Source organism: Mauremys reevesii, linkage group 1 (genome assembly GCF_016161935.1).
Source record: "Mauremys reevesii isolate NIE-2019 linkage group 1, ASM1616193v1, whole genome shotgun sequence".
Lineage (NCBI taxonomy): Eukaryota > Metazoa > Chordata > Testudines > Geoemydidae > Mauremys > Mauremys reevesii.
This window is the reverse complement of record NC_052623.1, coordinates 221,092,701-221,153,648: the sequence shown is the minus strand read 5'-3', so window position 1 is coordinate 221,153,648 and position 60,948 is coordinate 221,092,701. Positions and strand designations below refer to the sequence as shown.

At 43.9% G+C, this 60,948-nt stretch overlaps 1 protein-coding gene and 1 long non-coding RNA gene across 2 annotated transcripts; one reads left to right on the top strand and one right to left on the bottom strand.

Moving 5' to 3' along the window:
- The first annotated feature begins 5,138 nt into the window (after nucleotides 1–5,138).
- On the top strand, nucleotides 5,139–6,706 carry LOC120397997. The gene is made up of 2 exons (XR_005594125.1): nucleotides 5,139–5,184; nucleotides 5,932–6,706. It is a non-coding gene; the product is annotated as an uncharacterized LOC120397997 (long non-coding RNA).
- A 17,318-nt stretch (nucleotides 6,707–24,024) lies between these two features.
- LOC120370900 (natural killer cells antigen CD94-like) lies at nucleotides 24,025–44,034 on the bottom strand. Its single transcript, XM_039486255.1, has 7 exons — nucleotides 43,960–44,034; nucleotides 37,732–37,837; nucleotides 32,525–32,623; nucleotides 30,939–31,052; nucleotides 27,332–27,480; nucleotides 25,802–25,905; nucleotides 24,025–24,187 (listed from the first exon to the last, which is right to left on the bottom strand). The coding sequence occupies exons 1-7, from the start codon at nucleotides 44,032–44,034 to the stop codon at nucleotides 24,025–24,027; spliced, it is 810 nt and encodes a 269-aa protein (XP_039342189.1).
- Between the last annotated feature and the right edge of the window lie 16,914 nt (nucleotides 44,035–60,948).

Sequence of the window (60,948 nt, the reverse complement as noted above, 5' to 3'; positions counted from 1 at the left end):
GTGAGGCTTTTTTAATGTGTTTGATTTACTACCCCATAACATCGGGATCAAAAAAAACTAGCACTATATAATGTCAATGAAGCACACACTACATGGATTAATCCCAAACTAACTGACATTTCTAAAAAGGTAGCTGTCAATGAGGAATCACCTCTGAACAAGGATGTTTCTATGGGGTTCCACAGGGTTTGGTTCTCTTTGGTTTGAGTTTCTACTCCTTTTGCACTCTGCATACTTTCCGCTTGAATTATCAATGTAATTGCACTTCTGGCTGTTCCCTCTAGTCTCCAGCCAAAACTAACCCCCCCTACATCTGTGATGCAGCCATCCACTGATACAATCCCATCCTCCTCTGGAATGTGACCCAAAGTTCCACAAAACTAAAATCTTCAGCGTACACCAGTTGTGCAGCCAACCGTTCACCTCCAGTATTTTCTGCCTACTGCCTTCTCTCATTCTGGTAGGATCTCTGAAAAGATCACTTCAACTTTCCACTTCTTCAGTTCCTTTCTAAGATCCTTTGAAATATTTTGTAATCTGTGTAGTTCCATGTGATGCCATTGCCACAGTTCAAGGCAACAGGATTTGTATTTCTCCCTCAGTGGTCCAAGAAGGGCACCTGCTGCCGGGCTTCCAGCTCCTCAGCTGTTGCCTTTTTTGGTGGAGATCTATGTCTCATTCTCTTCTCACCAGGGTATTTCCAGGCTGCAAAGTTTCCTGGCTTCACTGAACAGACAAGCAGCCCAAGAACACCTGCTTGTTTTCTTTTCAGAGACTGATAACAGTGATTGTCAACGGTATGAGCACCACACAGTACTTTCTATGCAAGCCTATTTTATTCTTAAGGTAAAGGCATTACAAAGAAAACATATGAAAAAGAATAAAATAACCTACACACATGTTAATAATGTACCAGAATTGACTCCAACCCTAACATGGATTCTAGCAGGAGCAGTCCTTAAAATCCAAAGTGATTCTTTGTGGTTGCACGTTCATCACAGCTTCAGCTCAGAACAAGCACACAATAACATGTTTAGTCCACTCCTTATGAATTTCACTAGTCTTTAATCTAGAGTTTCCAGGAGCAGGCAAATAGTGGACAATGGGTTTTCCTCCCAGAGGTATAGCATCAAAGGGGTGGATTTGAAACAGGTCCTTTACATTCCACATCCCCCTGGTACTTACTAGGAATTTGATTTCACAGATGTTGTTCCCAAAAGCCTTTTGAAGTTCCTAATATGTTCCGGAGGTTGTATTAGTCAGTCTACAAGAAAAGGTAGATACAGACAATTCCACAATAACACATAGCACAATTACATTTTTAATACTATGGACCCCAAAGGTAATTACACTAATTCAATAAGGTTTAGTTTATTTTAGTAAAGTTCACTCCGGTTATTTTGCAGGATATTGTTAGTCTGTCACACTTGCATCATTGCTTCCAATGTGTACTATCACAAGTTGAAATTTGCCAGATGAATTCAGAATCCTATCCAATCTTGCAGTTAGAACTCGTGTCACTGTTCCAGAGCAACAGTATGCCATCTTGCTGTCACTGTGTCCCTTTGCTGAATTCTCTGTCTACTCTTCTTAATTTGGAGTTGCTAGTGATGATTGACTGTCATTTTAGATCAGTTTCAGAGTCTCTCTTGGGCATCTGTGTGGTATGATGCAAGCCCTACCACTCAGGTATATTCCCTCTAGCTTTATATTCCAATCCTCCAGGTATTTTAATCCCAAGTCTGCCATCCTCTTGAGGGAATGATATTTGTTTTTCTACTAATCTTGAGTGGGAGTCCTTGCAGAATAACAAAAGCTCTGAAGTGCACAGCTTTATTAATAGCACCAGTCAGCAGATGAGGTAAGACAAGAATTCATGTTCAGCTCCTCGGGTCCTACACAGCACATCTTCCCTGGGCCAAGGCTAAATCACAGAATAATAGAATCACAGAAATATAGTGCTGGAAGGGACTTCAAGAAGTTATCCCCCGATACTGAGTCAGGACAAAGTACACCCACACCATCCTTGGCAGGTGTTTGTCTAACCAGTTCTTAAAACTGCCTATTTGGAAGCCTATCCCAATACTTACCTATCCTTGTAGTTAGAATGTTTCCCCTAACAACTAACTTAAATCTCCCTTACTGCAAATTAAGCTGATTACTTCTTGTCCTACTTTCAGTGGACATAGAGAACTATTGGTCACAGTTTTCTTTAAATAACCCTTAACCTAGCTGATGACTGTTATCGGGTCCCCTCTCAGTCTTCTTTTCTCAAGACTAAACATGCCTAGTATTTTTAACCTTTTCTCATAGATCATATTTCTGAACCTTTTATCAACACTTCAGATGCAGCCTCACTATACCTTTAAAGAACACCTTTAAACTATTTTCCCCAAAAAGGTATTTTTAGTCTGACCAATGTTATTCTCATATCTGAATATTTTTCTGTGATTGAATGAAATGTAACAAAGTAAAAAATATCATAAAATCAGCTTTTACTTTTTTCCATTTCCAGTAGTCTTACAATACAATCATGTTAAAGAGCAGGAATACAAACATCAGCAATATTTTCATTTATGAGTAATTTGCCTTCATGTACACCAAAACAATGCTGCTCTTTCTAGGGCCTCAGATGCAATTCCATTCAAATACCTATATGATTTTGACAGAACAAGGAGTAATGGTCTCAAGTTGCAGTGGGGGAGGTTTAGGTTGGATATTAAGAAAAACTTTTTCACTCAGAGAGCGGTGAAGCACTGGAATAGGTTACCTAGGGAGGTAGTGGAATCTCCATCCTTAGAGGTTTTTAAAGTGAGGCTTGACAAAGCCCTGGCTGGGATGATTTAGTTGGGAATTGGTCCTGCTTTGAGCAGGGGGTTGGACTAGATGACCTTCTGAGGTCCCTTCCAACCCTGATATTCTATGATTTCTGGAATCATGGCAGTCCCAGCTGCTAACTCCTTTGAAGTACTAGCAGATTTCACCCACTGTGAAGAAGCGTTAGGGATGTCCTTGCTAGGTGATCAGGATCAGGATCCTGCAAGCATGAACAATGGACATTTTCTAGGAAAGCTCAGCAGGAGATTATTTCAGGTCTTTCTCACATATCCATGATGAGGGAATTTCACAGCTGGAAGCCCGGAGAGAACCATTCAACAGGACGACACAGCGCTGCACAGGGCTGTTAGAGATTACCCTGGAAAATAAATGCATAGAACACACACACACACATATGAATTAGCAAGAGATTCTCTGCCAAAATAGTAGGAAGAAAAACTCAAAACTTGGTGGTAAGAGAGAAACAGATCCATGGCATGTGACAGGGGTGATTGAATCTGAAGTGGACGGTCAGACAATGGATAAATAGTGTAATCTTCCACGGACTACATTAACACTGTAACACCTTGCCTTAGACCAGGGGCGGCTCTAGCTTGGCCGCCCCAAGCAGTCATGCGCGGGAGGCGCCCTGGAGCCGCGGGAGCAGCGGACCTCCCGCGGGCATGACTGCAGAGGGACCGCTGGTCCCGCGTGGCTCGGCTGGACCTCCCGCGGCTGCGGACGGTTTGCGGGTCCGGCGGCTCCGCTTGAGCTGCCGCAGTCATGCCTGCGGGAGATCCAGCCGAGCCGCGGGACAAGCGCCCCCTCCGCAGTCATGCCTGCGGCAGGTCCAGTCGTCCCGGGGCTCCGGTGGACCTCCCGCAGGCATGACTGCGGCAGGTCCGCCGGCCCAGCCTGCGCCCCCCCCCCGGCAGCAGGGGACGCCCCCTAGATTTTGCCGCCCTAGGCACCAGCTTGTTTTGCTGGTGCCTAGAGCCGCCCCTGCCTTAGACACAGATTATCATGTCAGATTTGGTAGTATATATTTACTTGGTTTTCACAGACAGCCAGTTTGGGAGCCTGGTATAAAAGTGGCAATACTGGAGGCCTCCTCCTCAGGGGAAGATGATCTCTTTACTCAAAGAAAATAAAGTGAGTAAAGCCAGCATAAACAGAGGCAGAATTAGAGGGTGCATGGTGTAGTGGTCAGTCATAGAATCATAGAATCTCAGGGTTGGAAGGGACCTCAGGAGGTCATCTAGTCCAAACCCCTGCTCAAAGCAGGACCAATTCCCAACTAAATCATCCCAGCCAGGGCTTTGTCAAGCCTCACCTTAAAAACCTCTAAGGAAGGAGATTCCACCACCTCCCTAGGTAACCCGTTCTAGTGCTTCAATGCAGTGTACTGGGATCCTGATATCTGAACTGTGACTCCACTGACTGTGTGAATTTAGGCAAGTCATTTACTTTGCATGTCCATCAATTCCCCACTAATAAAATTCATAATAATACTAATGTTCCACCAAGGTAATTTGCAGCTTCATTAACTAATGTTTGTAAAGTGTTTGGATATCTTCAGAAGGAACATGCTAGAGAAGCCTCTGATTTGAGTATATTCTACATGTTTTTCATATGGAGATGTCCAGAACAAAATGCAGAATTTTAGGTATCGCATCCTGCTCTGTGACAAGCTATTTCTACTTAAATAAATCTAAATTAGCTATTGGATGCAATATTATTCTGTCCATTTTCACCCTATAAGTCTATTAGAATTGCTGATTTCCAAAATGTCTTTTGTTCTATTAAATCTCAATTGTTTTAGAATATTTTCCCGCAGATTCGTTTTGTCCGGCTTTGTTCTCACTTTGTTTCCTGTAAATGTTTCTAAATTCTCTAGGTTGAACAGTCCTTCATGATGTTCACAGCACAGTCACATGTAATGTTTCATTATTGTGTTATTCACCCATTTTTACAGATTATGAATAAATACATAAGTAAACCAAGACTCTATACAGTCCTCTGTGGTACTCAGCTAGCCAATATCTTCATAAACAAGTGCATATGTTGTCATTTACCTTCTCCCTTCATTTACAACTGTGACAAGGCTGGGCAACAGTAGCTGTACCAGCATTCTGATCACTGGAGCACCAGTTAAATCACCCAGCGTAAACCCAAGGGGCGAAGCTATGCCTAATCGATAGGTTGTGGATGGAATGGAGAGAGCTACAAAGCTAATTAAGCCTTTAGCCCAGAAAGTAGAAAGGCACAGGGAGAAAATATTTGAGGGGAAGAGAGAGACTGGTTGGCTTTTCAGAGTCAGAGCCAGGAGCATTGTCTCAGGGGGGAGATAACGTCTGTCTCCTTAAGGTTAGTATGCTATTGTAAATACTGAACTGCGCATCTGTAAAGGTGGTGGGAAAGAACAATGTAAATTAATTACACAAGGTGTTTTGACCAGAAGACAGTCTCCAAGTTAAAAGAGACAGGTGTGGGACCATGCCCTGTCACAACAGCCTTCAACAGTTTTCAAAACAAATGACTTCATTCATAGCCAAGCTAATGTAAACTGTTGTCTCAAATATATTTTCTTGAGAGTCTATAACAAATGTTTCCTGTTATCCCTATATATTGAATCTATCAATTTCTTTGTCAGATGCTGAACTAGTAGATTTTGCCTTTTAAGGTAAAATAACTAGAGATGGGGCTAGATGATTTCCCTAAAGTTCAAAGTTGTTGAGACCCAGGAATTTAGATCAGACATCTCTATATCTAATGCATGTTACCCCAAGGAGGAGTAGAGCACAGAACTATAAACAGAAAACTACACATCACCTGGACTGTCTCACCAGTAAATTTTTAAATACATCATCTATACCACTTGTACTAAACTATAAACAGAGAAAAAGAAAATCTATTATACCTCTATATAATATATTTCATGGTAAACTCTCATATTTTGTATACGTTAATGTTCTACTCTAATAATAAAAGCACCAGAAGCATTTGGCCATGATACCTTTGTTTGTGCCTGTAGTTATTTGGGAAGAGGCAGGAGAGCCGGAATGCACTTTTCTGTGCTGTGTCTGATCAGGTCCTGTATATGTCAAACCCCAGGGAGAAAATATCTGCCCCTTTGGCTGTCCTGACTGAAGATGGAAAGCCCAAGCCAAAGGAGGAAGGCTTAGTCGTTTTATGATGTTCTATGTGAAACCGCACAGGAAGTTCATTGGCTGCTAATTTCAGAAGACCTCCCCCAGTCCAAAGGGCTCAGAATAAAGGGGCTTTCATCTTTGAGTTACAGTGATGCTGACTAGGCCTTCAAAGTTTAGTCACAGCTATTTAAATGCTGAAGTTAATAAGAAACAGTACCTATGACATGCACAGTAGTCAGGCCAAAGAGTTTGTAACACTTTCTTCTCAGAGGGCCTCAGTATCTTGGAACAGGATCTCCAAGGGAAGCACTTAAAGTTGCAGAGTTTTGGACATTTAAAATGGCAGGATGGCACTAGGAAAGTGCTACAGGGAAACATCCTGCATTGGCCCCCAGGAAATGAGCTTTGCCCAGATGGTGCAGTGCCAGAGTCAAGGAGACTGGAAACAGAGAGTCAGCCTCTGAGACAGATCAATGGGTCATGGCACTTAGAATCAGGAACCTTGCCCTCTTACCATAGAGGCTAAAATGATGTAGGATTCTGAGGGAGTGAGGTGGGGTGAATATGCCCTCTGTGTCCTCAGCAATGAGAGGAAGGAGTTACTGTGATTCCTTGTAGGGAAGGAAAGATACCTGCCCTGCCCTAAAGGGAGTGCACAAGCTGTCAGCCCTGGATGGAGGGGTAAGAGCTGGATCTGTTAATGAAGGCAGACTATTAAAGGAAATGTTTGGAGTGTGGATTTCCTGACAACCTGTTGTTTCTGTTATGTCTGCTAATTTTACAAGTGAAAGGGGCTAATCACTGTTCTACCATGTGTAGATTTTACAATAATCCTGTTTCCCTGTTGCCCTACAGGGCTCAGAACCTTCACATCTGCTAATGGTTTTGCTGCAATTTCAGGTCACAGATCAAAATGAACAGGCATTTACCATTTCCTGGGCAGCACTGATCACCAGTAGATATGATCCATTTGCAGAGTCCAGGGAGAAGCACACTCTGCCTGGACATCTATCTAAGAAAAGCTTTATCTAGAGGGCCTCATGCTAAAAGACAGACAGTATAAGGGCTGCACCTACTCCGTCTTGGTCTCAGTGGGTGTTTGTTGTAAATTAATCCTTCCAGTGGGTCTGAAATAAAATTATGTTTAATATCTACAACTGTATCTTGCTTCACCCCATAATGTACCTTATTATGCACTACTATTCCATGGAGAAGTGTTTCACTGACACTGCCTTCCACCACCTTAGCTTTAGGAGTGTCCTTACTAAGCAGTCAGGATCCCACAAGCACGAACAATGAACATTTTCTGGGAAAGTGCAGCAAGAGATTCAGATCTCTCTCACAGATCCATGGGGCAAGAACTGCACAGCTGGAGGCCTGGAGAGCACCACTGAACAGGACTCCACAGTGCTAGCAGAGATTACACTGCAAAAGACATGAACAGGGCATGCACAGTGAGGGGAATTAGTGAGATTCTCTGCCAAAATAGGATGAAGAAAAGCTCAAAATTTAGCACTGACCCCCACTTGGTAAGGCAACTCCCATCTTTTCATGTGCTGTATAGTTATACCTGCCTACTGCATTTTCCACCCCATGCATCTGATGAAGTGAGTTATAGCCCACAAAAGCTTATGCCAAAATAAATTTGTTAGTCTCCAAGGTGCCACAAGGACTCCTCATTGTTTTTGCTGATCAGACTAACACGGCTACCCCTCTGAAAGAATCATAATAATATTGACCTTCCAACAAAGTGATTTGCAACTTCATTAACTAGCATTTGAAATGTGTTTCGATATCTTCAGATGGAAGGTGCTAAAGAAGTGGTATATCATTATTGTCATAAAGCCACTGGGCAAAATCCTTAAGTCCCTCGTCAGTCTTTAACCCTGAGTTTATTCTGGCTAAACTTTCCCTGACTTCAGTAGGAATGGTGCGTGTATAAGAACTGACTAATACACTAAGGATCACAAGACCTGACCTTTTTGTTTTTTAAACCACTAAAAGAAAAACCCAGCTAATGTCAAATTCACTTTATAGCATTGACTCCTGAGTCCTCTTCCCGGGCCCATGAAGAGCTGGTGCTATTCCTCAATCCAGTCCAGTGGGCTTCTGTGCAGATCACCAGGAACAGGTCCCAGATGAAGGATAGAGAAGTCATCACATCTGCAGGATGCATGAGGATCATGGATGTGTTCTGACAACCTGTTGTTTCTCTTTATATGTCTGCAAATTTTACAAGTGAAAGGGGCTAACCACTGCTGTGACACATATAGATTTTCCCATATTCCAACAGAATTCCTGGATAGATGCCCATTTTCCTTACAGGGCTAGGAACCTTCATCTTTTCCAATGGTATTGCAACAGTGTCAGGTCACAAATCACAGTGCACGGGCATTTATCATTTCCTTGGCATCACTGATTACTAATAGATGTGATCCTTCTGCAGAACAAGATTCCTGGCTGAAATTCCAGTTCTTTTTTGTTCTGGAGAAAAAAGCCACCTCTTAAAGCCACCCACTCCATACAGGAGTGACCTGTAAAGGGATCATAAATGTATCTTATACTTTTCTTCTTTCATCCCAGTGGATTGCAAGGAGCGCTGTAGAATCAATACAGAGAATCCTCCCTCCCCAACTGTAACAAGGCTACTCCTGGGAATCCTGAGAGACCTGACTCTTGTGGCCTTTGTAGGACCATATATCTCTCTGCAGTCACATTCTTTAATAACTTTTTTAAAATGTTCCCATCATCTATAGTGGAACAGATGACAGGAAGGAATGGCAGACCCCTCAGGATTCTGGGTGAGGCTTATTTTCCCTATTGTTCCTTCCCTTAGAATCCAGTATATTTTGTTTCTTCTCTTCAGTGGCCCATCTCTGACCCATTCCGACTGCCTTCCAGTGCTAGAATGTGGCCAACATTGTGATGTCTTATGGGTCAGTTCTGCCTTCAGAATTGTCTTTTACTGTACAGCCACAGGCAATGTGGACGGCTGGTACTAGTGCATCCATGTGAGCACAATTACTGAGAAACTGTTGAAATCTGCTCTAATATCAGTACATTAATTAATTGCAACAGCATCTGGGTCTCAACCTTGTACCACTCTCATATCTGCAGGACAATGGCATGTGGCTGCATTCTCAAGGAGTATGGCTCATTCCACAATGACTGCCAACTTTTTTCGCAGAGACCCTACATTAGCAGCCTGTACAACCTTATCATCTGTAGTAGTATCCTAGGCCCAATGCATAGTTTTACCTCTCCTATTAGAAAAGGAGCCAATCAGATGGCTCAGGATTCCTTCTCACTGCACTAGAGTAGCCACCTCCTCAAATGTACCAGGTGGGTAATCTTCCAATCCCTGTCTGGATAACAAAGAGTGAGGATTTACTGGCAGACTGGTCAGTGCAGCCTAGTTAACCTCTCATGTGACTTTGAAGTAGATGCTCCTGGAACTGTTGCTGCTGTTCCTGTTTGTCCTTCATAAAACACAGCAAAGCTCCACCCTGGGCTTGCTTCTGTCCTACCGGACACTTCTGGGCCTTTTCCCTATTTCACCTTATTCCAGACAGCATTCAAATCCCACTCTGGACATGGCATGTAAATGGGTGGGCACCCAGCACAACAAAGACACGGTGTGTCAATGTCAAGACTCACAGCAACCTTTACTGAGGACTTTCACAGGAGCTATTTGTACATTCCTCATCTGACGTGCTCTGACCCTCCTTTCTGCACCCATCCCAGCACTAGGGAAAAACAGGACAAGAACTGCATTTATATGTCTCAGTAAAAGAGAATGAAGTGCATTGATAAGGAGAATGGTTACTTCAAATTATTTCTAAAAGTTTAGAGCAGATCCCTAGGGCCAGATGCCGCTCTCAGTCACTACCGTAAACCTGCCCTAACCCCCTTATTTTCAGTAGCATCAGTCTGTATTGAGACCAGTGACAATTACTATCTGAATTTGGGCCTTAGTGTCTTTCTTGCAAATACTTACACTCGACAGCCAAAGACACTGCTACTCCCAGTGACACCAGGCAGAGAATCTCTGCAATGATCCACCAGGGAGGAGCTGAAGAGTCAAATGGGAAGAAAATCAATATAAAATTGGGCAGAGTGAACTCATCCTGAGAATCTGGGGTCAGACTGTAGTTTATCTGGGTAGCACTTGGATCCCAAAGCCAGGACTCACCTGACCTTGTCTAATAACCATCCCCAATATAACTGTCATCGATATGACACTCAGTCCCTCATCTTCAAAGGTATTTAGGCTCCTAACTCACCTTGATTTCAGTGGGAGCTTGGCATCTAAATACTCTTGAGGATCTGGGCCTAAGGAACTCTGGCAGCTAGTGAGAATTCTTGGAGGAAATAGGAACTTGTCATTCTTGCCCAAGCTGTGAGTCCCTACCTTCAAATCTCCATGTATGTCAACCCTATTTGGTTCTAGGTTACCCACCTATCTCCCCCCATAACAGGGTGCTGTGTGACACAGAGAGGGACATTTTTACTTTACCATTTCAAATATCTAATGCTGGGCAGTGAAAGAAGGAAGAGTTTTGATGATGGTCAGCAAAAGAAAGTACAAAGAAAGTACAAAGTATGAAGTATGAAGACAGTATGAAGACAGTACCTTTGCTCGTTGTGTCCTTACAACTTTGTTTTTCTGTTTCTTGGAAGGAGCATGACATGCCAGATTTGTATAAGGTCAGTTCTTGATTGCTCAGTTCTAGCATTCTGAGGTAGCTTCATAGAAATGTATAATACAGAGGTGTGTAATGAAGAGAAATATAAAAACCATTAAGCGCAATGTCTCCATGTTATATGTTGATATTCAGTTCAGCTTATTTACCCTGTGTCCCACATGGTCAATATAATGACTACATGTGGTTAAGGCCACAAAAAAAGGACATTAAATCAGCACAGCTCCTCTCACTGCAAAGTTGGGCAATGAGGCTCAGAACTGATCCAGAGGAAAAATGTCCACTGCTGAATGACCAACAACAATTCCCATAGCACCAGGTTTTACTTAGAAATTGCCAATCCAAGTTCACGCAAGGAATGACCTTATCAAGTAAAGAAATAACCATGGGTTTGACAGGGATTATGATTGTTACCTCTGGTGAAACCATACTATATTCAGAGATACATTTGCAGTCATGGAGTGTTATTGGATCCATCAATGAGCCTTTTATTCCTATCTATTTAGTGACTATCTCCAAAGTGTCCATCATCACAGTACAGGGAATACAGAAAAAGCAGTCAAATCTATCCAAGGATCAGTTCTGCATTTAGTTGCTGGTTTCATTTATCCTTGAATTCTCTGGCAGATTTTTCTTCTGCCTTGGATTTCTGGGGAACACTCGTAGAGAAGATCTTTATCTTACAGCCTGATCTGAAGATGTTATGAGTTTGAACTTTTCCTGATTTTCTTTGGGATTATATTAATGAGAAAGGACAGTGTGATGTGGGCAATCCAGATGCCAGCTCTTGCCAAGACTGAAGGCATTAGCTAAGAACTGACAAACTCATATCTGGAGACCAGGCCAGTTCACTTTTGTTCAAAATAGGTATGAGTCTTATAAGAATGTAGTTAGTGTTTAGATGCTATAGAATGTTTGTAAGTTACTGCATGCATTAATCTTATTTGTAATGTCTGTATTCCACACTATAAGGAAATATTTAAGTTTTGCTTCATAACTTTGAAAACATTTGCCCTAAACTTGTGAACCAGATGGAGAGTGTCTTCTCGCCCTCTTGCTCATCTGGAAGAACTACCAACATCAGGTGGGCCATCAAGGAACGTCACAATACAAAGGACTGGATAATGGCCCTACTGCACCCCGAAAAGTCTACATGCAAGGAAGACACAAGAAATGTTCCCATCTCTTTGCTTTTTGAACTTTTACAGGACCAGAGGCACCAAGGTGGAGCCAGAAGTCTTCCGGGGTTACCCGCTGAGGCCACCCTGAAAGACACTTTGAAGTGACAGATCACTATAACTCATTTGTGTATATGTCTGCTTGCTTTAACCTGTAAACAACTCTCATTTATTTCCTAGTTAATAAGCCTTTAGATAGCTCATTACAGAATTGACTACAGGCATTGTCTTTGGTGTACAATCTAGTGTACCAATTGATCTGCAATAAGTAACTGATTTCTCAGAATTGGAAGCAACCTGAATCTTTTGTTATTTGTGGTGTAAGTGACCATTTATTGCTAAGTCCAGCTTGCCTGGGTGACTGGGGAGTCTAGGGAGACTGTCTATGAGTCCATTCTGAGATTGTTATAGTGATCCAGGAGTTCATATTTAGTACTGGGTTGGTGAAATCTAATTATAGACTATATCACTAGTTTAGGGTGTCTGCCCTGTGTTTGACATTCTGCCTGGAGGTAGGCATTCACGGTCACGAGCCACTCTAGACAGTGTGATGGACAATTCATTAATATTAGAACTGGACAAAAGTGTTCTCGCAAACTATTTTATATATTTATTTTACAGAAAAATGCAGATGTGGATTGACTGAAAGAATTAGTGAATTTCAGTCAGTTACAGGGAACTGGTTTTGTTGAATAAAAATACATTTCAGAAATTTTGAAATGCTTCATTTTGACATTTTTAAAATGAAATGTTTTGAATTTTTGTTTCAGAATTTCCTTTAATTTCATTAAACAAAACCAATCAAATGAAACAACGTAAAAGGTTAAAACCCCTCAAAACAAAAGGTTTAGTTTCTTTCTTTGTTTTGCTGTTTTAAAAAAAAGAAATATCATTTGGGGTCAGCCTGAACTAACTTTGTTTCCATGTTTTCATTCTCGCTACTGAACCAAAAAACGCAATTATTTGCACAGTTTTCATTATTATGCATCCCCAGCACAGATTGTCAGCCACAGTAACCAATGCAAGAGAGAGTGTAAAGATGCTAAGAAGCCCATCAAGTCCTGGTGTGTCTGAAGCCACCCATTGACTACTTACTAATTCCCGTCCCTCACAAAATGAAGGTTAAAGGCTGGTTGGTCATTAATCAGGTTGTTCATATCATGAGATAGGATCTCCCCACTGCCTTGAACACTGCACGAGGGATATGGATCCACACCACAGGTACTGCTGTGGAATCTGAGAGCAACAAATACTTCCCAGGCTTGCTTGAGAAACAGTGTTAAATTCAACCACAAGAGGTTGGGTGTCCCACTACACGGCAACACTATTAGGAAGGTGAGGATCATGTTCTCCAAACTGATCTTTGAGGAGAAGATTGAACAGGGAAAAATGTTACAGGCAGCAAATGTTAACTCCATATTAGTTGGCAAACAATTTGTTTATAAGTGGCTTTTCTTTCCTGTTAAATGTGGCTCTCTGGCTACCCTTATATTAAAGGGTCAACAGCAGCCAGCAGAGGAAATATGAATGTCTATTGAAGGCACTGGCCTATACCACACTGAAGCATCAGGCTCTCATTGCTAGTGAGAAACCCTGCACCTGACAAAAGAACTCAGAGCATGGAAACTTTGAGTTAAAGAGTGTCAGCTAAGAAAAGGAAAATTATAATGTTTTTCTTCTAGATTAATTTATGTTTGCAAAGTTAATTTGTGTGTGTGCGCATGCGTGCAGACACTACAAATCTGGGAGAATTAAAAAGATCAAAACCCCTCAGTTTCTGGGAGCTTTCTGCAGAGTTTTCTCTGTTTCTTTAGATTCTCAGCCTTCATAGAAAAACACACTGCAAACTAACACAGGAGAGCCCCACTTGAGTAGTTTATATCTTTTTCCATGGTGCAGCACTTTCACAATGCAAATGATGCTGCTAACCTGTTTACCTCACCTTACAGGTAACTGGCTGTGGTCAAATATCAACAACTGAGTGTAACAGCTCAGTTATGCACATGCAACATCTCACAAATTTCAGGCTTCTCTAAGTTACAGCAGGCTTTTTTCCACACTAGAGACCTGAACTGTTACTGAATGAGCAGGCTAGGAATGATTAAAGTATCCCCTCTAGCCATGCTGATTCATGTTAAGAACCATTTCAGCACTGTTCTATACCCTTTCAGTTACAGTGGTTTATTGGTATCTCACCCAACCCAACTCGCAAAAGCAGTGGGTTTTTGAAATGCCATCACTGAGGAATGGCTGAACCACTTCCATTCACACCGACACTAAAATAGTTCAGATGAAAATGGATTAAGAGAACGACACAGCATTTAATACACCTGAAAGCAAGTCTACTTCAAATGGTATTTGTCATGCATTTGGAGACCTTTTGTCAGTGGACACAAGATAATACACGAACTAGTGGGACCACAGGGTTCATACCATGATACATTTCTCCACTGTAGACAAGGGTGAAGTGACTGGGTTGTGAGCAGCAGGACCATCTTGTTGTGCAAGGACATCTTTGTCCCAACCACAGACTGCTAGGGTTAGCATACTAGACAAATTCCTCACAGTGGATCCTGGAAGCTCAGCCTTAAGCCAGGGGTCCTTCTCAATTGCATGTGTCAGGGAAATTATTAGAATTCTTGGTAGTGGGCAGGTTGCCCTTATGCTTTTGCTTCCTGTCTGCCACATATTACAACAGGGGTCATTCAGAAATGAGGTTAAGAAAGTTGGTTTCACTTTTGACTATGCCCAGGGAGAGCTTTACATTAAACATGGTGCATAAGTAGGTTTCCCTTGGAATCATAGAATCATAGAATATCAGGGTTGGAAGGGACCTCAGAAGGTCATCTAGTCCAACTCCCTGCTCAAAGCATCCCAGCCAGGGCTTTGTCAGCCTGACCTTAAAAACCTCTAAGGAAGGAGATTCCACCAGATTTTTCCAGGGACTGAGGTGAGGCTGACTGGCCTGTAGTTCCCCGGATCCTCCTTCTTCCCTTTTTTAAAGATGGGCACTCATTAGCTTTTTTCCAGTCATCCAGGACCTCCCCCGATCGCCATGAGTTTTCAAAGAAAATGGCCAATGGCTCTGCAATCACATCCGCCAACTCCTTTAGCACCCTCGGATGCAGCGCATCCAGCCCCATGGACTTGTGCTCATCAAGTTTTTCTAAATAGTCCCAAACCACTTCTTTCTCCACAGAGGGCTGGTCACCTCCTCCCCATGCTGTGCTGCCCAGTGCAGCAGTCTGGGAGCTGACCTTGATTGTGAAGACACAGGCAAAAAATCATTGAGTACATTAGCTTTTTCCACTAGGTTGCCTCCCTTATTCAGTAAGGGGCCCAAACTTTCCTTGACTTTCTTCTTGTTGCTAACATACCTGAAGAAACCCTTCTTGTTACTCTTAACATCTCTTGCTAGCTGTAACTCCAAGTGTGATTTGGCCTTCCTGATTTCACTCCTACATGCCTGAGCAATATTTTTGTACTCCTCCCTGGTCATTTGTGCAAGCTTCCACTTCTTGTAAGCTTCTTTTTTGCGTTTAAGATCAGCAAGGATTTCACTGTTAAGCCAAGCTGGTCGCCTGCCATATTTACTATTCTTCCTACACATCAGGATGTTTTTTTCCTGCAACCCCAATAAGGGTTCTTTAAAATACAGCCAGCTCTCCTGGACTCCTTTCCCCCTTATGTTATTCTCCCAGGGGATCCTGCCCATCAGTTCCCTGAGGGAGTCAAAGTCTGCTTTTCTGAAGTCCAGGGTCTGTATTCTGCTGCTCTCCTTTCTTCCTTGTGTCAGGATCCTGAACTCGACCATCTCATGGTCACTGCCTCCCAGGTTCCCAACCACTTTTGCTTCCCCTACTAATTCTTCACAGTTTGTGAGCAGCTGGTCTAGAAGAGCTCTGCCCCTAGTTGGTTCCTCTAGCATTTGCACTGGGAAATTATCCCCTACACTTTCCAAAAACTTCATTGATTGTCTGTGCACCGCTGCATTGCTTTCCCAGTAAATATCGGGGTGATTAAAGTCTCCCATGAGAACCAGGGCCTGCAATCCAGTAACTTCTATGATCTAGTAACTTCCCCCACTACACACAGTTTTGCAATTTGCACAAGTGCAGCCTTACTTATCCTACTATGACAACAACAGTTTCTGTCTTTATGAGTAGAAGAGATCACAGCAGGGCTTCTCCATAACTGTTATCTTGTATTTACTGTAAATGGCTGAGTCACAGCTCCTTCTGGCACTGACTCATGAACACCATGTGATCACAACAAAATATATTGAAACGTTACAATATAAACAGAGCCTGTGAAGAGAGAGTTAAGTGCTGTAGCATTTATAAAAGGATATTTGTTGCTGTGTTTGCGATTGCCCAGGATAAAATTCTCATGGTTTCCAAGTTCCATCTTGTGCTGATATGTGAGGTTTCACCAAAAAGCTGGCTACTCAGAAGTATAGCACTTTACATCTTTGCAGTAATTTGAAAAGAACTCCCCACTGCTGATAACTGCACAGTGCCCATCATTGCATACTTTCTTTACTGGAAACCTATAAGAGGGTGGGGGGTAGAGGAGAAAAGGTTACTTACCACCATCATAGATATATTAACATCACTATTTTATTTTTTTCTAAGGACTCTAATCACTCTGGAATCTAAGTGCCTTGGAGTATGGGAATGCCAAACAATTTTATTAATAAGAGAACAATTATAGAGAAGCAGAGGGAACATTATTCAAAGATTTATTAGTAAGTTTGCAGGCTATGAATATGAGGGAATAACTGCATTGGCTAGGCAGGAGTAGTGCAGCAGATACTGTATAAACTTTCTGTATAACTTTAGAATTGCACCTCTGTCATCACACTAAATTCTCATGTCTCCATTTTTCAGTCCCACTCCACTCTCAGCTCTGTCAAAGTGCCTTATTCCTGATCTTCAGCATCCTCTGCTACTCCATTTCTGGTGTTGCATTTCCTATGGATTTCAATGAGTGCATCTCAGTTTTGACTTGCACCATCCCCTGTTATCTTGGGCCCATCCTGGCGTTCAAAAAATATAGTTCAGTTATAACTAGCTGTACTCCTAGGTTTCTCTTCTACCCTGTATTGTCAATGAACTTTGGTCATGACCTCCATGTACACCCAAACCATGATGATGGGAGTGGTATAAATGCTTAAATAGCTAGTGAGGTATATATACAAGACGACCATTACCCCTTACTATTTCAATCAGCCAGTCATACTGAATTTTACATTGATTTTGAGATGCTGACTAATGTGGAATAAGACGACATTAACAAACTCACATCGACTTCTTGAAAATCAAAATTAAGTTTCAGTAGCAAATGAATCCTGAGAAATCAAAGATCCAGTTTGCATGTAAATGGCCAATTGTAACAATGTATGAAAGGAAGGAAAATCTAGATTACATCCGTGAGACAGCAGTACAATTTTATCTGTATAGTATTTTTCATTCATTGATGCCACTGGACACTGGTTTGAATCTGGGTAATTTGGTTCATACTTGATCTTCGACTCACATTATTGCAATCATATCTGAGCTCGGGATCATGGGATCTGCTTTCCTTAGGCTTTATGTTTGGCACCACAGAAATGTTTAAAAAAATCCTCATAGAAATTAGAACTTCCTAGCCATGTCTAGAAATCACCAGTAAGTGGAGAGAGCTGTGCCTTTCCCCCATATCCAGGACCTGTAGATTTTGTCACATAATGATCCTATCCAGTGAAAAGCTGCCATGTGGATGATGGAATTTGATAAACTTATAACAAGCAAATGTACATCATGACATGTTTTATGGCATAAAGATGCCAGTCTGAAGCCTAGCTAAATCAGAATTAAGGTTATAATTATGCATCAGTACATTAAGGGGAGGGGAAAAGAACAAATAAACTTAAAGGAATAAAATTGTATGAAAGTAAACTATAGAAAGGCAGAATTTTATAATTTTAGGGAAAAATTAAAAAACCCAACAATTTCACCTGCAGAGAGAAGATTCACCAATCAACTTTAAATATATGAAAAATGACTCTAGAAAGATGACTTCCTATGCAGCATACATGACCCCTGTAGATATGTTAACCTTATTGCATAAAATAAGTCACTATTGTTCTTTACTACCATTTGCCCTGCAGTCTCACCAACACAATTAAGAGAAAGTGTGATGAGGGACAGGGGCCACTCATCTCTCATGAGTGCCTCCTGTCAGTTGTGTGTGATGCTGCAATCTCTTTTTCCCCATTTCTGGAGACCCTGGTAAAATGTTGACCTCACTAAGTGGAACTTTAGTGGATCAGCCCTCTGGCTACATCACACAGTTAATAGTCGAATGTATGAACTCCTTCTACAAATGGCCAGCCCTCACCAGGGTCCTCAGCCCTCTGGGCCCGTTTAAATTCCAGCCCCTTTCTCAGGCTTTTAGAAAATAATCCTGTCCCCTTTTCAGGATTTAGGCCACTTCACCACTGGCCAGTGTGGGACAAAAGCCCACTCATTATTCCAGATCCCAACCCAGGGACCCTGTTAGCAGTAGCCACACCGCTTCCCTTAATAGTTGCTGCTGCAATCCCTGGGCTGCTTCCCACTCAGTCCCATCATCTTCTCCCATTACTTTAGGATTACAGATCCTTGGGTTCTCACCATCTGTTCCAGGCCTCTTTGCCCTGAGAGTTTCTCTTTCCTCCAGCCCTTCCTCACCCTTTTGATCCCAAATAGAAACTGACCTGCTTAGGCCCTGTAGTTCCTTTTATCTGAGCCTCCCAGGCTCTGATTGGCCGCTTCTATGTAGCCTCTGTAGGCAGGCCTGGTGGTCCACCTTCTCTGCTCCTTACCTGGGGTGGGGTGTGTAGGACTGTGGAGCCTCCACTAGCGTGCCACAGGGAATGATCTATATTTTTCTTTCTTTTTAAGTATCATGAACAGAATTGTTTATTAAGTTCTAATTGGTAACACTGCAAACCCAATGAAGATAAAAATAATAAGAATAGCTCACTTGCAGCTCACATTACCAATTTCTCCCTCTAGTAAATATAATTTCTAGAGCCAGTCAACAAAATTCAAATTTTACAATTTTTCCATGAAAAACAAGGATTTTTTTCCAAGAAAATATAATCATAAAATTAATTACATATATTTATATATTTACTTATTGCCATTTATAGATGTAGTTGAAAAAAATATAATTTCATATTTGTTACAAGAACTTTAGCCAAGTTTCTCCCATTTTGAAACAGCTTTATTCCTTGCAATGGTTTGATAGAAATAATTCAGAAACACTGTCGGAGGCCCATTCTTGCAGAAGACTCCCTTCAAGCTAAACTGAGGCCTTGGCTACACTTGCAAATTTGCAGCGCTGCAGCAGGGTGTGAAAACACACCCTCTCCAGCGCTGCAAATTGCGGCACTGCAAAGCGCCAGTGTTGTCAAAGCCCCAGCGCTGGGAGTGCGGCTCCCAGCGCTGTACGTTATTCCCCACAGGGAGGTGGAGTACGGACAGCGCTGGGAGAGCTCTCTCCCAGCGCTGGCGCTTTGACTACACTTAGCGCTTCAAAGCGCTGCCGCGGCAGCGCTTTGAAATGCAAGTGTAGCCAAAGCCTGAGAGTGATAAAATTAGCTCTGCACCATGCTCTGACGGTCCATGAACTCAGGCTCTAGCAGAATAACAAGGGAAACAACTAAGAGCTGCGGACCCTCTAATGAAATTGGCCTGCCCAGAGTGCCCAAGAGATTATAGCTGGATGCCATCAACAGACTGAATGCAGCTGATCTCAGCTGTGGCTGTGTTGCAGAAAGATTATAAATTTGTCTAGATTTCATTTGGTTATTGCCCATTCATATTGCTAACATTTCTCTGTCCTTTTCAATTGTTTCCCTCACTTTTCTAGGATTCAGAATAATTTAGAATCATTTCAAAATTTTATTAACATGTTGCTTACACTCTCTTCCAGATCATAAGTGCAAATGTTAAGTACACTTAAAAAGAGTCTTCCATTTGGAAATATGGTCTCTCAAACCAGTAGAATATTTAAAAATGGAAAAAACATTTTTTCATGTGGATCCACTATAAGAAGTTGCCTGAACCCCCACAACACCTTACCAAATAAAAATCTTTGATTCAAGACTTTGATGTTTATGATTACCCTTTGTTTATGGTGCCTCAGACAGTTTTCAGTCAAAAAGACTATGCTCATTTCTGAGCCAATTAGGAACAATATTTCCAATGATACCTCTGGAGACTTTGTACCAAATACTTTACTAATACCAAGACATAACCTATCTACTGCATTCCCTCATTAGTGGTAATCTTTATATACTGATATAAAGCTCACACCCCTACAAATGCAGAAATCATATGCTACAGCATCAAGACTAAACAATGGACTGCATATATATGTTTTAATTAAGGCTGCAAGTTTGTCTTCGGCGGCAACTGGTTTGGCTGGCCTGGGGGACACATTAGCAACTCAGAAAGCCCTCGGGTTAGCCACACCAGCCACTGCTGTGGCAGTCTGGGGACAATGTGCCCCCTTACCCCCGGCAGCAGCAGGAGTTTGGGTGTGGGAGTGGGCTGGGAGTTGGAGCATGGGAGGAATGAGGGATCTGGGTGGCCCTTACCTCAGGGGGCTCCCCGGAAGTGGCAACATGTCCCTTCCTCAGCTCCTAGGTAGAGGCATGGCCAGGCAGCTCTGTGCGCTGTTTCCATCTGCAGGCATTGCCCCCGCAGCTTCCATTGGCCACAGTTCCCAGCCAATAGGAGCTGCAGAGCTGGCACTTGAGGCAGAGGCAGCATGCAGAGCCCCTGATCCTAGGAGCTATGGGAGGGACAACATGTCACCATTTCCAGGGAGCTGCGAGGAGCCAGGTAGGGGATCCTGGGCCACACACTACCCACCTCTCCTCCTAGAGCATGTGTGGCACCCGCAGGCCACTCCTCTAGAGCATCTGTGGTGCCCCTGGGCTGCCCCTCCCCAAGTAACCACAGTGCCCCCGGGCCACTGCCCCACCCCAGAGTACCCAAGTTTTAGTCAGGGGTATATAGTTAAGGTTGCCAAAGATCCAGGTTTGTCCTGGAGTCTCCAGGAATTAAAGATTAATCTTTAATTTAAAATAATCTCATGTGCTGAAACCTTCAGGAATTTGTCCAACCAAAGTTGTTAACCCTATATATAATACAAGTCATGGACAGGTCACGGGCCATGAATTTTTGTTTACTGCCCGTGATCTGTTTGTGACATTGCACCCCATAAGGCTTTATGGAAATACGATTCTGAATGTAAATATGACATAACTAGAATATGTTTTATGTTACATATTCCATGTAACATACCTCTGCAAAGGTTATGATCTACTGAATATATTCATCCTATTCGTATGTGTATATCATTTTTTTATTCCAAGTTATGAATATTGGCTGTGTACTGGTTTGATTTTAAGTAGCTTTAGTAAGGCATTTGGAAAGCTTCTTTAGAAAGCTTTAGAAAGAAGTTTGCAAATTAAATGCCCAGTCAAGAAACACTTAGCGGACAATGGATCTTGGAAGACTCCAATCCACATGAGAAGTCTACCTGAGGATGTTAAGGTGGCATGTAAACAATGGCTGCCACTTGTAAGGAACTGAGTCATGCATGGATATGTGACTTGCCCATGTGACCCCAAAACTCCATCTTGTAGCTGGGATTCTACAAAGGGGAAGGGAGGAGTGTATGACGCTAGGAATTGTGCTCAGTACAAATGAAAGATCAGTGGAATCCCAGGAGCATCTTGAGGGTAGATAAAGGTGTTGTTGCCTATCCTACAAAGGGGAGGTTTAAGGCAAACTGGTACTCAGTCAAGACGTTCATATGAAGAGAAGGTTATATTAAGACTAACCTTCCCACACATAATGATGGTGGGGTCCTTCCCTCTCAGACTGAGGCATTGAGAACTTTCCTCAGTATTAGAACTGTGAGCTCCAACTAACTTTCACTATCCAGGAGGGATGTGGATCCAATCCAAGATCATCTTAACAAAAGAAAAATGCTGAAGTTTTAAACAAAGAATGAATGTTTGCCTCATCATGCTGCAACATTGTTATATTTCAGCTAATTTTTGGAGAGAAAATTGAAAAAGGAAAGATATCAAAGTGAACAAATGTTGTCTTTCTCTCAAGCTGCAAACAATTCTGCTTCTGCTCCACTACTCCTTTCTGGTATTTAAATACCATGGGGATAGAAGCCATCTGTCTGTCCTTTTTTTCTAGTCAACGGCAACAGTAGAAACAAGAATGCCGTTTGAAGACATCGGGTTATGCTACATAGGAAGTGTCCATCAGAAGCCCTGCACCCTGACCAGCACACTCAGAACAAGTTACAAATAAGAAGGTGAAGAGAAGTAAAATTCTAATCTTTTACCTCCACATTAACTCATATTTGTTCACAAAACCAATTCAACATTTTAATGTGTATGCATTTGTGTAAGTGCAACAGTAAACATTAGAAAGTGGAAGGTGCAAAAAAATCAGTTTGAAGGGCCCTTCTGCAGTGTTTTCTGCATTCCTCAGATTCTGTCTTCATTTATAACCCAAATCAGACTAAAAAACAACCGACCAAGACTTCCAACATAGTCGTTTATAAATATTTCTACTGTGCAGAGCTTCACACTGTAAGTGATGCTACTAATCTGGTCATTGCATCTTACAGGAAACCAGAGGCACCTCAACAGCAATAACAGAGAGGATCAGCTCCATTATGCATAGATAATATTTCACAAAAGCACAGGCTGTTTACACTTTGGAACTGAGCCATTTAGTTATCAAATGGGTAGGGTAGAAATAGTTTAAACACAAATGGTTCAGCATCTTCACTACATCCATGCTGCTGCAATCTGTGTGCAGGTTTCTCCTGCATCTCTAGGACTACTGCTCTAAACTCTGTAAGTTGCAGTGCCTTATGGGTACCTATCTCATCTTTCTCAGCACAATATTAAGGAGCAGAGGATTCTGAGAAATTTTGAAAGGCCACTCCTCTCTAATGGAAATTACTGGGAGGGTTCTTTGACCCATAGCTTGTCCGCAGTGATTCTAAAATCATTCAAATTGGGATGGTTTGGGATCACATGGCATTTAGGGGTTTTGAAAGAAAGTCTATTCCCAACAGCATTAGGCATAAATGTAAAACATTGGGATCACTTTGGTAAACGGACATGAGGTTTATAACAAGTGGGCTAGGGGGACCATAATGTTCTTGGAATGGAACATTTCCCCACTGGGGACAAAGAGGAACTGACTGGGTCATGAGGTGTAAGGATACCTTGGCACCAAGCAGACTTTACTGGGCTTGAGGTGGTGAAGTTAAGGAACGTCCCTTTTGACCATGCCCAGTCCATGGAATATGATACAGAAGTGGGATCCCCTCCCAAATTGTGTACTTTGTGTAACAGCAATGATGTGAATGAGAACCTCTTCCCTGGTGACTACAATGTCTCACAGCTGGGTTTCTCCATTGCTCTCATCTTGTTTATGATGTACCTGTAGGTTTGCTCAGTGATTTGAGAAGCTGGCGGATTGGGAGGTGAGGAGTGAATGAGGCAGGTGAATTTTCCTTTGCTGTTTTGGCCCATGGACATGGACACTGATTGCCCCTCACATCCATCTCAGTCCATCCCACCACACTCTTAAAGAACACCTTCAAACTATTTTCCACAAAAGGTACTTGCAGTTTGATCAATGTTGTCCTTGTATTTGTATTGCTTCATTACAGCAATTCTTCTGTGACTAAATGAAATGCAACAAAGTAAAAAAATATAAAAGGTGGCATCTAAATCTGATTTTTTTTAACCAATGTATTGAAAGAAAACTATTTTAACCAGATAGTGAACTAATTATTATTTTAAAATAAACTATCTACGAGCTGTGAAATGAAAAAGAGACCAGGTTCAGCTGTGGGAGGGCTCTGATTGGCTCCAATTATCCAAAAGACATATGGTTTATCAGATTTAACTATCTGTTTTTTACTCTGTTTGGCCATTCCCAGCTCCTTTTAACACAGACTCACGAACAATATGTGGTCAGAGCAAAGTGTACTACAATTTTACAGTATGAAAACAGCCTCTGAAGAGGGAAAGATGAGAGTGGTAGTATTTATTGGGTGATATTTGTCATTGTGTTTGGGATGTCCCATATTTTATGATTTCCATGATCCATCTCCTGCCGATATGTCAGGCTTTGGCCAAAGAACCAGCTGCTCACAAATATAGCGCTTTTCATCTTTGCATGGACCAGAGGAGAGCTCTCCACCTGTGACAAGTGCACAGTTCCCATCAACGTATCCTTTATTTATTGCAAACCTATGATAGAATAAAATGTTACTTCAAGTCATTCTAGTTATATCTCTATTACTACCTTATTTTTTCAAAGGTTAAAAGGTCTATAATTTAAACATATGGCAAAAACAAACAATAAGAAAACAATTGTGGAGAAACAGAGGGGCCATTATTAAAAAAAATTGTCAGTAAATTTGGTATTTATGTATGTGAGGGAATAATTTCATTGGCTAGAGTCAGGAGTGCAGACGCTCCCTGGGTTATGCAAACCCAATTTACGGAAATCTGGACTTATGAAAAAAGTTCCGTACGTTTTGTTTTTTTTCCATAATTGTCGGAGATATGTTCCTGACTTACGCAAAGTGTTCCGTTCCAGAACGCCTTGCGTAAGTCAGGGACCTTCTGTACATAAGAACATAAGAACAGCCGTACCGGGTCAGACCAAAGGTCCATCTAGCCCAGTATCTGTCTACCAACAGTGGCCAATGCCAGGTGCCCCAGAGGGAGTGAACCTAACAGGCAATGATCAAGTGATCTCTCGCCTGCCATCCATCTCCATCCTCTGATGAACAGAGGCTAGGGACACCATTCTTACCCATCCTAGCTAATAGCCATTTATAGACTTAGCCACCATGAATTTATCCAGTCCCCTTTTAAACATTGTTATAGTCCTAGCCTTCACAACCTCCTCAGGTAAGGAGTTCCACAAGTTGACTGTGCACTGCGTGAAGAAGAACTTCCTTTTATTTGTTTTAAACCTGCTGCCTATTAATTTCATTTGGTGACCCCTAGTTCTTGTATTATGGGAATAAGTAAATAACTTTTCCTTATCCACTTTCTCCACATCACTCATGATTTTATATACCTCTATCATATCCCCCCTTAGTCTTCTCTTTTCCAAGCTGAAGAGTCCTAGCCTCTTTAATCTTTCCTCGTATGGGATCCTCTCTAAACCCCTAATCATTTTAGTTGCCCTTTTCTGAACCTTTTCTAGTGCTAGAATATCTTTTTTGAGGTGAGGAGACCACATCTGTACACAGTATTCGAGATATGGGCGTACCATGGATTTATATAAGGGCAATAATATATTCTCAGTCTTATTCTATATCCCCTTTTTAATGATTCCTAACATCCTGTTTGCTTTTTTGACCACCTCTGCACACTGCGTGGACATCTTCAGAGAACTATCCACGATGACTCCAAGATCTTTTTCCTGACTCGTTGTAGCTAAATTAGCCCCCATCATGTTGTATGTATAGTTGGGGTAGTGTATCACATGCTGTGCAAATTTTTCACTTAACTGCCAGTGCACTTCAGGCATGACACAACCTCCTCTCTATTCTTTTTTTCCCTTGAATTCCTAATGCCCTCAGTTCATTGCCCATGCACTTCATTCTTGACCTGCAGCACTGGCTTCCCCTCCACTTTTGATGTTTCATCACCTGGAGCTTTGGATCAATACATCTCAACCTTGACTTGCACCATTCTTTGCTGACTTGGGCCCCGATAGAATGTATAAATACATTGCAGTGATGACATATTGCACTCCTTTTTTCTGAAGCTTGGGTTTCTCTCTGTCATAGCACTGTCAATTCACTTAATTGAAACGAGAAGTTTTTAGTTGTGTCTGGAACTTACCAGTCAGTGGCGAAAGCTGTACCATTCACCCACATCCACAACCTGTCAGTCGTCTCACGTGACAATCCTATCCAGTGAGAAGTTGCCAGGGGATTTATGAAATCCTGTAGAAGGACAAAGCCAATTCATGCAATTACATTCCTTTCCCTGCTCATTTCATGGATGTACGTACATCAGGTATTTGCTCGTTTCACAACTGTATGGATACAGTTGTGTGGTTAACAGGTCCCTATGTCCTGAGGTAGCCTCATGGTTAGGACCCTACCAAATTCATAGCCATGAAAAATGTGTCATGGACCGTGAAATCTGGTCTCCCGCTCTTGAAATCTGTTTTTGTGTGTGTGTGTTTGCTTTCACCCTATACTATACAGATATCACAGGATATAGCAATGTTTCTCATAGTGGGGGTCCTGACCCAAAGGGGAACTGCGGGGGGGGGAGGGGGTAACAAGTTTATGTTAGGTGGGTCACTGTATTGCTGCTCTTACTTCTGCTCTTCTTTCAGAGCTGAGTGGTCAGAGCATGGCGGTTGTTGGCCAGGCACCCAGCTCTGAAGGCAGCACCCCACCAGCAGCAGTGCAGAAGTAATGGTGGCAATACCATATCATGTCTCCCTTACTTCTGCGCTGCTGCCTTCAGAGTTGGGTGGCAGGAGAATGGTGGCTGCTGACTGAGGGCCCAGCTCTGCAGGCAGCGGTGCAGAAGTAAGGGTAGCAGTACCACAATCTCCCCCTACAATAACCTTGTAAACCCCCCCCCCACACACACACACCTCCTTTTTGTGTCAGGGCCCCTACAATTACACCACCATGTAATTTCAGACTCAAATAGCAGTAATAATTAAATTTATGGTTTTTAAAATTCTATGACCATGAAATTGACTGAAATGGACCGTGAATTTGGTAGGGCCCTACTCATGGTTGATCAATCCCATTAACCAACCTGATCACATTCTTCATTTCCTTCACAAGTGTCTGTTGTAGAAACTGTGACAGCATTCTTTGTTGGTTAATCTCTATTCACTCTCTTGTCTAGAGCAGTGCTTCTCAAGCTATCTGATGTGGGGGACCGGCAATTTTTTTTCCAATGTGTCAGGAACCAGTGCCATATTATTATCCTATTTGACGCTCTTATGAGGAAACTCGCTGCGGACTGGCACCGGTCCATGGACCACCACTTTGAGAAGCACTGGTCTAGAGGACAATACCTCCCCTAGATCACTTGGGAGACAGAGAAAAATGCCCGGAGTGATGTACAAGTTTTTCTTGTACTACAGTAATAGATGTAGAATATGAAAAGTACTGGTGACTCTGGGGATTTGCCTTGCATCAGGTGCCTTTTAATTTAATTTATGGTTCAGTTATGGCTCCAATGCTGGGGAGAGAAGAGGAGGTATAAGGTAATTAGCCTTCAAGAAAAAGCAAGGTACCAAATGAAGCCAAATCTCATTTTCCACAATCTTCTTTTCAATGACAAATCTTCTATTGGCTGTTTTGAATATGCAGCTTTCCAAAGACAAAGATACTCTACCAGCTCTTCTTTGTTTTCTATAAGGAGGAGTCTGGAGCCATGAGAAGAGCAGGCCTTTTGACTCTCCAGCCAAGGTTTGGATTCAGTAGAAAAGCGGTAACATTTATCTCCATGGGGAAACCAATTTTCTGGGCAAAGAAACTTCCACCCTTAAAAAGAAATACAGTTTATGTTTCTTCTGTTGCTGTTACACTTGTCCTCCCTCCCCTATTTCCTCCTCTTGACTGTTTCATCCACTTAATGTGCTTTATTTATATTAAATTTGTCATCTCTCTCACATAGGGGCCATCTCTTATAGTGTGTTTTTACAACATCTAATACAACGGATGCCCATACCTGATTGGGGCCTCTAGATATTCCTTTATTAGAAGTATTAAGTTCAATTTGTAATAATAGATTTTCTCTTGTAGTTTGATTTTGAGTTAAGTTCATCACAAACCATCTTGAGATTCACAAACATTGACACGGTTGCTTGTATTTTCATGCTGGCATGAGGACTATTGTTCTATAGCAAATAAAGTAATTATTGCTATGCCAACATCACTTTCCTTTTATACACAAATCATGTTTGTTTGTTTTTCCCCTAGGGGAGTTTTGTGTATTTTTTGGCTTCTATACATCAAGTGCGAGTTCTATTGTAAGTAATTGGCTGTTTCTTTGACAGTAATTATTGAGCAGGATACTTGCACAATGGGTAAAATTCTGTGAGGATCTGTAACTGAGGCTTCTTCATGCAGAGTTAGACTCCATTTATCATTCACTTACTCATTTGCAAGAGTCAGGGAATCTAAGCTGGTGAAACCTACATGCTGAGAAGCACCAGCAATGGAAAACCTTAAAGTGGGAGGTTGACTAGTTTATCTTACAGCTTCTTAAAAGAGAACTGGTAGGTAAGACACCATGGGAAGAAAATCTAAAGGAACAGGGAGTTTAGGAAAACTGGCAGTCTGTCAAAGAGACAATATTAAAGGCACAAGAGCAAATTACTATGATGTGAAGGTGTCACCAGTTCTTTCTATTGTCTTTCAGGAGGTCTCTGTTGCCCCCTGACTGGTTTTCTTTGATTAGCCTCTGGTTACAACAATTTTTGGCCTCTGGCTCTAATTAGGCTCAGTGATCTGCTTCAGCCCCTTCGGGCTGCGTTTCTGGAGGTAGCCAGCTGCAGGGATTTTACCCCTTTGCTTACTCAGGCCTTTCTCCCTCCCTTTCTTATTTGAACTCTCTCTTTTTATAGCAGGCCCTGTTTCCTCCATTGGTTGCAGCTGTGGGTCCCTAACTCGATGACTGGCAGTTGTGGCAGCTGCATGAGGTTGTGGTCAGACCGCTTGGCAGGAGAGGCTCCCCTCCCCCTTCTGCCTGTGCTCAATGTGGGGTTTGATAGGAAAGATAGGAAGAATAGTAAGAGGCCAGTATGGCCCCATCAAGAGCTCTTTAACAAATTGAATATCAAGGAGGAATCCAACAAAAAGTAGAACGTAGACAATCTGTGAAGGATGAGTACAAAAGAATGGCACAAGCATGTAGGGAAAAAATCAGAAACGGCAAGGCACCAAATGAATTACACCTAGCAAAGGACATAAAAGGTAATAAAAAGTGTTTCTGTAAATGCATTAGGTGCTAGAGAAAGGTGAAGGAAAGTGCAGGTCCTTGACTTAGGACAAAGGACAGATAATGATGAATTATATCAAGAAGGGTAAAGTGTTTAATGCCTTTCATAAATAGGTAATTGTACCAAATATTTAAATACAATTAATATTAACAGCAAGGGGGAAGAAACACAAGCCAAAACAGGGAAAGAACCAGATAAATAATAGTTAGATAAGTGACATGTGTTCAAGTGAGCAGGGCCTGAGGAAATTCACCCTAGAGTACTTAAGGAACTAACTAAAGCAATCTCAGAACCATTAGGAAATATCTTTGAGAACTCCTGGGGAAGTCCAGAGGGCTGGAGAAGGGCAAACATGGTGCTGATCTTAAAAAGAGGACCTGGGGAATTATAGAAGAGTCTGCCTAACTTTGATACCTGGAAAGATAGTGAAACAAATTATGAAATAATCAATTTATAAGCATATAGAGGTTAATCATAGAATATTGGAGTTGGAAGGGACCCCAGAAGATCATCTAGCCTTGGCCCCTGCTCAAAGCAGGACTAATCCCCAACTATTTTTTTGGTCCCACCTCCCTAAAGGGCCCCCTCAAGAACTAAGCTCACAACCCTAAATTTAGTAAGCCAATGCTCAAACCACTGAGCTATCTCTTCCCACCAATAGACTGATACTTAATAGACAACATAGATTGATCAAGAAAAAATCATGCCAAACCAACTTAATTTCCTTCTTTGACATGGCTACAGATCTAGTGGAGAGAAGGGAAGCTGTAGACATTATATATCTTGATGTAAGTAAGTCTTCTGACACAGTCCTACATGACATTATCATAAACAAGCTAAGGTGATATGGTATAAATGAAATTAATATAAGGTGGGTACAAAACTGGTTGAAAGACCTTACTTAAAGAGCAGTTATCAGGGTCCTGGGGCCAGTATATTCAATGTTTTCATTTGTGATGTAGATAATGGAGTAAAAAGCATGCTTATAAAATGTGTGGATAACACCAAGCTGGCAGGAAATCAACAAGATGAAAATCACTAAAGAAAAGTGCAAAGTACTACACTGAGGAAAGAAAAATTAAACTCACAACTACAGAATGGAGAATAGCTGGCTAGGCAGTGATACTGCTGAGAAGGATCTGGAGTTTATAGTGGATCACAAATTGAATATGAGTGCCCAGTGTGATGGAGTTACAAAATAATTTTAATATAATTTTTGATGTATTAACATGTGTCATATGTAAGACATCAGAGGTAACTGTCCCTCTGTATTCAGCACTGGTGAGGCCTGATCTTGAGTCTTGTGTCCATTTCTTGGTGCCACATTTAGGAAAGATGTGGACATATTGGAGGGAGTCCAGACGAGAGCATCAAAAATGATATTCTGATATGTGAGGAAAGTTGACAACACTGTGCATGCTTACAGAGAAGAGAAGCCTGAGAGGTGACAAGAAGTAATCAAGTTGATCTACAACAAGGGAGAATTTGGTTAGGGTTAGAATGAAACTTTCCAAGTATAATGATTTTTAAGCACTGCAATAGCCTTACAAGGGAGGTTGTGGAATCCTCATCTTTGGAGGTTTTTAAGAACAGTTTAGACAAACACCGGTCAGGGATGATCTAGGTATATTTGGACCTGCCTCAGTGCAGGTGACTTGACTAAATGACCTTTTGAGGTCCTTCCCAATCAACATTTCTGTGATTGTATTATTTCCTCCTGTTAATTGTTTTTTCTTCCTACCGTCCTCTCTGGTGATCTTTCAACATGTGACTTAAACCAGCTTAGCCTCCCTTATGTTCCCTTAAGACTCACTTCTGAGTTTTCCAGTGAATGTAAAATTTTGGTAAATAAAGATAAAAATAATTAGAATCTAATTAACCTAAATGTCATACTCTGATATCCATCAGTGTAGCAACAGTGTTGGGAATTCAATATGAAATTATTTCAGTCTAAAGTTACAGCACATAGAAAAAAATGACCTCCTGAAGCCAACTGACCTTTATCTTTCCTGTTCAAAACCTTTGGCAGGTTTCCATTCTTAGCTTGGGTAATTTTCTGGTTCTGGCTGAGGTTATCCTGCTGTCTACATGATACATGGGAGATCTGAAAAACTTAAAGCCAAAATAATATAACAATATGATGTATCACTTAAAAGTAAATTGCAACTGTTCTACAAATCAATATATTATGACTTATAGGGACACAAAGGACCAACTTCTACCTGCAGTTATGCCATTGGGCATAATCTCTGTTGTATTATTAGAACAACAAGTTATGTTATATGTAATATGTCAGATATTTTTTCTTGTTAAAAGTCATCTTAAAATTAACATTTTGAACTTAATTCCCCCCCCCCAAAAAACCAACCAACCAACCAAAAAAAAAAAAACACTGTGTGGCTGAAAATCTTAACTCTGTAAAAAGTCACAGAATACAGCAATTGAAAACATCCTGATTTCCAGCATCTTGGTTGAACACAGGTGATGTTTGCAGTCAGGGACGGCTCTAGGATTTCCGCTGCCCCAAGCAGGGCGGCACGCCGCGGGGGGGCGCTCTGGCAGTCGCCGGTCCTGCGGCTCCGGTGGACCTCCTGCAGGCATGCCTGCGGATGCTCCACCGGAGCCGCGGGACCAGCGGACCCTCCGCAGGCACGTCTGTGGGAGGTTCCCCGGAGCCGCGGGACCAGCGGACCTTCCGCAGGCATGCCTGCGGGAGGTCCACCGGAGCCGCCTGCTGCCCTCCCGCGGGATGCCACCCCATGCGCATGCTTGGCGCGCTGGGGTCTGGAGCCGGCCCTGTTTGAAGTGACCTCAATGCAGAAAAATCCTATTTTCGAAGTTAGACTACAACACAGGAAAATCATATACTTAGGAAGAAAGTGGTAAGTGAAAAGCCCTGGAATTTTTGCAAGGAAGACAAGGACACTGACACTATGGACAGGAAATTCAATGAGCATATCAGCCCAGAGGAATGCTCACATCAGGGGTGTGTTTTGGCCCATGAGGCTGAAGCCAGGCATTTAGACTCCAAATTCATGATTCTGCAGTGGTGCACCAGAAAGTCTGTGCTTCATATTTGTTCTGGAGGACCCTCTGCCCCTTCTAGCTCTTGGGAGATGTGGCAAGTTGGAGTTGTTATGGTGTGTATGTGTGTGGGGGAGAGAATCTATGATTCTATGATTCTATGAATGTGACAGATTCCAGCCGGTGTCCATGTCAAGCCCCCTAAAACCATAATAAAGCATCTAAATAAGTGTCAAGTATCAGAGGGGTAGCCGTGTTAGTCTGATTCTGTAGAAGCAGCAAATAATCCTGTGGCACCTTATAGACTAACACTTCTTCAGATGCTTGCATCCGAAGAAGTGGGTATTCACCCATGAAAGCTCATGCTGCAAAACGTCTGTTAGTCTATAAGGTGCCACAGGATTCTTTGCTGCTTCTAAATAAGTGTCCTGATTTTCAGAGGAACTAAGCATTGCAGCTCTTTACTGACTTACACCTCATGAGATTTACTCTTCAGCAGTTACACAAGGAATATGCCAGCACAGAGTTTGTCTATCAGTATCTACTTTGCTCATGCTTACCATTCGCAGCCAAGACCCCCACTGCTATGAGCAAAGCCAAACAGAAAGTCCCCAAAATCCCTGCTCTGAGCCTCCATGCAGGAGCTGGAGCAGAAGAATCTGAAAGAGAGAAAGAGAGGGGAGAAGTACAGAATTGCAGAGGAAAAGACTTTTAAACCCCAAACGAGGCATAAGCCATTCATATTCTCTGTGTTAGAGAAATGCAGCACAACCGCACACAAGTATTCATTCTTCCCCCTCTACCATCACACATATTCAGCCGTGTCAGAACAAGTTGTCAGGGCTCTTGAACTATGGAATGAAAACTCTTGCCCTGTTCAAAGTTATACAGGTCAAGATACCCGGAGAACAGGATCTAGCCTTAACAAAGGGTATGTCTACACTACGGGATTATTCCGATTTTACATAAACCGGTTTAGTAAAACAGATTGTATAAAGTCGAGTGCACGCGGCCACACTAAGCAGATTAATTTGGTGGTGTGCGTCCATGGTCCGAGGCTAGCATCGATTTCTGGAGCGTTGCACTGTGGGTAGCTATTCCATAGCTATCCCATAGTTCCCACAGTCTCCCCCGCCTCTTGGAATTCTGGGTTGAGATCCCAGTGCCTGATGGGGCAAAAATCATTGTCGCGGGTGGTTCTGGGTAAATGTCATCAGTCATTCCTTCCTCTGGGAAAGCAACAGCAGACAATCATTTCGTGCCCTTTTTCCCTGGATTGCCCTGGCAGATGCCATAGCATGGCAACCATGGAGCCTGTTTTGCCTTTTGTCACTGTCACCGTATGTGTACTAGATGCCACTGACAGAGGTGATACAGCAGCGCTACACAGCAGCATTCATTTGCTTTTGCATGATAGCAGAGACAGTTATCAGTCATTCTGTACCGTCTGCTGCCATTGTAAATTGGCAATGAGATGACGGTTATCAGTCATTCTGTACTGTCTGCTGCTGTCCTGGGTGCCCCTGGCTGAGGTTGGCCGGGGGCCCAAAGAAAAAAATGGGAATGACTCCCCGAATCAATCTCTCCTTTATGGTATCTAAAAATAGAATCAGTCCTGCCTAGAATATAGGGCAAGTGTACTAGAGAACCAGTGTATCAGAGAACCAGAGAGCACAGCCGCTCCGTGTCAGATCCCGCAGAAATGATGAGCTGCATGCCATTCACAGCAGGTGCCCCTGCAACAACCCCACCTGTTGCTTCCCTCCTCCCACAGCCTTCCTGGGCTACCATTGCAGTGTCCCCACATTTTGTGATGAAGTAATAAAGAATGCAGGAATAAGAAACAGTGATTTGTTAGTGAGATAAAATGAGGGGAAGGCAGCCTCCAGCTGCTATGATAGTCCAGGCAGGACATTAAGTGGTGTACAGGCAGGACATTAGGCAGTACAGAATCTTTTCTTTACACATGAAGGGCGGGGGCTGATGGAGCTCAGCCCCCAGTTGCTATGATGAAGATGGTTACCAGCCGTTCTGTACCATCTACTGGGAATGACTGGGAATCATTCCTATTTTTACCCAGGCGCCCCCGGCCAACCTCACCTGAGGCCAGCCAGGAGCACTCACGGGCTGATGACGAGGACGGATACCAGTCCTACTGCAGTGTACCGTCTGCCACCAGGTGCCCCCGGCTGATCTCACCTGAGGCCAGCCAGGAGCACTCACGGGCTGATGATGATGATGATGGATACCAGTCATATTGTACCATCTGCCACCAGGGAGGTGGGGAGAGGATGCTGCAGTTCACTGCCGCAGCATCACATCTACCAGCAGCATTCAGTAGACATAGGGTGACATTTAAAAAAGTCAAGAGACGATTTTTTTCCCTTTTCCTTCTGGGGGTGGGTGGGTGGGGGAAATTGACGAGCTATGCCCTGAACCACCCCGGACAATGTGTTTGACCCTACAGGCACTGGGAGCTCAGCCAAGAATGCAAATGCTTTTTGGAGACTGCAGGAACTGTGGGATAGCTTGAGTCCTCAGTCCCCCCTCCCTCCCTCCATGAGCGTCCATTTGATTCTTTGGCTTTCCGTTACGCTTGTCATGCAGTAGTGTGCTGAGTCCCTGCTGTGGCCTCTGTCTGGAGATTTTTTTAAAATGCTTTGGAATTTCGTTTTCTGTAACGGAGCTCTGATAAAACAGATTTGTCTGCCCATACAGTGATCACATCCGTACAGTCCATGCTGGAGCTCTTTTTGGATTTGGATTTGGGACTGCATGGCCACCCGTGCTGATCGGAGCTCCACGCTTGGCAAACAGGAAATGATATTCAAAAGTTTGCGGGGCTTTTCCTGTCTACCTGGCCACTGCATCCGAGTTCAGATTGCTGTCCAGAGCGGTCACAGTGGTGCACTGTGGGATACCGCCCGGAGGCCAATACCATCGATTTGCGGCCAAACTAACCCTAATCCGATATGGTAATACCGATATTAGCACTACTCCTCTCGTTGGGGAGGAGTACAGAAACCGGTTTAAAGAGCCCTTTATATCGATCTAAAGGGCCTCATGGTGTGGACGGGTGCGGCGTTAAATCGGTTTAATGCTCCTAAAATCGTTTTAAACGCGTAGGGTAGACCAGGCCAAAGCCTTAGTAAGGAAGCAGACTGTTTTATGTGGGACTTGACGGCAACAGAACTGTGCTCTGGGGTCCTAGGAGAAAACCATTAAGGGATATTCCTTCCACTTTAGCACTTACATGGAGCTTTTCAATTGTAGCACTTAAGAAGGTAGGAAACTATTATCCCCATTTTACAGATGGGAAAATTGAAATAGAGAGAGGTGAAATGCTTTGCTCAGGCTTACCAAGGGAGTCAATAAAACCCTCCTCTCCTGGCTGGCAGTTAGAAGCCCTGTGCAGTGGCCCAAACTGCTTCTGTGTAGCAATTTATGTAAGAGGGGAAGCATTATATTCATTCACTGCTAGTATTGTGTACACTTATAAAGGTGGGATAAGGATAAGGAGGCTCAGAACAAGGAGTTCTAGGAAGAATAAAAAGCCCCCCCCTCCTTCCCTCTTGGGAGTTCCACCTTCAAGGGCACCTTTAAAAAAAGCATTAAGGGCTCAGCGGTGCCTTTTAGGAACTGCTCTGTGTTGCGCTAGTGTGGCGCCTCCCCAGCAGGAGGTCTGGGTGGGGATTGTGTCTCCTGAGGAACAGTCCCTCCCTGAGCTCGCAAGTAGGCAAGAGGAGAGCACTCATTGCACCATCTTATAGGATGGTGGAGTTTCTTATAGGATGGTGTTACCCAGTGGGGGAGGCAGTGATGGCGCTAGTCCATTGTGGGCCCTAAGCAGAAATATTTTGTGCCCCTTAATTCTAAATCAGGAAAGTTTTTAAAATAAAAAGTGAATGGGGGGCCCATGGAGCTGGTCAGGGCGCTGAACAATTGTTTAGTCTGCTTATGTCTAGCTCTGGGTCGGGGGCAGGAGGCTAGATGAGGCCATAGTTGTATTTTCCCCTCCGTCCACTTTGGGGTGGCCAATGCCTCTCTGCGTTCTAGGAGGGAACAATCCCTGCAGCTGGGAAGAGAATATCTGGCCACTGCATTTGTGGGTAGAAGGCATGGCATGCCTAGTACCCTTTGCTCCTCTCCCTGCAAACATTCATACAGTGGCTGAGAACAATCTGGCCCAATTCCCTGTATTACATGGATACATAGCACTGCTCTGAATTTATTTTTAAGGCTTAATTTTATATTGTAATATAAAGAATGTGCAAGGAGGCCAGGTGGATAATACTTGTGGCATCTTAGCCATTGAATGTCTTGATTTTGGGTATTTAAATCCCGATCCTTTATGTGCAGTTTTGCTTTTCATGTTCTCATACAATTCAAGGAAGGTGTTAGACTATGGGCAGTTAAATAGTAGTATGAGTGGAGGCAGCAGCTTATAGCACACAGTACCTTTGCCCTGGGGGTTCGTAGTCTGTTGTCTCCTCTGCTGCTCAGAAGCATTATGGCATTTCAGTTCTGTGTAGGTCACCACCTCCTCGTTTATCTCTAGTGGGTTATAGCATAGAAATAGTGATTTTCATTCATTGGGCTGATAAAGGTGGACAGCTCTGATTTCAATCTATAGAACTATAAAACTTTCATTGCAGGATGTAGGGCATAGCAGAACTTTGGTATTAAAAGGTTTTGTCCCAAAACACAATGGTCTGCAGTAGCCTGTCAGTGTACTGGGGTCAACCAACTAACATCTGTGAATTCAGCATATGCATCTTATCACCTTGTTTCCAATATCTGACTCCTATTTAGAGTCCTATTTAGAGTCCTATTTACCCAAAAGTGTTGTTACATTTAAAGTTATTCATATGACTTATATAACCCTTTGCACATACACTATAATCAGAAAATTACAGTTTCAAAGCTAAGCTTTAAAAGTTATGGAAATATCCAGTTAAGATAATGTATCTATTTGACTACCCTTGACTCATGCATTCTGCTAATGACAATCTTGAAATGTAAAATTTCACTTTACATACTTCAAAACAAATTGAACTGTGATCTACTAAGCATATTTATAAACTCATTAAACATTTCTAGTGCTATTTCCTTGATTTAAAGCTTGCTTCTTCTCCCATTGAAGTCAAAGGCTGTTTTACTATTGATTTCAGAGGAAACATGGCACTTGGCATTACGCTCTTCTAGATGGAGCCCATTGTTTTAAATGTCATCTTCTCAAAAACTAACTGCTCAACTTCCTGGATGCTCAGTGGAAATCCTCTGTAGCTCAGGAAAATCTCTGCTGGACAGGAATGATCTTAAGGCTCTGGGATGGTAAATAAATATGAACAATTAAGGATCAGCCATGATTTCATGATATTGAAGGCAAAGCATAGAGAAAATGGTACTTTATTCACATATGGAAAGGAGAGAATTCACACGTCACCTGCTTTAATACTCCAACCACAAGGTATGACTTAAAGAGACTGTGTCTTGAACACAGGGCAAATCAACAACATCCATTGACATGGAGTGGTTTGTGATAACACAATCGCAGAACTGTGTTCCAGGGCTCCAGGAGAATTTCAGTGCCTGACAGATGTTAACAAATTACTAAAATAATTGTGCCCGGCAATGAAGAAAAAGCTAATAATATAAGTAGATAAAGTCAGGTACTATGTGTACAGCTCAAGGAAGAGATTTAACACAGACAATAAAATATCAGTAATAGCAGATATGTTCTCAGGTGCTTACAAATATACCACACCTTTTTCCCTGGTGTTCTTAGGCGTCTTTTTCTTCTGGTGCTTGGAAGGAGTTTGAAATTTCAGGTCTACATAGGTCACTGCCTGCTCACTCATTTCTGTTGCATTCTGGGATACAAAGGTTGGATTCAGTAGACTGAGATGAAAAATGGGATTTGATGGAAACTGGTACTTGTACTATGGAACCACAACAACAAACGTCAGGATCTAATAGCAGAACAACTGAGGGTTTGGAAGAACCACGCCTCCTTCTTACTGAACTGGGAATGTGGCACCTAGTTCTGAATGTGGGACACATTAATACTCACTGACAAAATAGAGGGATTCAGAAAAGAAAAACAAACAAATAAATAAAACCCTGCGAGGACAGATTTAGGAGTCTAGATAGAGCTACGATTTCATTTGCTCTGGCAGTGGAGAGAGGCTGGACACAATTTGGCTCCTAATGCTGGAGAACTCAATAGTTAGTGGCAGCAGTTAGATCTGCCAGTAGCAAAAGAGCCCCCAGTCAGACAATTTCTGGGTAATGCGGGAACTGGATTATTGCCCCCTCCCTTGGCTGACAGGGATGGTTGTGCTGGGGGAAATGCCTACAGCATATGTCATAAATGTGCAGTGTTACAAGGGGTGCTCCTCTCTGCTCTCTCCTTAGCTTTCTAAAGGCTCTGGATATGATTCTTTACGTGTTTTATACAATTGACTTTAATAGGGATTGTGCACCTAAATCATTTAAAGAACAGAAGTATTTGTGGCACCTTAGAGACTAACAAATTTATTTGAGCATAAGCTTTCGTGGGCTACAGCCCACTTCATCGGATGCATGCAGTGGAAAATATAGTAGGAAGATATATAGATATAGATATAGATATATACACAGAGAACATGAAACAATGGGTGTTACCATACACACTCTAACGAGAGTGATCAGTTAAGGTGAGCTATTACCAGCAGGCTTGACAAAGCACTGGCTGGGATGATTTCTTTGGGAATTGGTCCTGCTTTGAGCAGGGGGTTGGACTAGATGACATCCTGAGGTCCCTTCCAACCCTGATTTTCTATGATTCTATGAGAGAAAAAAAAAATTTTGTAGTGGTAATCAAAATGGTCCATTTGCAGCAGTTGACAAGAAGGTGTGAGGAAGAGAGTGTGTGTGGGGGGGAAATGAACACGGGGAAATAGTTTTACTTTGTGTAATGACCCATCCACTCCCAGTCTTTATTCTAGCCTAATTTAATGGTGTCCATTTTGCAAATTAATTCCAATTCAGCAGTCTCTCGATGGAGTCTGTTTTTGAAGTTTTTTTGTTGTAATATTGCGACTTTTAGTCTGTAATCGAGTGACCAGGGAGATTGAAGTGTTCTCCAACTGGTTTTTGAATGTTATAATTCTTGACGTCTGATTTGTGTCCATTTGTGTCCATTTATTCTTTTACAGGTACATTGCTGGCATATGATGGCATATATCACATTGGTAGATATTGGTAGATATACCAATGTGATGTGGATGGGAGTGGATGGGTCATTACACAAAGTAAAACTATTTTCCCATGTTTATTCCACACATACACCCCCCACACACTGTTCCTCACAACTTCTTGTTAACTGCTGCAAATGGACCATTTTGATAACCACTACAAAAAGTTTTTTTTCTCTCCTGCTGGTAATTGCTCACCTTAATTGATCACTCTCGTTAGAGTGTGTGTGGTAACACCCATTGTTTCATGTTCTCTGTGTATATAGCTATAGCTATAGATCTTCCTACTGTATTTTCCACTGCATGCATCCGATGAAGTAGGCTATAGCCCATGAAAGCTTATCCTCAAATAAATTTCTTAGTCTTTAACGTTCCATAAGTACTCCTGTTCTTTTTGCAGATACAGACTAACATGGCTGCTACTCTGAAACTAAATCATTTAGGCACCTTTGTTAAAAATCCCACCTTTAGGTACGTAAATATGGATTTAGGAACAGAACTTTAGACCTCAGTGCCTCCAAGAATTGACACTTGATTGGTGCACCTCCTCCATCTGCTCCTCCCCTTGTGTGATATCCTTTAGTACTATGCACACTGAGTTCCAGTACAGCATCACGGGACCACGTTATGCTCTGAGACAGCCCTGTGTACATCTAGCATAATTCCACGGAAATCACTGGAGTTATTCCAGATTTACACAGTCCAAAAGAGGTCATAGAATATCAGGGTTGGAAAGGAGCTGAGGAGATCATCTAGTCCAACCTCTTGCTCAAAGCAGGACAAATCCCCACTTTTTTTATTGGTTTATTTTAACCCCAATTCCCTAAATTATCCTCTCAAGGATTGAGCTCACAACCCTGGGTTTAGCAGGCCAATACTCAAACCACTGAGATATCCCTCCCCACAATAAGTAAGCCTAGAAAGGGTCTGGAAACATGAAAGTAGGGCAGGAAACCCACCCTGAGGGACAGCTTGTCAGAATGTGGCCTCATGCTGCAGAGATAGAAGTGAAGGTGTCAATCCCATAATTCCACCACGATTTCAACAGCTTCCACCCCACCATCAACCTCAGCCTTGACCAATCTACACGGGAGGTGCAAATAAGTGATGGTCATATTACCACCACCCTATACCGAAAACCTACCGACCGCTATGCCTACCTTCATGCCTCCAGCTTCCATCCCGGGCACACCACACGATCCATTGTCTACAGCCAAGCACTGAGGTACAACCGCATCTGCTCTAACCCCTCAGACAGAGACCAACACCTACAAAATCTCCACCAAGCATTCTCAAAACTACAGTACAGCACAAAGAAATAAGGAAACAGATCAACAGAGCCAGACGTGTACCCAGAAGCCTCCTACTGCAAGACAAACCCAAGAAAGAAACCAACAGGACTCCACTGGCCATCACATACGGTCCCCAGCTAAAACCCCTCCAACACATCATCAGGGAGCTACAACCCATCCTGGACTATGATCCCACACTTTCACAGGCCTTGGGTGGCAGGCCAGTCCTTGCCCACAGACAACCTGCCAACCTGAAGCATATTCTCACCAGTAACTGCACACCGCACCATAGTAACTCTAGCTCAGGAACCAATCCATGCAACAAACCTCGATGCCAACTCTGCTCAGATATCTACACCAGCGACACCATCACAGGACCTAACCAGATCAGCCACACCATCACCGGTTCATTCACCTGCACGTCCACCAATGTAATATATGCCATCATATGCCAGCAATGCCCCTCTGCTATGTACATCGGCCAAACTGGACAGTCTCTACGGAAAAGGATAAATGGACACAAATCAGATATTAGGAATGGCAATATACAAAAACCTGTAGAAGAACATTTCAACATCCCTGGCCACACAATAGCAGATCTTAAGGTGGCCATCCTGCAGCAAAAAAACTTCAGGACCAGACTTCAGAGAAAAACTGCTGAGCTTCAGTTCATCTGCAAATTTGACACCATCAGTTCAGGATTAAACAAAGACTGTGAATGGCTTGCCAACTACAAAACCAGTTTCTCCACCCTTGGTTTTCACACCTCAATTGCTAGAACAGGGCCTCATTATCTCTAGCTTGCTTCTTGCCTGCATATATATACCCGCCCCTGGAAATTTCCACTACTTGCATCCGACAAAGTGGGTATTCACCCACAAAAGCTCATGCTGCAAAACGTCTGTTAGTCTATAAGGTGCCACAGGATTCTTTGCTGCTTTTACAGATCCAGACTAACATGGCTACCCCTCTGATATTTAATCCCATATTAATGTCTTCTATTTCATCCTTTGGGAGTCTGTAACAAGGATAATGCAGCAGACTGGAACGGTTAAGGGATCCCTGACTCTCACAGGCCAGGGAAGAACAGGAATCAGAGTTCAGAAGGGTCACAGGGGAAAGGAGTCCTCTTTCCCATTGGCTGGTTGAAGCAGGGAAGCCTCTGGGGATTATGAGCAGTGTTTTCAGTTGTGTTATTTTTCTCATTTTTGTTTGTTCTCGTTGTTGTAAACAATAAAGAAGGAGATGAAAAGGGACTTGGGCCTGGAGATTGCCTCCCTCCCCTAGCTGGTGAAATAGAGACCCTCTTCCCCTCCCCACATGTGGTCTATACAACAATCCTGCACTGAACACAGACTGGGGCTTATACCTTCATATGTTTATCGTAGGATTCTGTCTAGAGCTTTATCCAGTCTAAGGTTAAACGTTTCCTGCAGAGGGATTTCCACCCCTCACCTGGGGAAACGTTTTTGTCTTACCTCCCTCCCTTCACCTCTAGCTCTACAGCCTCACACCACCCCAAACAGCCTGTTTCCCTCTTCGATGCTGATACACTTTCAATATTTCTAAACAGTTACTGTGCATCCCCTTATAGTCAGGGTTTGCACCAAGGTCATTATACACACGTAGTTCTTCCATTTCTTGTTTATAAGTCAATCTCTCCAGCCCCTTAAATAGAGTTCATGTCTTTTCTCTGAATTCCTCCAAAACTTCCAACCACTTTCTGCCTTTTTTAAAAAAAGCAGCATGTTTATCTCACACTTTGGGTTAGGGACCATGGCTAAAACATTCAAAAAATGGGCGCTAAACATTAGGCTTCCAAGTCTATGTGTGGGTGCCTATTTAAGCAGCCTGATTTTTAAAGTACTGAGCACCCAGTAGTAACCATAGACTTCAGAGACGCTGATGGGTGCTCAATATTTTTGAACATAAATCTACTTTCAGATGCCTAGATATTAATTTAGGAACCTAACTTTAGGCCCATTTTTAAGAACATAAGACTATAAGAATGGCCAGACTGGGTCAGACTAAAGGTCTATCTAACCCAATATCCTGTCTTCCGATAGTGGCTAATGCCAGGTACTTCAGAGGGAATGAACAGAACAGGCAATCATCAAGTGATCCATCCCCTGTCACCCATTCCCAACTTCTGGCAAACGGAGGCAAGGTACACCATTCCTGCCCATCCTGGCCAATAGCCATTGATTGACCTATCCTCCGAGATTTTTTTGAAAATCTTGGTCCATCTCCCTTATATTCTGTACAGACAGCTACACACTAGGTGTTCAACAAATAAATAATAAAATACAAATAATGACTGAAAATGGAAGTGCACAAAATTGAGTGTGGTATTCTAGGTACACTCTCATCAGAGCCATAGAGAGACTGTAACACAGTGCATCTAACTATGCACAAATTATTATTTACCTTTTTGGAACCATAACACATTGCAAGTACACGTTTAATCTATTTTCCATTTCTTTCATCAGGACTGGCTTCCATTATTCCCTACCACTGAATAGCCATGTGTTGGATTATTACATCATATGTTATAGTTTAAATATAATTTTCTGCTTATTTTGCTAAACTTTCCAGATGTGTTTGGGTTATCTGTCTGATCTTGTTGTGTGCAACAACCCTCCATTTAGCATCATCTGAGAATTACATGACATTAGTTTGCATTAACAGGCTATGTACTCCAGTTTCAAGACTATTTATGAAGGTGATAACTAACCAAGATCCTAACACTAAATTCAGTCTATTTTCATTTATCATTACACTTTTTAAGGATAGCCTTATAGACTAACAGATGTTTTTTTTGCATGAGTGCAGGTAATGTTCACCACGTCGGGACTTCATCTCCATCGGTGGGTATCCACCCAAGCTCATCATTGCAAAAACATCTGTAGTCTATAAGGTGCCACAGGATTCTGCTTTTACTGATCCAGACTAACACGGCTACCCCTCTGATACTTTTTAACAGTATTTTTTACAAAATTCAACCATTTTCTAATTTAGTGATAATGTTCTTACCCAAGACTATTTGAAGTAATTTGCTAAGATTTCTTGAGAAACGGTCAAATTCCTTACTAAAAATTAAGATATTAGATCTCCGATCTTCCCCACTTTATGCTGATCTGCTAGATTTGCCATATACAGTTAGATCGTCTACATACTGCACCAGAGATGCATAAAGTACAGAAAAGTAGAATTCTAATGCCTGTGATAATAAATCCTTCCACAGTCATTTAATACAAATAATAATAATGAAATTGTACTATATTTCATACTGTCTCTCTCAAAATGTAATCAGAAGAAAAATATTGTAAAAGGTTGCAGACATATGTCTATTTGACAATAACTAATTCCACTCATTTCTTGAATTATATCAAAGTAATAACTGTACCTCTTACAAAAACTACATGCTCTAACAATAAATGTCTCTGAAGAATGTGGGACTCATACCTTTGCAGCTCTTTGATAGGAGGCTGGTGTGCGGGAACTAGATCTTGAAGTGCCACAAATGGTTTTGTCCTTCATGAAAATCCCTTGGGGATGGAGAGAGAGACAGTTTGGTATCACCTTGTCATTGCCCTTGTAAGGAGATGGACAACAGGAGCTGAGAGGGGAAGAATTATTCACACTGCACTAGCCAATCTGAAACTTTACAGGAAGTTCTCACTCTGGTAGTTTGAAATGCGCTGCCCCCTCACAAAGCGCTCACAGGAACTTCTGCCTTTGTAGATTTACCTGTGAATTTAATCTGCTTAAGGTCACTTAAATATTGAATTTATTAAACAAGGTTGCCTAAGCAACCAATGCTCAGCTAGTGTCTCTTCACTTCTTAAAACATGGAGTGAGATTCTTCTGTCAGTTATTCTGGTGTAAATCCAGAGTAACTCCATTGAAGTGAATACATTCACTCCCTAGTTATACTGATATGAATGAAATCAGAGTCTAGCCTGCGGTCTCTGTGTTCAAGTTCCCTACTTGACTTACCGGGGAAGCAAGTAGCCCAGTGGAGAGTTAAGCTCTTCCGGGCTTTATCATGGAACTGTGGACTATGGTCAAGACACTTCCATTCTCTGGAAGAGGATGAAGCTATTTAGGTAAAGAAGAACAATCCCCAGTGTTTGCCTGAAGCATAACTAGGGGTCTACCAAATTTGCAGCCATGAAAATTGCATCACGGACACTGAAATCTGGTGTCCCCTGGGAAATATGGTCTCCAGGCACTCAGTTCTCAAGGCAAAACCATGCCACCCTTACTTCTCTGAAGTGGTTGGCAGGCAACTCTGTCTTCAGAGCTGGGTGTCTGGGAAGCAGCCTCTGCTCTCCTGCCACCCAGTTTCAATGAGCACCACTGCCATCAGCACTGCAGAAGACTTTAAATGGCATTATGAGTGTCACAGTCATCCATCTGCCGACCAGACCGAGAGACTGGAGAAGTGTGCTGCTGGCCTGGAGATAGAATTCAAGATGTGACAGAGTGTCTGCCAAGACTGGTCAAGCCCTTGGACTTCTACCCCTTCCTCCTTCTCCACGTGGGCACCAATGATACTGCCAAGAATGATCTTGAGAAGGTCACTGCAGACTATGTAGCTCTGGGAAGAAGGATAAAGGAGTTTGAGGCAAAAGTTGTGTTCTTGTCCATCCTCCATGTTGAAGGAAAAGGCCCAGGTAGGGACCCTCGAATTGTGCAGGTAAATGCATGGTTACACAGGTGGTGTCAGAGAGAGGGCTTTGGATTCTTCAACCATAGGATGTTGTTCCAGGAAGAAGAATTGCTAGGAAGAGATGGGATCCACCTAATGAAGAAAGGGATGAATATCTTCGTAGGCAGGATTGCTAACCTAGTGAGGAGATCTTTAAACTAGGTACACCAGGGGACAATGACCTAAGCCCTGAGGTAAGTGGGGAAGTGGGATACTGGGAGGAAACACAAGGAGGAGGGTGCAATGGGGGGGCCTCCTGATTCATACTGAGAAACAGGGCAATCGGCTTGTTATCTTAGGTGCATGTACATGAATGTAAGATGCCTGGGAAACAAGCAGGAAGAATTGAAAGTCCAGGCACAGTCAAAGAACTATGATGTGATTGGAATAACAGAGACTTGATGAGGTAGCTCACGTGACTGGAGCACTGTCATGCATGTGTATAAACTGTTCAGGAAGGACAGGCAGGGGAGGAAAGATGGAGGAGTTGCACTGTATGTAAGAGAGCAGTAAGATTGCTTAGAGCTCCAGTATGAAACTGGAAAAAAGCCTGTTGAGCGTCTTTGGGTTAAGTTTAGAAGCGAGAGCAGCAAGGGTGATGTCATGGGGATGTTTGCTATAGACCACAGGATCAGAAGGATGAGGTAGACAAGACTTCTTTCAGACAATTAACTGAAGTTTCCAGAACACAGGCCCTGGTTCTAATGGGGGACTTCAATCACCCTGACATCTGCTGGGAGAGCAATACAACAGTGCACAGACAATCCAGGAAGTTTTTGGAGAGTGTTGGGGACAACTTCCTGGTGCAACGACTGGAAGAACGAACCAGGGGCCATTCTCCTCTTGACTTGCTTCTTACAAACAGGGAAGAATTGGTAGGGGAAATAGAATTGGGTGGCAACCTGGGCAGCAGTAATCATGTGATGGAGTTACAATAAAATACCCCCCATGGGGTCCCCTGGGTAAGCACCAGCATTGTATATTGCTAATGATTTTATATGCATTGGAAAGTATTTTGGGAAGGGTTGAAGGTGTGAGTGTGGAGTGGAAGATTCCTTTGCAGGTTACCAGAGGCCGAAGGGGGAGGAAGGGAGAAAGAAAAGGGTAAGAAACGAAACTGCCACCCAAGGCCAGTGCACACAAACAAGCTCTCTGCTGCCAAAGAGCCAGAAACCTGTGTCTTAACCCCAGCCGGCCGTGAGAAAGGAGAACTGAGCCAGAGAGAACTGAAGGGGTTGCAAAATTTGTAAGATTGCAAAGGTGTTTGGGGGAAACTAAGGGAGCTGCAGAAGGCCAGTTCGGACTGGTACTGAGAGCATGGGGAATCAGGGTCCCTGGACAAAAACGTTCCTGGAAGAACCCAGGGCTTAAAACCCTCCCGAGAGCTGAAGCAAATCAGAGATTTACAGCAGACCCTAGATGACCTGTGCATAGGACAGAACTCTTGTCTACCCTTCCCCATCTTCTTCTTACATTATACCCAGGCTTGGCCAGCCTTGAGTTGTACGTGTGTAAGTATGAAAGTGGGTTAGGGCTTGAGCACTAACGCTTTCTTCCTCCCTCTGAGTGACATGGGGTGCGCCCAGCATTCACCGCTGTTATTTGGTTAATAAAACTTTAAACTTAGTCACTCTTCATCTCCTCCCCTAAAGATCCTGCAGCCTCAGCCTGATCACTTGAAGCCCCAGACAGATTGATAACATAAATCTATCACATTTTTAGTGGAGAAGTGCGGAGGGGGAGGGCTCTGAGAGCACACCAACTATTCTAACTGTCTGTATTAAAAAATTGTTCAGCATGTTCCGGAAATGAATGGTCTCAATTGCGGACTCAGGAGTCCCGCAGCCATGGGTGACGGCATCCACGATGGGTTCAAGGCTGGATGCATGGGCATTAGGTAGCGTGGACATGAGAGTCCTTCTGCCTGGCCTGCTGGTGTCATGGGAGGCTGGTGGACCCGAATCTCAGAAGGGCGACAAAAAGGGACGGGACCCTTTTGCCTCTTTCAAAGGGGGGGAGGACCTCTTCCGGCTGGAGAGGGCTGTCACCAAGGTGGGACACGATCTCTGGGCTTCCGTGGCTGAGCTTCAGAAAAGTGTGCAAAGCTGGCAGGATTTGTTAGACCTATATGCTGAGTATGAAAGGCAGAAGGGTAAAAACTTGAGGGCAGCTGTGGGATTGGTAAGGACTGCAGCGGCTATGTGGTATCAAATGTTGTTGGGGCAGAAAGAGGAGTTGGGGAAAAGGGAGGATGTGTATACTTGATAGCTAGTGGAAATTGAGCAACTGAAATTACTAACCAGGCGGCAACCCAAGCCTACGCCCAGGATAAGTTGCAGGCCTTAAGACAGGACTTCCAGGTGGAAAAAGTGGAATGCACCCACCTGGAAGCACTGGCTAAGCAAGTACCAGTCCTTCAGGCACTCATCAAAGATTTGACCATTCGTACCCAGCATACACCTCAATGGCAGTGTGCTCATCAGGAGAAGGAAATTGAACAGTTAAAATGCCAATTGGCCATGCATTCTGTCCAGGTGGCAAGCCTCATGGGGGATGACTCGGGTGACCCTTCTAAGGTCTTTGATCTCTCCCTTTGTGGGGATCCTCAATTTTGGACAGGACCTTGTTGCAACCCTATAGCAGCCCTCATTAAAACCGAGGAGAGGTCCACCGAACAACTCCAGGATGGTAATTGGGTCGAGACTCAGCGTATTTCAGCCAAGATTCAGAGTCTGTTGGGCCCGGCAGACATCTTTATGTTGACTCGCGAGCTCAGCCTCTTTAAAACGGAAAAGGCCACTACCTGGCTCCTTTACCTCTGGAATATTATACTTGTAAACAATTTGTCCCAGAAAAAAATCATGCGGGTGCTCACAACTGCCAGCCTGGAGCAGGCCTCCACCCTGAAGACACCGGTGACCCACTTGCAGGGAGAGAGGTTGCTTATCGTTCAAGCTGTAGCGGACGTCCTTCTTTCCACCAAAAAGAAGTATCTGTCCAACCTAGACCAGACCCCGGGGTAAACAGGGTTGGATTATTTCTACCAACAGAGTTGATTTGTGGTTGTCCTGGAGCAAATCCAGCTGGTGAATGCGGAGCAGCACCTCTTGGCCCAGCTCCTGTGGATCATCACCCAGTTATGGGAGCTTACAGAGGGAATAAATGATTGGTGAAGGGATAAATTAGAATTATGGGCTGAAAACAAACCCAAAAATTGGAAGGCATTACAAAGAAAAATTATGCAAATTGCTAAGCATTTTGGGGAGCCAACTAAGAGAGTGAAAGTGGCTTCCCTCCAGGCTGCCCCGGGAGTGGGAGGCACCCTCATGAATACCAACCGGTACCAGCAGAAGGAGGGAAGGGGAAAGCAAAGGGACGGTCGAACTGGTGTCCCCGGGAGCCCTGGTCCTCACTGTTAACTAAAGAGGACTTGGATAAGAAAGGGGCTGAGGTTCATAGGCAAGCTTGGCGCTCCCTCTGGGATCTGGGGGAGGATATGAGTTGGTGGGATGGGAAACCCACCATCCTTTTGGTGGAAAGGCTATTGGCCCTCTCTGCCAGGCGGGAGGAACAGGCTGCATGCATCTGTGAAACCCAGGCCCACATGGTGTGAGATCAGCCACCCTCGCCCCGATCCATGGCAGCCTCTACATCTTCCACCCCTCCAGGGGAAGACTACTTCCAGCTCCACAATCAGCTCTCACAGACTGGGGACCCCAGGGAGGGCTCTGATTAGGGCAGCCCCATTGTCAGACTGGGTCCCGCTGGCAGTATGTGGGATAAGGCGACCTGGGACTCTAACCAACACGCCAAAATCGCTGTTGTAGTCCCTAAGCACCCATGCATGGCCCTGTTAGACACTGGGGCCGGCATAAACATGTTAAATATTACCTCTGTTGAGGGCTCCCCACTCAGCTCTCAGCCTTCAATTCGGGGCCATGGCAGCAACAAACCTGTGATCAGGTCCTAGTTACTATTGTAGGGACTGTCTTATATGCCTCATTTACTATTGACTCTTCCTCTATGGAGAAGGTAATTTTGGGAATGCCCTGAATGCTGGAACAGGGGCTTTGGTTTAACCCTTACAACCAAGGAGGCATGTTTTGGCAGGAGTTGCATATGCCTCTGCCTCAGGACGAGGGGAGGCGGTTTGCCACCGCTGCAGTGGCAGCGCTAACCATGCAGGAGGAAGCATTTTGGAGACAGATGGTGCCAGGGGTGTGGCAAGCGTATCCCTATGAGTGTAATAGGCATAAGATGGCGCTGGTGGAGGTGGTGCATTACCTTGCAACAACAATATCCTTATTCCAAAGCAGTGGAGGAGGGCATCGTGGGGGTGATTGCAGCCTTAAAGAAACAAGAAGTGCTGCAGACTACCCACATCCCCTTTAACAGCCCGGTCTTTCCAGTGCTGAAAGCGGGGGGTCAGGCTTGGCGCCTCACCATAGACTACCAAAAAATAAACCAAGGCACCCCCATGATGGCACCAGTGTTTGCCTCAATGCCTGAGGTCCTGTTCCGTGTGCAGCCATGAAACAAATGGTTTTTGGTTATTGATCTGGCCAATTGCTTTTTTGCTTTGCCCCTCACCCCTGCCTCCCAGGACCGCTTTACATTTCAGTTGAGGGGAAAACAGTTCACCTTCACATGAGTCCCCATGGGGTTCCACAATGTCCTCTCCATTGCCTACCAACATGTGGTGGCCATGCTGGATGAATTGCCTCCTGAGGTCCATTGCCATGTCATTTTGTATGTGGATGACTTGGTGGTGCATAGGGAAACGGAGTCCCAGGTGCAAGATACCACCCAAACAGTTCTAAAAATGTGCTCAGCTTTGGGAATGGATTGGGCCCAAAAACTGCCTACTATCTTGGCTTCTTTATGCAATTCCAACCATTTAGGCACCGCGTATACCCCCACCACATCCTTTTTGGTTGTCCAATGATGTGGGGTAATCTCTGGGAATGGGAGGGGAATTTACTTGCCAATTCGCCAGACAGTCGGTATATTGCACAATTTTTAAAAAAGCTACGTAAAACCTGCAAAACTAGCTTGGGATTCTGTGTGCTCCCAGCTCCAACAATATTTAACCCAACAAGCCCATAGCATCCAGAAAGATGTGCTCCATAAAGCCTGGCCCAGGAAAATCCATTCCCTCTCAGGGATTCCCCAGGAGAAATGGCCTTTTTGCTATTCCTGGAGGCTTACTAATTGGAAGTGCACCAGCATAGCCTGCTCCTTCACGGCCTTTGTGGGACCAGGAGTATGGACCAAGGAGACCAAGGAGTATGGGCCCCTGCTATAAAAATCCAACCAGACCCTTGGAAAGGCTACCTCTGGGACTGGGTGGTCCATCGCGACGCGTGGAAGGTGGTTCCCCCCAAAGACATGGCTAAGTGGTATGTGCTGACTGCATCCCCCGACTATCAGCACATATGGATTGCAGAGGGCAACACCTGGAAGCTATGGCCTATGGATCCCCCTCAAATAATGTGTAAAAAAGGGCAATGCCAGGCCACTTTTATGACGTGGGTCAACACATCTGCTGGGAAGGGGAGGCATTGGGATATGCCCCCACTATGGCACATTTGTTTACCAATACCTCTGCATGTGTTTGAAGGACCACCTACCCCAGGGTGCCCCTCGATTTGCTGTTACAACCTCGAGCACAAAATAATTCGGTGCATTGGCCTGCTCTTATTCAAAGTATTATTAATGTTTCCAATTATATTGTGTTTAATTTTTCATAAATTATACCCAATGTTTTTCTCCCATTGGCACACACCCGTAAGCAACTTACCGTGTTCCAGACAGATGCCTCTTCCTTTATAGTGTTGCAGCACACATTCAATGTGAAAAAAGCTGCCTTTGCCACAGCCATTCAAATGGGGCATCTATGTCAACAAGGGGATGTGTTATGCTGTGTTACTAATGAAGCAAGAAGCCACAATTGGCTGGTGTATGCAATTGTTGCTGCCCTAATAATTTTGTTTTTCATATATTGCTGCTTGTGGAAAAGGCCAACAGTGACGCTAGCCACAGAGTCGGAGGGAGGGTGGAAACCTAAGTGGTGACCCCTCACAATGGGATGTTGATTTGGGGCCAAGGGGGGGGACTGTTACAATAAAATACCCCCCCATGGGGTCCCCTGGGTAAGCACCAGCATTGTATATTGCTAATGATTTTATATGCATTGGAAAGTATTTTGGGAAGGGTTGAAGGTGTGAGTGTGGAGTGGAAGATTCCTTTGCAGGTTACCAGAGGCCGAAGGGAGAGGAAGGGAGAAAGGAAAGGGTTAACTCAGTGATTTAGCTAGGCCGAAAGATAAGGAATGAAACTGCTGCCCAAGGGCAGTGCACACAAACAAGCCCTCTGCTACCAAAGAGCCAGAAGTCTGTGTTTCAACCCCGGCCAGCCATGAGAAAAGAGAACTAAGCTAAACAGAACTGAAGAGGTTGCAAAACTTGTAAGATCGCATAGGTCAGTGAGTTGAAAAACAACAGTATCGCGACCCTGAGACCAGTGGGCTGTGGGGACACTAAGTGTAAGGGGACTGTTGCCCCCTTACTAACATTCAGTGGGGGTGTTTTGGTTGCTAGCTCCCAGCACTAAAAGGGGAGGGACTGATGGCAAATCAGGACCCTGAGACTGACAGTCCCCAGGAACAATGGCAAGAGGCCAATGCTCCAGGTTAGCCTGATTGACAGGGCGGGCCGGCTAATCAAGGAGACAGAAGGCCAGGGTGGGTCCCGTCCTCCCTGTGAGCAGGAATGTGCCTGAGTCAGACAGAGTGGGGCCGAGCTAAGGAGAAAGCAGGGGCCCAAGCTGAGCTGGAGAGCAGAGCTGGGCCAGATCCAGAGGGGCCAGAGCTGCAGCCAGAGAGCCAGAGGCACAGCCCAGGGAGAGCAGAACCTTTGCTGGGAGCAGAGCTGCAGTCAGAGAGCCAGGTGTGGTGAGCAACTGGGGCCAGCCAAGGGGGGAACCTTGGTAAAAGGGCCCAGCACAGAAAGACGCCCCAGCCAAGGGTCCATGCAGGCCAGGCTGGGAGGGGGATCTTAACCCGACAGGGGGCTGACGCTGGGAAGAAGGGTCCCACCACCCAAAGCCTGGAGGTGTGTGATCACCGCCATTGCAAGTGTCTAACCGGTAGCATAACTGCAGCACAGCCAGGGTCTGAGAAGGCGGCCTGGGACCTACAAGGAACAGACTGCAAAGTGCTTTGATGTCCAGAGACACTGTTTGTAATGTTCCCTGCCACAGAGCAGGGTGATGTGTTTTCCTGTAACCTTTCCCATTTTTTCTTATTCTTTTCTTTAAATTAATTGTTAAGTAAACAACTTGTATTTGCTTTAAACTGTATGGAATAATCAGTGGGTCAGGGATGTGCCCAGTGCAGAGAGGGTACCCCAGTGTGGGGACACCTTAGCCCCTGTCCTAGGTGACCACAGCAGGGTTGGGGGTTGAGCCCCCCAGGAATCCTGGGCCCAGCCTTGTTGGGGCTACGAGAACTCTGCCAGACAGGAGAGTCCTCAAGGGCAGGGAGGCCTCTGGGTAAAGGAAGTGGGAGCGAGGACTCTTCACCAGGGTAGCACAGAAGCCAGGAAAGTTCCCCACAATAGCTGGACCATTCTCCCGCTTACATAAGGGAGCCGCAGACGGCCAGTTCGGACTGGTACCAAGAGCATGGGGGACAAGGGTCCCTGGATGAAAACGTCCCTGAAAGAACCCAGGTCTTAAAATCCTCCCAAAAGCTAAAGCAAGTCAGAAAATTACAGCGGATCCTAAACAACCTGTGCACAGGGCAAAACTCTTGCCTACCCTTCCCCCTCTTCTTCTTACGTTACACCCAGGCTTGACCAGCCTTGGGTTGTACGTATGTAAGTATAAAATTGGGTTAGGGCTCGGGCACTAATGCTTTCTTCCTCCCTCTCAGTGATGTGGGGTGTACGCAGCACGCACCACTGTTATTTGGTTAATAAAGCTTTAAACTTAGTCACTTGGTGTGCTCCTTCATCTCCTTCCCTAAAAATCCTGAGTCCTCAGCCTAATCACCTAAAGCTCCAGGCAAATTGGTAACATAAATCTGTCACAATGGCTGAGTTCAGGATTCTCACAAAAGGAAGAAAGGAGAGTAGCAAAATATGGACCCTGGACTTCAGAAAAGCAGATTTTGACTCCCTTAGGGAACTGATGGGCAGGATCCCCTGGGAAGCTAATATGAAGGGGAAAGGAGTCAAGGAGAGCTGGCTGTATTTTAATGAAGCATTATTGAGGGTGCAGGGTCAGACCATCCCGAAGTGCAGAAAGAATAGCAAATATGGCAGGCGACCAGTTTGGCTTAACAGTGAAATCTTTGGTGAGCTTAAAAACAAAAAGGAAACTTACAAGAAGTGGAAACTTGGACAGATGATTAGGGAGGAGTATAAAAATATTGCTCAAGCATGCAGATGTGTAATCAGGAAGACCAAAACACAGCTGGAGTTGCAGCTAGCAAGGGATGCGAAAGGTAACAAGAAGGGTTTCTACAGGTATGTTAGCAACAAGAAAAAGGTCAGGGAAAGTGTGGGACCCTTAATGAATGGGGGAAGGCAACTGAGTGACAGACGATATGGAAAAAGCTGAAGTACTAAATGCTTTCTTTGCCTCGGTCTTCACAGACAAGGTCAGCTCCCACACTGCTGTCCTAGACAACACAGTATGGGGAGGAGGTGAGCAGACCTCAGTGGTGAAAGAACAGGTTAAGGACTATTTATAAAAACTGGACATGCGTATGTCCATGGGTCCATATCTAATGCATCCGAGGGTGCTGAGGCTGATGTGATTGCAGATCCATTGGCCATTATCTTTGAAAACTTGTGGTGATCAGGGGAGATCCTGGACGATTGGAAAAAGGCAAATATAGTGCCTGTCTTTAAAAAAGGGAAGAAGGAGAACCCGGGCAACCACAGACCAGTCAGACTCACCTCAGTCCCTGGAGAAATCATGGTGCAGGTCCTCAAGGAAACCATTTTGAAGCACTTGGAGGAGAGAAAGGTGATCAGGAACAGTCAACATGGATTCACCAAGGGCAAGTCATGCCTGACCAACCTGATTGGCTTCTATGATGAGATAACTGGCTCTATGGATATGGGGAAAACAATGGACGTGATATATCTTGACTCTAGCAAAGCTTTTGATACGGTCTCCCACAGTATTCTTGCCAGCAAGTTAAAAAAAGTATATATTGGATGTATGGACTATAAGGTGGATAAAAAGCTGGCTAGATTGTTGGGCTCAACGGGTAGTGATCAATGCCTTGATGTCTAGTTGGCAGCCAGTATCAAGCGGAGTGTCCCAGGAGTTGGTCCTGGGGCCGGTTTTGTTCAATATAGAATCACAGAATATCAGGGTTGGAAGGGACCTCAGGAGGTCATCTCGTCCAACCCCCTGCTCAAAGCAGGACCAATCCCCAAGTAAATCATCCCAGCCACGGCTTTGTCAAGCTGGGCCTTAAAAACCTCTAAGGATGGAGATTCCACCACCTCTCTAGGCAACCCATTCCAGTGCTTCACCATCCTCCTAGTTAAATAGTGTTTCCTAATATCCAACCTCATCTGGGAATCATAGAATCATAGAATCTCAGGGTTGGAAGGGACCTCAGGAGGTCATCTAGTTCAACCCCCTGCTCAAAGCAGGACCAATCCCCAACTAAATCATCCCAGCCAGGGCTTTGTCAAGCCTGACCTTAAAAACCTCTAAGGAAGGAGATTCCACCACCTCCCTAGCTAACCCATTCCAGTTCTTCACCACCCTACTAGTGAAAAAGTTTTTCCTAATGTCCAACCTAAACCTCCCCCTCTGCAACTTAAGACCATTACTCCTTGTTCTGTCATCTTCTACCACTGAGAACAGTCTAGATCCATCCTCTTTGCAACCCCCTTTCAGGTAGTTGAAAGCAGCTATCAAATCCCCCCTCATTCTTCTCTTCTGCAGGCTAAACAATCCCAGTTCCCTCAGCCTCTCCTCATAAATCATGTGCTCCAGCCCCCTAATAATTTTTGTGGCCCTCTGCTGGACTCTCTCCAATTTATCCACATCCTTCTTGTAGTGTGGGGCCCAAAACTGGACACAGTACTCCAAATGAGGCCTCACCAGTGCTGAATAGAGGGGAATGATCACATCCCTCGATCTGCTGGAAATGCCTCTACTTATACAACCCAAAATGCCATTAGCCTTCTTGGCAACAAGGGCACACTGTTGACTCATATTCAGCTTTTCGTCCACCGTAACCCCTAGGTCCCTTTCTGCAGAACTGCTGCCCAGCCATTCGGTCCCTAGTCTATAGCAGTGCATGGGATTCTTCCGTCCTAAAAGCAGGACTCTGCACTTGTCCTTGTTGAACGTCATCATAAGAGGAGAAGCCAAGAGGAAAATTTTAGGCTTTCAAAATTCCTCCTGTAGACAAGCCAATCTCAGCTCCTGGAGAGCAGCACAAGAGTCTGAGTGATAGAAATATTTCAAAATTGCATTTAGCATGGATTTAGAGACAAATTGATGCTGCAAGTGAGTGCTGGAAATAACAGTAATACTAAGAGTGTCATCGTAGCCAGTTCTTCTGACCTCATCAACCCTTCTTTCAATCCCTTCACTGGTTCCACCTTTCTCATTCCATAAAATTCAAACTTCAAGGTCATTCACATCTCTTGTCTTCCATACTTATATTCTCTTGCAATCCTGGTCTCTGTTCTTCACCAGCAATGCTAGCCACAGCCTCCCATTCATCCACTGTCTTCTTCATACTTTCTGCTATGTCGTCACTCTTGCATTATCTGAACTGATCTATAAAGGCACAGAACCCTCTCCTCCTTCAAACCCTTTTCAAGATCTACATCTTTTGTGATCCGCTTGAAGATCCTGCTGCTGAATGCAAGATCAGCTGTCCACAAAACCAACACCCTCCATGATCTCATTTTGGATGAAGCACTTGGCCTTGCTCTCAGCAGTGACACATGGTTTGTGCTATAGAGTAACTCCTCCCTGAAGTGTAGAGATGTCACACTTCCTGGGGACTCTTCATGTTGCCTTTGGTTTCCTGTGACACACTTCCAGCTGGGAGCAAAAACCAAGGTGACCAGGATAGGGAAGTTGTAGACTGCAGCCAAATTCACAGCAGGTTTTTTTTAATGTTATTGCTGTATATAGTTTCTGTACTTCATAATCGGTTTATCTTAATACCAATCAACTCATTAGTAGGATACTATATGGAACCAGCAGAGGAAGGCAAGGATTGCTGGCAGGCTCTCTGAGAGGTAACACTGAAATGACTACTACAGAGCCTATTCAACTGCAAGTAACTTCCCCACCAGTTCTGAGAATCAGGAGAAACAATGAATATGCCTGAAAAAAGTTCAAAGAGCAATTTGAACTGTATATGAAAGCCACAATGATAAATAAACTGGAGGATAAGCAAAAGATTGCTCTGCCTTTAACAGTGGCAGGCACAGAAGCCCTAGATGTACACAATGAGTGCAACACAGATGATGGTGAGGAAAGAGAGTTAAGCTTTGCAGAAACAGTGAAAATGTTTGGGGAGCAGTGTGTCCCCAGAAAAAAATGTTAGTTGTGAAATATATATGCTCAGGATCCAGAACACAAAATGAAGGGGAAGCAGTGCAGGAGTTTGTCACAGAGTTAAAATTAAAAGACTTTCTTATTAAAGAACAAATTGTCCTGGGATGCAGTGATGTGACCCTCTTGGGATTCAGAGACCGTGGCCCCTTTCAAATCTCATTCTGAGGTCGAGAAAGAGCTGGTTGTTCTAGGGGGAGGGAGTGGAGGGAGGGAGAGTGACGGGGGGGTGGTCGGGAGGGGCTGTAGCTCCACACAAGAGGAACTACAGGAAGCAGCCGGTGATGTTTCAGGACAGGAGCACGGAGGAGCACCATGTCAGGAACATGAGAATGGCCATACTGGGTCAGACTAATGGTCCATCTAGCTCGGTATCCTGTCTTCCAGCATTGGCCAATGCCAGTTGCCCCAGAGGAAATGAACAGAACAGTTAATCATCAAATGAGTCATTCCCTATCGCCCATTCCCAGCTTCTGGCAAACAAAGGCTAGGGACCTACAAAGGAAAAACTGGAGCCAGATCCAGTATCACTGTTACCCAAAACTGTATAGTGTCATACGTACTGGGCCTTGTGACTTTGCACTGGGAATAAAGAGGGAGACTGTAGCAAAAAAGAAGCTTATAAGAAGTGGAAGATTGGACAAATGACCAGGGAGGAGTATAAAAATATTGCTTAGGCCTGCAGGAGTGAAATCAGGAAGGCCAAATTACACTTGGAGTTGCAGCTAGCAAGAGATGTTAAGAGTAGCAAGAAGGGTTTCTTCAGGTATGTTAGCAACAAGAAGAAAGTCAAGGAAAGTGTGGGCCCCTTGCTGAATGAGGGAGGCAACCTAGTGACAGAGGATGTGGAAAAAGCTAATGTACTCAATGCTTTTTTTGCCTCTGTCTTCACAAACAAGGTCAGCTCCCAGACTGCTGCACTGGGCAGCACAGCATGGGGAGGAGGTGACCAGCCCTCTGTGGAGAAAGAAGTGGTTCAGGACTATTTAGAAAAACTGGACGAGCACAAGTCCATGGGGCCAGATGTGCTGCATCTGAGGGTGCTAAAGGAGTTGGCCGATGAGATTGCAGAGCCATTGGCCATTATCTTTGAAAAATCATGGCAATCGGGGGAGGTCCCAGATGACTGGAAAAAGGCTAATGTAGTGCCCATCTTTAAAAAAGGGAAGAAGGAGGATCCAGGGAACTACAGGCCAGTCAGCCTCACCTCAGTCCCTGGAAAAATCATGGAGCTGGACATGCGCCCTTCCTTACACAAGGCAAGAAAAACTATTAAAGATCTAGAAAACATGACCTATGATGAAAGACTGAAAAAAATTGGTTTTGTTAGGTCTGCAGAAGAGAAGGTATCATAAGTCTTCAAGTACATAAAAGGTTTCATAAAGACAAGGGTGATCAATTGTTCTCCTTAACCACTGAGGATAGCGCTAGAAACAATAGGCTTAAGTTGTAACAAAGATTTCAGTTAGACATTAGGAAAATCTTCTTAACTGTAAGGGTAGTTAAGCACAGGAAAAAGTTACCTAGGGAGGTTGTGGCATCTTTGTCTTTGGAAATTTTTAAGAAAAATGTCAGACAAACACCTGCCAGGAATGGTCAAGATAATGCTTAGTCCTGACTCGGTGTAGAGGACTGGACTAGGTGACCCATCAAGGTCCCTCTCAGTAATACATTCTCTTTTGGAGTCAAAATGACTTTTTGTTTTGAAGTTTAAGTTAATTAGTAAAAATAAAAAATAAACATCTTAAAATCTTTTAATGAAAGATTTCCATTGACCTGATCTTTATTTTTTCTTTTAGGTTTTTGGTTTGCATATTAGACTTTTTATCCTGATCGGGGTGGGAAATATTGAAAATTCTTATAAGACAGGAAAAGGTTTCCTGCCCAGCTTCACTCTTAATTGGGCTACAGAGCATCCCTCTCTATATTTGGGCACTGGGGATTCAGTATGCTGGACCATTGCTGTGAATGGAGGTATGTGTGCCCCACCGCTGCCATGAGGGCTCATGAATGGACTCTTCATTGTAATCCAGGTTTTCTCTCTGCCCAGATACAAGTGTTTTGTTTTTATATAAATGCAGCATTTGTTTCTGGTGGGTATGTCTACACTATGAAATTAGGTCAATTTTATAGAAGTCGATTTTTTAGAAATCAATTTTATACAGTTGATTGTGTGTGTCCCCACTAAGCGCATTAAGTTGGTGGAGTGCATCCACAGTATCGAGGCTAGCATCGACTTTTGGAGCGTTGTACTGTGGGTAGCTATCCCACAGTTCCTGCAATCTCCGCCGCCCATTGGAATTCTGGGTTGAGCTCCCAATGCCTGATGGGGCAAAAATATTGTTGTGGATGCTTTTGGGTACATGTCGTCAAGCCCCGCTCCCTCCCTCCCTTCCTCTCTCCGTGAAAGCTATGGCAAACAATCGTTTCTCGCCTTTTTTCCTGGGTTACCCATGTACACGATATACCAGAGCAAGCATGGAGCACGCTTAGCTCACCATCACCGTGCATCTCCTGGGTGCTGCTGGCAGATGCGGTACTGCATTGCTATACAGCAGCAGCTCCTTGTCTTCATGGCAGCAGACGGTGCAATATGACTGCTAGCTGTCATCATCTCCTGGGTGATCCTGGCCAACCTCAGTGAGGTCGGTCAGGGGCGCCTGGGCAGACATAGATGCTCCCGACTGATCTCATTGAGGTCGGTCAGGGGCGCCTGGACATAAATGGGAATGACTTCAGGTCATTCTCTTCTTTAAGTTTTGTCTAATGGAGATTCAGTCCTGCCTGGAATATCATGCGAGCTGGAGGCTTCTGCCTCAGGCTGCTCTCCCAGCCGGCAGCACTGCGCGGTTGCACCTACCCCAGCCTACCCCTTGCTCCCATGGCTCATGAAGCCTGGACAGTAGTAAGGAGCAGTTCAACTACAGGCTGAGCAAGTGCAGAATGGTGGTAGAATGTGCCTTTGGACATTTAAAAGCTCACTGGCGCTGTTTGCTGACTAGGCTGTTTGCGATTAGAAGAGCACAGCAAGACGCGCTGTGCATCACAGAGGCTTTGAAAACCAGTTTCATGACTGGCCAGGATTCGGTGTGACAGTTGTGTGTATTTCTTCTTGATGAAAACCCGCCCCCTTGGTTCACTCTACTTCCCTGTAAGTCAACTGCCCTCCTCTCCCACCTTTGATCACTGCTTGCAGAGGCAATAAAGTCATTGTTGTTTCAAATTCATGCATTCTTTATTAATTCATCACACAAATGGGGGGATAACTGCCAAGGTAGCCTGGCAGGGATGGGGGAGGAGGGAAGGACAAGGCCACACTGCACTTCAAAACTTATTGAATGCCAGCTTTCTGTTGCTTGGGCAGTCCTCTGGGGTGGAGTGGTTGGGTGCCCGAAGACCCGCCCCCACCGCGTTCTTGGGCATCTGGGTGAGGATAGCATGGATTCCTCTCCCCATACAGCAATCAGATTCAGTACCTCCCATTTGGTCCATGCTGGAGCTCTTTTGCGATTCTTGGACTCTATGGTCACCTCTGCTGATGAGATCTGCATGGTCACCTCTGAGCTCACCACGCAGGCCAAACAGGAAATGAAATTCAAAAGTTCTTGGGGCTTTTCCTGTCTACCTGGCCAGTGCATCTGAGTTGAGAGTGCTGTCCAAAGCAGTCACAATGGAGCATTCTGGGGGAGCTCCTGGAGGCCAGTACCATTGAATTGCGTCCACACTACCCCAAATTCGATCCAGCGAGGTCAATTTCAGGACTAATCCCCTCCTCGGGGAGGAGTAGAGAAATTGATTTTAAGAGCCTTTTAAGTCAACAAAAATGGCTTCGTTGTGTGGACGGGTGCAAGGTTAAATCGATCTAACCCTGCTAAATTAATTCCTGCCTCCTCAAAAGCTGAAGAAGGAAACTGGAGTTGGGCCTTGTGTGAGGCAAGTAGGGTTATTCTTACGCATGTGGCTTGGGACTTGGGGTCCACTTAGTGAACCTGGGATGCCCCCACCACAACAGTGTGTGTGCCTGTTCCATACCAAGCTGTTTTAAACAATGGAAAAACCTCCACACACTTAAGTGTGGACAGCATTCTGTCCTTTCACACTGAGTACTTTCCTCAGAATTAGAGCTAGGGTCT

Coding starts and splice junctions, on each gene's coding strand:
- LOC120370900 (XM_039486255.1), bottom strand. CDS start 44,034: ATGAAGGACAAAACCATTTGTGGCACTTCAAGATCTAGTTCCCGCACA. Junction 37,838..43,959: donor CCTATCAAAGAGCTGCAAAG/GTATGAGTCCCA, acceptor TTTGTATCCCAG/AATGCAACAGAAATGAGTGA. Junction 25,906..27,331: donor TAGAAAACAAAGAAGAGCTG/GTAGAGTATCTT, acceptor GTCCTTCTACAG/GATTTCATAAATCCCCTGGC.